Genomic DNA, 72,089 nt, shown 5'->3' on the forward strand with positions numbered 1-72,089 from the left:
CAATGGATCTGCTTGTGTGGACCTGGAAAGATATCCCCAGTACATTATTGAATGAAAGAAGTGAATTGCCGAAAATCCCAATTGTAGTTTTTGATGTGTACCAGTATATACATGCATATAAGTGTGACTGTATGTGTGCATGTAATTTAATGCATAACAGGTGCTGGAAGGATACATACGAAGCTGATGAAAGTTCCTGGCTTTTAGAGAGGGACTGTGACATAAGGAGAGAAAAATGGTACATTTACTTATTATCCCTTCATGATATTTGAATATTTTTACAAAGTCCGTGTATTACATGACTGCATGATATAATAAGATAAAACTTTGAAAAAGTAAAAGAAGAATGGCAAGAGATTTGTTCAATTGGAGAAAATGACTGCAGACAATAAGCAGTTTAAGATTTCAGCTCAATCATACGCTATCAAGGGCAATGATGCTAGTTAAATTTCGTAACGTCAGGAAAGAACTAGAGTGCAGGTGATCAGAATGCAAAAGTGAAAGAAGTAGGCAGATGATAGAATTTTTATCATTCAATATCTCACTCACTCTTCACTCCAGCTTTTTATACGATAAGAAATTATTGCTCCCAATGGAATGATAGATTCATACTTTACCCCCAATGCTTCACCGAATACTTATTCTTTACTTCTACTGTGTTCAACTAGCTTTGATTTTTGGAGAAATACAGAAGCCCATAATGTACATAAATTAATCTCGACTGCCCTCCCAGGGAATTTTGGAGCCCAGTTAAGAATGAAATTCCTTAAAATTATAGAATCAAATAAGATGCTGGTCAGGTTGTTATGCTCGTTTCCATGGGAACAGATGTGCCCTTCGTCCTCACCACTTTCCCTCATCCCCACTCCCCAGACACACATACTCGCTAATGAATTCCACACTGGATACTCTTCCTGAGCAAGGCAGTATTTCTCACAAAAAGAACTACTGGAGCTTCCTCACTTTTTCAATATCGAATGCAGGGTTATCGTCAAGTCACAGAACGCCCATGTATTTAACTACAACTTCTCCTAGGATTTTGATGCATCTGCTTTTAACGAGGCAAACTTCGGGTGAGAGGAGGCCAGTTGTTAAACATGCAACAGCTAAGAAGCTAAAGAAGTAGTGCAGCCCCCACAGGCCTATGTGCACTCCCACGCCAGGGCTGACTACACTCAAGACAGTTAGGATTCAAACCAGTAATTGGGGACATTCTTCGGCCAGATGGCCATTAATGCCACTTGCAAATGCAATGTCTCAAGACTCAGGCAGAATTCCATGTGCACCCGCAAGACTACGCTTAACAGGAGCTGGATGAGAGAAGCATTGTTGTGGTACCAGCAGCTGATGTTTATTGAATATATTCTGTGCCAGGAACTTTTTCTAAAGAGTACCAAAGAAAAATCAAATCTCACACCAGCCTGGGAGTTAGGAGTCTCTGGTGTTCACTTTTGTAAATGAGCAAATCCTGGGCATGGAGAGCATCTTTCCATAAATCTATCCTCCCTTCTTCCGCAGTCATAATTGTAGGCTTGTAGTTTTTTGAGAGTGTTCTCTGAACTCCAAGTCAGAGATACAGGCTCCAAGAACTAACAAATCTGTGCAATTGTTTGGTTTTTATTTGATATAATTATGGCGATGAAATTGGAAGACAGAGGAATTCAAAGTGATATCAATGATGGATTTAGGATTGCACAACTCAAATAGATTCATGGATAATATGACTTCTTAAACACTGTGAAATTCCTGCAGTGCATATGTATTTTTTTCCCCAAAATATCAGCACCCCATGGGGCCTCATTTGCTTTACTGTTTTCTACAGTAACAGAACTCTCCCCCTACCTTACTTCTGACTGTATTTTAGACTTGGACTTCAGAACTGCTCTCACCCTAACCTCTTAGCTGCATTTTCATAATGTGAGAGTGTGATTGCCCAGAGAACTTGAAGGAGATATGAAAATCTGTTAGGAGGCTCAAACCATAAAAACACTAGCAAATATCTGGGCCTCTGTTCCTCCCAATTCCTGGCTTGTGGGGACATAAAAGAGAAGTTGGGGCCTTGGCATGGTAGTGACATAGAGAGAGAAGCTCTGTAACAAATACCCAAGACAGAAATCTGTTATATTTTCCTATCACCATTATGGAAAAGTGTTGATAAGAATGGCTGTCCAGAATATTGGGCCAGGAAACTGCTGAATTCATTCATTACTTCATCAACTCTTCAAACATTATGTAGAGAATCTACAATGTCTAGGTGTCTAGGACATATAAAGCTGAATGCACACGTCAGAACCTATCTAATGATTAAACAGCAACCCCTGTCCTAGAGCCCTGCTACTCCATGTGGCCCACAAATCATTAGTGTCAGCATTACTTGGGACCTTTTTAGAAAGGTAGTATATATATATGTGTGTGTGTGTATATAGATATATGTGTGTGTGTGTATATATATATATATATATATATATATATATATATATATATATATATGTTAGCTATCACTGTGCAACAAACTGCTGAAAAACACAGTGGCTTAAAATAACATCCATTTATAATTATCCATGGGGATGGGGGTCAGCTGGTAGCTGTCTCTAGTCTTGGGTCTGGGCTGGTTCCCTCATGCCCCTACAACAGTTAAGCTTCAGGTCAGCCAGACAGCTCTGTTTCTAGATAGTGGCTGGCTATCAGCTGTGCACCTCAGTTCTCCCCCTTGTGGCTTCTCATTCCCCAGCAGTCTAGCTCAGGCTGGTTCCCATGGCTGTCACAAAGTACCAACAGAGGGAATGGACTCAACGTGGAACTGGCAGAATGTCCCTTCCTCCACATTCTGTTGCTCAGAGCAAGTCACAGGCCAATCTAGATTCAGGTGGAAAGGAAATAGATTCCACTCCTTGGTAGGAAGAGCTGAAACGTCAAATTGCAAACGGCATGGAGACAAGAAGAGATGTTGAATCATGCCATATGTGCAGTCTGCCACAACTACCAAATCAGAATCTGCACAAGATCCCCAGGTGTTTTATAGGAACATTAAAGTTTGAGTATTTTCACAGTATCTATAGATGCTACTTTTCCCCACTTTCCTCCTGAAACAGTTCCACATTCCTGTTTTAAATAACCGGTAGTCAGAACGGGCTCAGAAGAGACGTCTATTTAATAACCTATCAGAACACCTAACAGAATACCCAACACCTATCAGAAAATAGAGTTTAACCTCAACTATTGCCACTCAAGCTTTTCATGATGGGACACTAGCCACCAAGAAGCACACACTGAGCAGCTTTTTTTTTTCATCCACTAGTCACATGAATCCCTTACCTCTTCAGACAGCTCTTCCTTCCCATCTCAGAGTGGTGTTTTGTGACCTTGATCTTGTGAAGATGTCTCTATTGGCAAATTGGAATCTACCCCTTGGTTACATGAGGCCAGAATTCACTGTATGAGCTAATTGGGTATCATAAATACATACAAGGAAACCACTGGGGCAAAAGAGGAATAGTGACAGACACTTATATGTAAATATGGTATAAAGATTTTTACCACCTACAAAGTTGGAATAACTCGCAGTACAAAAAATAGAATATTGTTAATTTATGATTTATTTCCTGATCGCTGAGAAGACAGGACCTGGAGCCAGGTTGCCTGAGTTCAAATTCCAGGCCTGCCGCTCATTTTGAGTGGCATTGGTCCAAATATCAAGTCTCTGTGTGCTTCGGTATTTTAATGTGTCAAATAGAAATAATAATATTAGTTAATGCACAGGATTTTGAAAGGAAGTAAATGAAGTGATACTTGCAATAATCAAAGATTACCTGCTTGCATTATTATTCTTATTAACATCATCATTATCATCAGTACAATTTTTCTTGGCATAAGACAAACAACCCAGCCTGTGTATAATTTGATTCTACCTTGGGATCTTCAGTGAATTTTTAATTTTCAAAAACTCACTCTTCTTTTCTTAGCCACATTTTTTCATTTTGTGTATTAGTCAGATCTTCTGTAATGCCATAATGTTCTGGATGTGTGGATGTGTGCACATTTGCAGGGTTTAGAGAAACAACCCATTTTCCATAGTGAGTATAAGAGATCTAAATCTTAATATATGTAATTATGCTGTTTGCAATGTGACAGCTCTGGGTACCAGTGCACTGCAAGACCATGATATTACATTCAAATCATAATGGCCATAATTATTCTAATTAGTACTCATATTTGTGGTTTGTTCCCAGCAAAAACTTTCCCAGGGATTACATTACTTACTACCCTTAAATTTTTTTTAACTTTTTAAAAATTTTTATTAGAGAAGTTGAAGGTTCACAGAAATATCATGCATAAAATACATGAAATACAGAGTTCTCAAATGCCACTCTATTATTAACAGCTTGCATTAGTGTGGTACATTTGTTATAATTCATGAAAGAACATTTTTATAATTGTGCTATTAACTATAATCCATCATTTAAAATAGGGTTCACTGTTTATCTATGTTTTTATTTTTTTAGTTTTTATTCCAGTAACATATATGTGACCTAAAATTTCCCCTTTTAACCACATTCATGTATTTAATTCTGTGCTATTAATTACATTCACAATGTTGTGCTACCATCACCATCATTCCTGAACAAAACTTGATGATCAACCCAAATAGAAACTACTATTTAAACATTAACTATAAATTTCTTACCCCATCCCATCCCCTGGCAACCTATTTTCTAGATTCTGACACTATGCATTTATTTATTCTAATTATTTCATATCAGTAAGGTCATAAATAATTGTAATTTTGTGTCTGGCTTATTTCACTCAATGTGATGTCTTCAAGGTATATTCATGTTTTTGCATGAATCAGAACTTCATACTTTTTAAGGCTGAATAATATTCTATTGTATGTGTATACCAAATTTAGTTCATTCATTGGTAATGAATATTTAGGTTGCTTCCATCTTATGGCCAGTGTGAACAATGTCTCTATGAACATTGATGCGCAAATATCTGTTCAAGTCCCTGCTTATTTGAGTGTATACCTAGAAGTGAGATTGCCAAGTCATATGGTAATTCTTTACATAGTTTTCTAAGGTACTGCCCACCTGCCTTCCACAGTGGCTGTGCTATCTTGCTATTGTACATTCCCACCAGCAATGAATGAGTATTTCTATTTCCCCACATCATCTCAAATATTTGTAATTTTCTGTATTTTTTTTCTTTTACCAGTAGCCATTCTGATGGGTATGAAATGATATCTCATTGCATTGTGGTTTTGATTTGCATTTCCCTAATTGCTAGTGATATTGAGCATCTTTTCATATGCATTTTGACCATTTGTATATCCTCTTTTGAGAAACGTCTATTCGCTTCTTTGGCCCATTTTTTAATTGGATTGTTTGTCTTTTTATATTGAGTTTTAGAATGCCTTTATATATGTTGGATATTGAACCCTTATAACATATGTGGTTTCCAAATATTCTCTCCCATTGGGTATATTGTCTTTTCATTTTCACCATAAATTTCTTTGATGCACGAAAGTTTTTAATTTTGATGAGGTCCTATGTATCTATTCTTTGGTGCTTGTGCTTTGGGGTGTAAAGTCTAAGAACCCATTGCCTAACACAAGATCCTGAAGATGTTTCCTTATGTTTTTCTTCTAGGAGTTTTGAAGTTCTGCTTCTTATTATTAGGTCTTTGATACATTTTGAATTAATTTTTGTATATGGTATGAGAACCAGACTCCATTTCATTCTTTTGTATTTGGATTTCCAGATTTGCCTACATCATTTGTTGAGGAAACTATTCTTTCCCAATTGTGTGGATTTGGCAGCCTTGTCAAAAATCAATTGTCTATAGATATGAAGGCCTATCTCTAAATATATCCTTGTGCAAGTAGCATGCCATTCTGATGACTATAGCTTTGTATTAAGTTTTAAAGTCAGAAAGGGTGAGTTTTACAACTTCACTCGTTTTCAAGATGGTTTTGGCTATTTGGAATCCCTTACTATCAAATAAATTTGATAATTGGCTTTTCCATTTCTGCAGTGTAATCTGTTGGAGTTTTGATTGGGATTGCACTGAATCTGTAAATCATTTTGGGTACAGTTGATATCTTAACAAAAAGTCTTTTAATCCATGAGTATGGAATGTCCTTGAATTTATTTAGATCTTCTTTGATTTCTCTTAGCAACATTTTGTAATTTTCTGTATCTAAGCCCATTGCATCCTTGTTAAATTTATTCTTAGATATTTGATTCTTTTCGTTGCTGTTATAAATGGTTTTTTTTTTTTTTTTTCCTTGATTCCTTCCTCAGATTGCTTATTATTAGTGTATGAAACACTATTGATTTTGGGGTGTTGATCAAATACCCTGCCATTTTGCTGAATTTTTTTATTAGTTCAAGTAGCATTTTTGTAGATTTGGGGGGGATTTTCTGTATATAAGATAATACCATCTGAAAATAGGGAAAGTTTTACTTCTTCCTTTCCAATTTAGATGCCTTTTATTTCTTTTTCTTGCCTAACTGCCCTGGATAGAACTTCCAGCAAATTGTTGAATAACAGTGGTGACAGTTGGGTATCCTTGTCTTATTCCTGATTTTAGAGGGAAAGCTTTCAGTCTTTTTCCATTGAGTTTGATGTTGGCTGTGGGTTTTACACATATGCCCATTATCATTTTCAGGAAGTTTCCTTCTATTCCTATTTTTCTAAGTGTTTTTATCAAGAAAGGATGCTGGATTTTGTCAAATGCCTTTTCTGTGTCAGCTGAGACAACCATGTTTTTTCCCTTTGTTTTGTTAATGTGGTGTATTTCATTATTTGGTTTTCTTATGTTGAACTACCATGCATATCTGGGGTAAATCCTACTTGACCACGTTATGTAATTCATTTAATATGCTGTTGGATTTCGTTTGCTAGTATTTTATTGAGGATTTTTGCACCTATACTCATAAGAGAAACTTATGTGTAATTTTCTTTCCTTGTAGTTTCTTCATCTGGCTTTGGTATTAGGGTGATGCTGGCCTTAAAGAATGGGTTAGGGAATGATTCCTCTTCTTCAATTTTTTGGAAAGGTTTGAGCAGAATTGGTATTAATTCTTGGAATGTTTGGTAGAAATCACCTGTGAAGCCCTCTGTTCCTGGGCTTTTCTTTGTTAGGAGATTTTTGATATTTAATTCAATCTCTTTACTTGTAATTTTTCTGGTGAGATCTGTATTTTCTAGAGTCAGTGTAAGTTGTTTGTATGTTTATAGGAATTTGTCCATTTCATCTAGATTGTCCAATTTGTTGGCGTGCAGTTGTCCATAGTATCCTCTCATGATCCTTTTTATTTCTGTGGGGTCAGTAGTAAAGTTCCCCCATCACCTTGTTTTAGAATTTGTTTGCATCTTCTCTGTCTTTTTTAATCAGCCTAGCTAAAGATTCGTCAATTTTATTGATTTTTTCAAAGAAACAACTTTTGGTTTTATTAATGTCTCTAATTTTTTATGCACTATTTAATTTATTTCTGCTCTTATCTGTGTTATTCTTTCTTTCTAGTTGTTTTAGGCTTAGTTTGCTAAGTTCCTCCAGGTGTTCAGTTAGGCCTTTTATTTTCACTCTTCATTCTTTCTTAATGTACACATTTAGGGCTATAAAAATCCCTCACAACATTGCCTTTGCTGCATGCCATAAGTTTTTATATGTTGTATTCTTGTTTTCATTGGTCTCAAGATATTTACCAATTCCCTTGTAATTTCATCTTTGACTCATTTCACCTTTGATTGTTTAAGAGTGCATTATCTAACTTCCATATACTTGATTTTCCAGTTCTCTGTTTGCTATTGATTTCCAGCTTTGCCCCATAAGGATCAAGAAGATGCTTGGTATAATTTCAGTCTTCCAAAATTTATTGAAACTTATTTTGAGACCCAACATATGGTCTATCCTGAAGAAATACTCATGTACACTTGAGAAGAATTTATATCCTGCTGATGCTGGGTGCAATGTTCGGTATATGTCTGTTAGATCTGGTTCATTTTTCACATTATTCTAGTTCTATTTGCCTTAATTGATCTTCTGTGTAGATTTCTATATATTGATGAGGGTGGTGTATTGACATCTCCAACTATTATTGTAGAGGTATGTATTTCTCCTTTCAGTTTTGCTGGTGTTTGCCTCATGCATTTTGTGGCATTGTGGTTAGGTGCATAAAAATTTATCATTATTATTTCTTCATGGTGGATTGCCCCTTTTATTAATATATAGTGCCCTTCTTTGTCTCTTTTTTGATTCAATTTTATTGAGATATATTCACATACTAGATAATCATCTAAAGTGTACAGTGGTTCATGTATTATCATATAGTTGTGCATTCAACACAATCAATTTTTGAACATTTTCATTACTCAAACAATATGAATAAAATTAAAAGTAAAAAAGAATACCCAAAACATCCCATACTCCTTATCCCCCTGTATTTTTATTTATTTTTGTCTTTGTTTTCTTACTTATCTGTCCATACACTGGATGAAGGGAGTGTCAGTCTCAAGGTTTTCACAATTACCCAGTCACACTGTAAAAGCTATATAGTTATACAATCATCTTTAAGAATCAAGGCTACTGGATTGCAGTTCAGCAGTTTCAGGGATTTCTTTCTAGCTATTCCAATACACTAAAAACTAAAAAGGGATATCTATATAATGCATAAGAATAACCTCCAGAATGAACTCTTGACTCTAATCTTTTTGCCACTGAAACTATGTTTTGTTTTATTTCTCTTCCTCCTTTGGTCCAAGAAGGCTTTCTCAATCCCATGATGCCAGGGCCAAACTTATCCTTGGGAGTCATGTCTCACATTGCCAGGGAGATTTAAACCCCTGGGAGTCATGTCTCATGTAGTAGGGAAGGCAGTGAGTTTACCTCATGTATTGGGGAGGGCAGTGAGTTGGACTTGAGAGAGAAGCCACATCTGGGCAACAAAAGGGTTTCTCCAGACATAATTATACTTAGGCATAATTATAAATAGACTTAGCCTCTCCTTTGCAATAACAAGCCTCATAAGTGCAAGCCCCAAGATCGATGGCTCAGCCTTCTAAATTGGTAGTATCCAAAACTAAGAATATCAGAAATTCCCCAGGTTGGGAAGTTTAATATTTCCATATATTTTCTCAGTCCCTCAAGGGAACTTTGCAAAAACTTTTTCATTCTCTGCCCAAATTACTCTGGGATGTTTCAGGGCATCACACTAACCTGTACAAACCAACAAGATCTCACTCCCTATTCAAGGTTCCATGTAATTATGGTGTTCGAAAAAACTGACCATACAAGTTAAATTTGATGGTATGCTACAGAAAATATAACTTTTGCACCAAATAAACATCTCTTCCTTTGGTCTCACACAGAAATTTAAGTTTTAAAACACAGTCAATATAGAGCAATAGATGATGGATGATAGATAGGGAGGGAAAGAAAGAAATGGTAAAGTGGCAAAATATTAAAGTTGGTAGATCCGGGTATCAGTGGAGGGGGGGTTGAGGTATGCTGGAGTTCCGTGTATGGAGTTTGTATTATTTTTGCAACTGTCCTGTACATTTGAATTTATTTCAAAAAAAGCCAAAAGTCAATATTGTCCTTTACTTTCAGTCTGATTTGTCTTAGTCTAACCAGATCAGCTTCATTCATATCTCTAACTGAAGTCTGATCTCTATTTCAGCTTTTTCAGCAGTTGCTGTATGGGGTAATGCTGACATTCACAGCTGCAGAACTCTATCTCTGAGTCTCAAGTGACACACAGACACCTGAAGTTCCAGGGAATGACCGGGTTATATGCAAAGTGCCCAGCACCTCAGACTTTAGAAATAACTGTAAAACTCAGGAATAGATGTGACTGCTGTAAGAACTTACAATCTAGGAGCCTTTACAATAAGCCCTTCCTTGGTAACCTATGCTCTTGAATTCTATTCTCAGAAATTGCACATTATATTTAGTCCATATCAGTGAGGTGTTATAATATCAGTCTTTTTGTTTCTGACTTATTTCATTCAACATACTGTCCTCAAGCTTCACACCTAGTTTCATACTTCACAACTTCATTTCTTCTTGCAGTTACTTAACATTCAATTACATTCATACAGCACAGTTTGTCCTTTCATTCATCAGTTGATATTCCCCTAGGCCACCTCCATCCATTGCAAGTTGCAAATACTTCCACCATAAACACCAGTGTGTAAATGTCCATTCGTGTCCCTGCTTTCAGTTCTTCCAAGCGTATACCTAATAACAGGGTTGCAGGATCATGTGGCAACCCTATAGTTGATCTCCTGTGGAACCACCACACTTCCCTCCAGATAGGCTGCACCATTCTACTTCCCTGCCAACAGTGAATAGGTATATATCTCTCTTCACATTTTCTCCAGCATTTTTATCTTTCTGTTTATTTTTTTAACAGTTTTATTCACATACCATACAATCCATCCTAAGTAAACAATCAATGGTTCCTGGTATAATCACATAGTTATGCATTCAGCACCACAATCTATATGAGGACATTTCCATTTCTTCTGCAAAGAAAGAAGAAGAGGAAAAAAATGAAGAATAAAAAATAATAAAAAAACAATTTGCAAAGGAGAAACAATGCCAATAGCACCAAGAATCCCATACCCATCCCATATATCCTCCACTTACTGACATTTAGCTTTTGTATTTTGCCTTTGTTACAATCGTATTTTTCCTTTTTCTATCTCATTTTTAACATGTTGCAATGTTGGCATTCATTTGTTCTCCCTCATGTAAAAACATCTTATACTTGTACATTTAATCACCATCATTGTCCACTCTAGGTTTTGCTAAGTTATACGGTTCCAGTCCTTATCTTCTAAATTTCCTTCTGGCATCATGCAAGTCCCTAGCCTTCCTCTTCCAACAATACTTTCACTCAGCTTTGTTCAGTGTACTTAAAATATTGTGCTACCATTAGGTAGTGTTGTGCTATCCATTTCTGGATTTTTATAATCAATCCTGCTGAACATTCTGTACTCTTTCAGCATCAAATACCTAATCTTTACCCTCCTTCTATCTCCTGATAACCTGTGTTCTCAACTTTAACTCTCAAAGTTCATTCATTAATGTTAGATCATATTAGTTCATGCCATACAGTAATTGTCCTTTTGTTTCTGGCTAACTTCGCTCAACATAATGTCCTCAAGGTTCATCCACATTGCTATATGCTTCATGACTTTATTTTTCTAACAGCTTTTTTCTCTCTTTTTACCCACACTGATAGTCTTCAATTCTACACTCTTCTCCAAACCTCTCTCTCCTGTCTTTTTCTATCTGACTATAGTGCTCCCTTCAGTATTTCTTGTAGAGGGGATCTCTTCTTCCCAAACTCTCTCAGTGTAAGTTTGTCTGAAAATATTTAAAACTGTCCCTCATTTTTATATTTTCATTTTCTGTTTTCTATTTGTTTTCTTTTTTCATTTTTTTGTTTTATTTTCTTGTTTGTCATTCTGTTTTTTAAATTTATTTTTATTTTTTCTTCATCTTTTTTTTCTCTCCTTCATTTTTGAAGGACAGTTCGCTGGGTATAGAATTCTTGGTTGGAAGTTTTTTCTCTTTCAGTGTCTTAAATATATCATACCACTGCCTTCTCACCTCCATGGTTTCTGCTGAGAAGTTGCACATAATCTTATTGAGCTTCCCTTGCATGTGATGGGTTGCTTTTCTCTTGCTGCTTTCAGAATTCTCTCTTTGTCTTTGACATTTGACAATCTAATTAATAAATGTCTTGGACTAGGTCTATTTGGATCTATTCTGTTTGGGGTACACTGCTTCTAGGATCTGTAATTTTATATCTTTTATAAAAGATGGGGCATTTTCAGTGATTATTTCCTCCATTATTCTTTCTGCCTCTTTTCCCCTCTGTTCTCCTTCTGGGACACCCATGAAATGTATATTTGTGCACTTCTGTTGCCATTCAATTCCCTGAGACTCTGCTCATATTTTTTCCATTCTTTCCCCTATCTGTTATTTTTTTGTGTAGGATTTCAGATGGTCTGTCCTTCAGTTAACTTATCCTTTCATCCTCCCCTACAAATCTGCTGTTGTAAGTCTCCATTGTATTTTTATCTCTTCAATTGTGACTTTCATTCCTATAATTTCTGCCTTTTGTTTATTCAAACTTTTGAGTTCTTCCTTATGTTCACACAGTATCTTCTTTGTATCCTGCATCTCTTTTGCCAAACCTTCCCTCAATTCATTGATTTGATTTTTCAATTGGTTGAGCATGTTTATTTGAACATCTCTATTTAGTTGTTTCAACTCCTGTATCTCATTTGAAGTATTAGTTTGTTCCTTTGTCTGGGCTATATCTTTGTTTTTCCTAGAGTTACTTGTACCTTGTTGTTGGTGTCTAGGCATCTGGTTTCCTTGATTAGTTTATTGTACAGGTCATTTTTACCCTTTTACTTAGGGTTTTCTTGTTTGTTGGCTTTGTTCTTTGTTTGTTCTTTGGTGTTCAGTTCAACTTATTCCAGACCTTTAGCATAGCTTCTGTTTAACTGATCAGCATGCTTCAGATCTTATTATTCTTGTTCTTGCTCTGCCTACAAGGGAGAATCTACCCATATATATTAATCCCCTTCATATTATCCTGGATCTGACAGGCCCGGGTCATAGGAAGAGGGTGTAATCAGTATCAAGTTCCCCAGAGGATGAGACACTGCAGGTTGTCAGACTTTCCTGAGAGGACTCTAGACTTTTTGCTATTCCAATCCTGCTCAGCAAGTGGTGCTTGTCAGCCTGCAGCTCCCCACTGGTGTAAAGAGCTGTGGTGCCTTTAATTCTCAGCAGACCCTGTCCCTGCCAGTAGTGTGGTTTTGACTGAGGGTGAGTCAGAAGCCAAGTTTATGCTGTTTCTGGGTTGTTTTTTTTTTTTTCAGCCCCTGAAGTGTCTGAAGGAAGGCTGCCACATGAGCTGCTCCTCCCCGCCTCTTTCTTAAGGAAGATTTGCCCTTTATGGAATTATTTCCACTTGTCTTCTTACTTTGTCTCTCAGACCTATCTTAACTCTACCCTTGCTTAGGTCAGATATAACAATTGAAAATGCCTGAGGCTTCCTCTAGTAGCTACTTAGAATGGTTTAAAAAAGAGAGAGAGAGAGAAAATCCCCTTTTCATAGCCAGTCCCAGTCCCCAAGTTTCACCAATCAAGAGCTGGAGTTAGTCCCTGTCCTTATGTGCCCCTTTTCTTGGGGCAGAGCCCTTTCCCAGTATTCTGAGCTCAGGCAACCCACCAAACCTCTGTTTTTATTCATTTCATTATTATATTTCCCCTCAGCCAAGACTTCTCTCTTCTGGGAGAGACCTCAGAATTCCTTTTCTGCTTGCTCTGGGTTTATCTGTGCTTATAGCTTGTATTCAGTAGTCCAAATTTGTTAGTTAAAACCTCAGTTGGAGCTTGGTTGAGCTCCTTCCCTTGCTCCTAGTAGAGACTGTTTCTTTTTCCCACAGGGAGTGTTCTAACTCAGCCTGCCATGTCAGTCGGGGAGAGGCACTAGCCTCCACAGGGGCTTTACTTACAGTTCTATGCTGAGATCTCTGCCATTCCACCCATTCCAGACTGATGTGCGATGTGTCTAGTCACTGATGTGCCCCAAACAGTTGTTCCATACTCTTCTTGGCTATTTACTAGCTGCTCAGGAGGACTAACTAAATTCCACATCTCCCTATGCCACCATCTTGCTTCAGCTTCTTTTCTTTGTCTCTTATAACAGTTTTTGACTTAAAGTCTATTTTGTCCAACATTTGTATAACTATCCCAGCTCCTTTTTGGTTAGTTTTTGCATGGGTAGTTTTTTTCATCCATTCACTTGCACTTTATTTGGGCCTAAGGTGAGTCTCTTGTAAACAGTATGTATTTGGATTGGGCTTTTTCTTTTTAATCCATTCTGCCAATCTGTGTCTTTTGATTGTGGAGTTTAATCCATTAACATTCAGTGTCATCACTGTAAATGTAGTACTTACTTCAGCCATTTTGTGCTCTGACTTATATGTTATTTTTTTTTATCAACCCTTTCCTTCATTGCAGCATCCTTTACTGTATAATTGGTCTTCTGTGATGTATCTGACTAATTCTTTTCTCATTTCTGTTTCAGTACATATTTTAAATACTTTCTTTGGGTTTATCCTAGAGTTGTTTGTATGACACAAGCTATATCTGTAAACTACTAATGTATAAAGATCCCAACATAACTTCAATAGCATACATGTTCTCTGCTCTCATATCCCTGTTTCCCCTCTTTACATTGTTGTTGTTCCAAATTACCTGTTTATCTTTTGTGAGTCCATTATCAGGAAATATTCCTTTTTATTTCTTCAATTGTACTTTGATTCTTATAGGATTAAAGATTAGAGTTGTATTTTGTGGATACAGCACTATTGGGTTTTGCATTTACCCTTTTAGTTACCTTTACTGAAGATCTTCCTTTCTTCAGACTGCTCCAAGCCACTCTCTCCTGTCTTTTCATTTCAATCTGAAGAGCTCCCTTTAGCAATTCTTGTAGGGTGGATCGTTTGTTGATGAACTCTCTCAGTTTCTGTTTATCTGAGAATGTTTTAAACTTGCCGTTATTTTTAAAGAACAATTTTGCTGAATAAAAAAATTGTGACTGGCAGTTTATATTTTTCAGTACCTTAAATATATCATAGTACCTTAAATATACATAGTACCTTAAATATATCATACCTTAAATGTATCATACCTTAAATATATCATAGCCTTCTTGCCTCCATGATTTCTGATAAAAAATCAGCACTGATCCTTATGAAACTTTCTGTGTGTGATGAATTGTTTTTATCTTGCTTCTTTTAGAATTATCTTTATCTTTGTTATTTGACATTCTGATTAACATATGTCACAGAGGAGGTCTATTAGGATTTATTCTGTTTGGAGTATCTTGTGCTTCTTGAACATGTACATTTATGACTTTCATAAAAGTTGGGAAATTTTGGGCCATTATTTTCTCAAATATTCTTTCTGCCCCTTTTCCCTTCTCTTCTCCTTCTGGGACACCCATGATGCTTAGGTGTGTGTGCCTCATGCTGTCACTCAAATCCCTGTGACACTACTCAATTTGTTCTATTCTTTTCTCTATTTGTTCTTATGACTGTATGATTTTGATGATTTTGTCTTCTAGTTTGGTGATTCTTTTTTCTTCCTGTTAGAGGCCTCTAGTGTATTTTTAGTCTCCATTATTGTGTCTTTCATCCCCATAATTTTTGTTTTTTTCTTTTAAACTTTCTAATTCTTCTTTTTACTCCCACATTGTCTTCTTAAAATCTTTTAATTCTATATCCACAATTAATTTATTTCTATCCATATTTTCCCTCATCTCAAATTGATTTAGCAGATTTGTTTGAAATTCTTTAATTAGTTCCAAATTCTGTGTCTCTTCTGAAGTTTTAATTTGTTCCCTTGACTGAGCCATATCTTCCTGATTATTAGGATGGCTTTTAATTTTTTTTTGCTGATTTATGGATATCTGATTATTTTTATGCATTAACTTTGAAGGTCAGTTTCTCCCTCTTGCCTAGGGTTTTAGGGTTGATTGGCTTTGTTTTAAGGCCCTTTTTGATGCTTGGTCCAGTATATACTGGGCCTTTAGAATATCCCCTGCTTAACCATTCAGATTTTCTCAGGTGTCTGCACCTCATTGTTGCCCTGGACATGTGGTACAAGTCTAAGACTGACCTTTAATGTGAAATTGTTTCACCTCCAGGAGAAAGCTTCCTTCTCTGGGAATCTTGATCTGTTCTCTTTGTTTCATTGCAGAATATTCTCCCAAGCTCCAATGACTTGTTTAAATTCTCTCCCTCACCCAGTACCCCCTTTTTGTTACACTTTTCAATTCTGGGACCCATTCTGTATTGCAGCAGTTCACTTATGCCCTCCCCCCCATTTTCCCCATGAGGATTTTCTGCCTCCGGTTTCTTCCCCATTAGATATCCTACCCCAGGGAGCCAGATGGGATCAACCCATCATGGCCCATGTTGCAAGCAAACAGAGACTGGCTTGAGTGTGTTTGCACCTCTTGCCAACAGTTCTGCCATAGTCTTTTATTTCCTAGGGGCTTATTGAATATAGCACTCCTCAGCCATATGTTCTTCCTGGGACTCTGTGGACTTGGTTTCCTATGTCTGTATATGTGTGGGGTTCTAACTCACTGCTGTCAGCAGCTGTTTCTTTTCCTTCCACTGCACTAGGGACCCAGGCTGCACTTAGAAATTTGATTCTTTTAGTTGCTACTGTAAATGGAATTTTTTTTCTCTATTTCTTCTTCAGTTTGTTCATTACTAGTCTTTAAAAACTAATGATTTGTGGATGTTGATCTTGTATCCTACCTGTTTGATGAATTCATTTATTAGTTCCAGTAGCTTTGTGCTGGACTTTTCAGGATTTTATGTGTCATCTGAAAATAAGGAAAGTTATATTTCTTTCCAGTTTGGATGACTTTTATTTCTATCTCTTGCCTAATTGCTCTAGCAGGGACTTTCAGTATAATGTTGAGTAATACTGATGACAGTGGGCATTCTTGTCTTTTTCCTGATCTTAGAGAGAAAGCTGTCAGTCTTTCACCACTGAATATGATATGAGCTGTGGGTTTTTCATATATGCCCTTTATCATGTTGAGGAAGTTTCCTTCTATTCTTGGTTTTCTGACTTGTTTATTTTTTAATCATGAATGGTGCTGGATTATGTTAAATGCTTTTGTGGCATCCAACTGAGTTTTTTTCCCCCCTTTGTTTTGCTAATGTGGTGTACTACAGTAATTGATTTACTTATGTTGAACCACCCATGCATACCTGGGATTGATCTCACTTGATCATTGTGCATAATCTTTTTTTTTCAGTTCAATTTTATTGAGATATATTCACATACCATGCAATCATCAACATTATACAATCATTTGTTCACAATACCATCATATAGTTGTGCATTCATCATCACAATCAATTTTTGAACATTTTCATTACTCCAAAAATAAAATGAAAATAAGAATAAAAATAAAAGTAAAAAATAACACCTAAAACTTCACATCCCCCCATCTCACCTTATTTTTCATTTAATTTTTGTCCACATATTTCTACTCATCTGTCCATACACTGGATAAAGGGAGTGTGAGCCACAAGGTTTTCACAATCACATAGTCACACCATGCAAGCTACATAGTTATACAGTTGTCTTTGAGAGTCAATGCTACTGAGTTGCAGTTCAACAATTTCGGGTATTTCCTTCTAGCTATTCTGATACAATAAAAACTAAAAAAGGATATCTATATAGTGCATAAGAATAATCTCCAGAATGACCTCTTGACTCCATTTGAAATCTCTCAGCCACTGAAACTTTATTTTGTTTCATTTCAGTTTCCCTTTTTGGTCCAAGAAAACTTTCTCAATCCCATGATGCTGGGTCCAGGCTCATCCTGGTAGTCATGTCCCACATTGCCAGGGATATTTACACCCCTGGGAGTCATGACCTATGTGGGGGTGGTGGCAGTGAGTTTACCTGCTGAGTGGGCTTAGAGAGAGAGATGCAACATCTGAGCAACAAAAGAGGTTTTCTGGGGGAGGCACTTGGAAAACTTATAAGTAGGCTTAGCTTCTCTTTTGCCATATCATGCCTCTGTGCATAACCTTTTGATATGCTGTGGGATTCAGTTTGTTTGTATTTTGTCAAGCTGTTTTGCATCTATATTCATAAGGGATATTCATCTGTGGTTTTCTTTCCTTGTTGTATCTTTATCTGACTTTGGTATGAAGGTGATGCCCTCATATAATGAGTTAGGGAAAGATCCTTCCTCTTTTCCAATTTTTTTGGAAAATTTTGAGCAGGTTTGGCATTTTTTCTTGAAATATTTGGTAAAATTCACCTGTGAAGCCATCTGGTTCTGGGCTTTTCTTTGTGGAGATGTTTTTGATTAGTGATTCAATCTCTTTACTAGTTATTGTTTTATTGAGATCTTTTATTTCTTCTAGAGTCAGTATAGGCAGTTTGTGTGTTTCTAGGAATTTATCCAATTCATCTACATTGTGCAATTTGTTGGGATACAGTTGCTCATGTATCTTCTTACACTCCTTTTTATTTCCTTGGGTTTGGTAAGTTATATTTGACTTTAGTTATTTATGTCCTCTGTTTTTTTGTTGTTTTTTTTTTCAGTCCTAGCTAAAGATTTGCCAATTTTATTGATCTTTTCAAAGAACCAACTTTTGGTTTTATTGACTCCTTCTATTGTTTTATTATTATTATTTTTCTCTATCTCATTTATCTCTGCTCTAATCTTTTGATATTTCTTTCCTTCTATTCACTTTGGGTTTAATTTGTTCTTCTTTTAGTAGATCCTCTAGTTTTGAGGTAAGGTCTCTGATTTGAGATATTTCTTCTTTTTTAATGTAAGCATATAGAGCTATAAATTCCCCTCTCAGCACTTTCTATTTTGTTGCATCCCATAAGTTTTGATATGATGTGTTTTCACTTTCATTTGTTTGAAGATATTTCCTAATTCCCCTTGTGATGTCTTCTTAGACCCACATGTTGTTTAAGAGTACATTATTTAATTTCCACATATTTTGTGTTTTCTATTTCTCCCTCTGTTATTGATTTCTAGCTTTCTTCCATTGTGTTTGGAGAAAATATATTGTATGATGTCAATATTTTTGAACATAGTGAGACTTATTTTGTGACTTATGATATTGTCTGTCCTGGAGAATGATCCATGTGCACTAGAGAAAAATCTGTATTCTGCTGCTATTGGGTGAATTTTTCTATATAGGTCTGTTAAGTCTAGCTGGTTTAGAGAATCATTCAAGTATTCTATATCCTTATTAATCTTCTGTCAGATGTTCTCTCCATTACTGAAAGTGGTGTATTGAAATCTCCTACCATTATTATTAAACCATCTAACCTGTCTTCAAATCTGTCAATTTTTGGTTATATTTTGGGGTTCTGCCATTAGGTGCACATATATTTATAATTGTTATGTCTTCTTGTTGAATTGACTCTTTTATCAGTATATAGTGATTCTCTCATCCCTTGTAAGTTTTCAACTTAAATTCTATTTTATCATATATTAGTATAGTTACCTCAGCTCTCTCTTGATTACTGCTTGCATGGTGTATATATTTTTTCCATCCTTTCACTTACAATATACCTACGACTTTGAATTTAATGTTAGTCTCTTGTAAATATCATATAGTTGGGTCATGCTTTTTAATCCATTCTGCCAATCTCTGCCTTTTAATTGAGGAGTTTAATCCTTTCACATTTAAAGTACTACTGATAATGTAGAAATTTCTTTTGCAATTTTTCTATTTTAGGTTTATATGTCTTATACATTTTTTAATTCTCAGTTCTTCTATTAATGTCTACCTCCAGATTTATTTGCCTTTTTTATTGTACCATTTTGAGATCCTGCTCATTTCTTTCTGAATATATTTTTCATGTATTTTCTTTGTGGTTTTCTGGGGTTAAATTTTAACCTCCTAAATCTATAAAAATCATATTTGCTGTGATACCAACAAACACTACAATACAGTAATACTCACATTTATGATTACCCATATGGATTCCTTTACTGGAGGACTTTATTTCTTTTTGCTACTTTGATCAACTGTCTAGTGTCCTTTACATTTAGTCTGAAGATCTTCCTTTCATATTACTTGTAGGGCAGGTCTGGTGGTGTCAAATTCCTTCAGCTTTTATTTATCTGACAGTGTCTCAATCTCCTCTTCATTTTTGAAAGAAAGTCTTGCCAGATATAAAGTTCTTGGCTAACAGTTGTTTTCTTTCAGTTCTTTAAATATTTCATACCACTGCCTTCTTGCCTCCATGGTTTCTGATGAGAAATTGGAATTTATTCTTATTGGGATTCTTATTGGGGACTCAGTTTGTTCATTTTTATTCTTTTATCTTTATGCTCCTCAGCCTGAATCATTTCAACTGTCTTATCTTAGAGTTCACTGATTCTTTCTTCTCCCACCTCCAATCTGCTGATGAAACCATCTAGAGAGTTTTTTCATTTCAGTTATTGTGTTCTTCTACTCCAGTATTTCTCTGGAGAGATTCCCATATTGTTCATTCATTGTTTTCCTCATATCATTTAGTTCTTTCTCAAAGTTTTCCTTTATCTCCTTGAGCAATATGCTATTATTTTAAAGTCTTAGTTTGGTAAGTCCAACATCTGTTTCAGTTTGTTGATGGATTCTGGATTTTGATCTTGCTCTTTGGATGGGTCATCATTTCCTGTTTCTTTTTCTTATGATCTTTTGTTGCTTACTTCATATTTTAATATTTTAAATTGTTAACTCTGGGATTTAGTCTCTGATCTGTCCCTTAAATTTGTATCCAGCTAGTGAGTGATATGACAGATATTTTCTTGAATACCAAGAGCTAGTCAAAAGACACCAACCAAGACAAAAAGCACTTTTCACTCTTTGCAAATTGTCCCTTCTTTGGTTAGTGGTCTCATTCAGAGCTTAGACCTCCTATCAAGCAGATAAGCCTGAGACAAATTAGAAGAGCAGGGCCCTCTTTGTCCTATCAGAACTGTGTGGTGCTGGAGCCCACCAGACGGCTTCTTCTCCTGTGCCCGTATTCCTTAGAGACCCCAGGAATTTCCTGTTTACAGTCCTATAGAGTTTAAGTGAACACCCCTTCTAGTGCCTTTGGAATACACCTCCTCTATCGCTTGGGTGCTCCTTGGAGTGATTTAATGCAGGTAGTCCTTTGCCCCAGGCCATTTCAACTTAATTATTTCTCACAATGTCCCAGCAGTCTGCAAGCAACTACTCTGTCTTCAAGACAAGCTCTTGAAAGCCCAAAATATGTTATCAGCTCAGACTCTCACACTTCCACCTGATAAATTAACACTGACACACATGTACCGTAGTATACATGTGGGGCCACTCTGTTCCCTCTGGAACAGGGGCAGGGACCCACAATGGGAGTGCAAGCTGGTTTCACCCTGTGTTGTGGAAGCAGTGGGGCAGTGTCCATAAAATGCACCAGGAGCTCCCTCAATGTCCTTTGAAGCTGTGTTTTCTTAATTCAGTATTTGCCCAGTTAATGCAGTCCTTTAACTATTTTCTCTAGCTTTGAGAAACTTTGCCCCAGGTTTGTTGGAACAATGGCCACCCCCAGAGCAGGTCTCCAGCAATCTGAAGTAGCTTATCAAAGGTAGAAATCTGGGATTAGACCACCCATTCCTGGTTTGGAAGATTAGTTCTTTATTTCCCAACCTGGCAGCAGCAAGCTGAGCCAGGAGCCAGAGTTCCAGTCCCCACTGCTGCCAGCCAGGAGGCTGGGGGAAGAGGGATGCTAGCCACTGCATAGAGAGTGAAACTCACCCATCTTTAACACAAATTGTCAGTGTTCCTCCCTGGATGTTGAACAGTGTTCCCCTAGACTCTGGATTTTCAAAGTGGTTGACTCAGAGAGTTCCTACCAGTTCAGTAGTTGTCAAAGTGGTTGATTCAGCTAGTCCCTGCCATTTCAACAGCTGTTTTGGTAGAGGAACTGATTATTGGCGCTTCCTGCTCTGCCATCTTCCCACAATCCTCTGGAAGATTGTTAATAAATGCTTCTCATGATATTTATATTTTAAATCCTTCATTTTAAAAATTACAAAACCAAAGCCCAGAGAATGGGATTAGTTATCCCCTAAACTTCTTCTGAGGTTAATATGCCATATCTATATAGCTCTGCCTGCATATAAATTAGTTACACCTCCTGGCCTCTGGGACCTTCAAGGGGACTGAGACATCATAAAGAGCAAGAAGGGAAGGACTGACAGTTTAGCTTAGATGCATCTTTACAAATCAAGCCAGTATATAGATGTAACTTAAGAATTGTACTGAATTTTTCTTTTCCCTAAACACTCATTGAAATAGCTAATCAGCAATATAAATGAGTTTTAACAAATGTTCCAGAAATTACTAATCATATTTGCACTCACCAGAAAATTAAAATTTTCTGTGGGACCTCCAACCCAGCATCATTTATCCCTTCGCCAAAGATATATTTGTGCCCTGAATTCCTTGAATGCTTTGCATTCATCATGCATTTTTATTTATGGGTTAATTCCAGGTGTTTATTGTTGAAGCCACTGAATATAATATGGTGATTTGAATCCCAGTAGAAGTATCTTTAAAAAATTTGGCTAAATGTATACTAGAACAGGTTTAAAGTGTTAGAACCCAGTTTTCTTCTTTATTTAAAATTAAAAGAATTTTAATTCTTTTCCAGTCATATCTGATCAAGTAGTCAAATCTGTAGATGTCTCCAGTGATGTACAAGTGAGAAATATGATCCAATTCAATAAAATTCATAAATATACTGAGAGTTTTATAAAAGTATAAGATGCTGTGCTAATCCATGTATGGCTATAGAGGGTATGGTAGACATTCTTTAGCCTCCTAAAAAGTATATAATGTAATAATGAAGGTGGTATATGTGTGTGGATATGTAAAAAAAAAAAATCACATAAAATTACATTATAAAATGGAGACAAATAAATGTCACAAGATAAATAAGATTCTGTGGGAATTGAATATCCAGAGAATTTCCATGCAGTTGAAGAAATCCAAAAGGCTTCATGGGGTAAGTTTTCTTTCAGTGGTATTTTAAACCATCCCAATTGTTGGAGGAACACCTGCCTGGAATTATGAATAGCATTAACAAAAGTGTGAATACAGGAACATATAGATAAGTTCAGAAAAAGCTTGTAAATCACTTTGTTTGAAAATTGGCTGGAAAGATAAGTTGAGATCAAAATGTTGATTGTCATGATGAGTAATGTGCGATGAATTCAGAATGCATATGAGAATGAATGAAAGTTTTGGTAGGATAAGATCTGCTCCTAAGATTTTGACCAAGGTGTATTTGTTAGATTACAAAAAGTCAAGGAATGTTTTGTACACCTACCATTCCACTGGGTCTAGAATTTATCATAGCCATTGGTTCATTTGTTTGTAAGTGGTTTGCCATCTTCTCATATGGCTTGTGATAAGGAAAATAAATCAATATTAAGGTATGTGCTAAAAAGAAATTAAATTTGGCTATGGTCATTTCTATGACTTGGTTAACTGTTAAAGAGTCATGAAATTTTGATGTTTTATGCTCCTAATCTTATGATACTATTAGCATTCAGAAAACAAAATAGTGAAAATTTTGAAGTAGATTTGGTAGCTCATGAATTAAAATAATGTTTCCCAGCTACTGATCCATCCATCATTTGTCAACATATACTCTTGAAATAGCCTTAGATCTAATTATGATTCCAAAATGGTGCAGGTAAAACATAAAAACAGTTGCCTTCTGAGAGAAGCTAAGAGAATCAGAGAAGCTGAGAGACAAGGACACACAAAGAAACACAGAAAAGAAACCACTGAAGCCAGAAGCTGGAATCAAGGAAACCCAGGAGAGAAGAGGGAGACCAGCAGGCATTGCCATGTACCTGGCCATGTGACAGAGGACCTAAAGATCGCTGGTAGCCAGTCTTCAGGGAGAAAGTATCATCTTGTTGATGACTTGATCTGGACATTTCACTGCCTCAGAACTGTAAAATTACTAATATTACAGTTAGACATAATGATGGTGATGACAGCAATGAAGAAGTAAAAGAAGATGATGGTGAGAGAAGATGGTGGCATAGAGAGGAGTGGAAGTTAGTTAGTTCCCCCAGAGCAAGTTAAAAACAAAACAAAACAACAAAAAAAAAAACAGGTACAACTAGTAAAAGATCTGGAATAACTGTTAGGAGATGGCAGTTACTGTTCATGCATCATGCAACAATCTGAATTGGGAGAAATGCCCAAGATCACAGCATAAAATCTATAAGTAAGGGCTGCAGACCTGAGCTGAGAGCCTCTTCTCTCATCGCAACCTGAACTGCAAAACCCCGCCGTGCTACAGAGCAGCACTCTCTGATCAAGCAAATATACCTTAGCCCAGATCCAACTGGGGTTTTAATGTTAATCGCTCAATACAGGCTATGAGTCCCCAACAAGCAGACGAAGGCTTTTGGTGATGACTGACTTGTAGAGCCAGGGGACATATCTGTCTCGGGACGGGGAATGCAAGGAATTGGGTGCTGTTCCTGGCCAACAGTTGAATCTGGGGGCCATGGTCAGAAGCCTTCTGTCCCTTTCTCTCTCTCTCAACCTGGGTGGCTCAGAGGGAGAAAGCCTCAGCCATTTACAGCTTGCAGTGCTCTGCAGGAGAGAAAGCCTCATCCATTTTAAACCTGCAGCACTCTGACCCAGACAAGGGTGGAGGTCGCAGAGTCAGAGAGGCTTAATAAGACTATGTGTGGATTTCTCAGCAGAAACCATGGAGGCAAGAAGGAAGTGGTGTGATATATTTAAGATACTGAAAGAGAAAAACTGCCAACCAAGAATCCTATATCTGGCAAAACTGTCCTTCAAATATGAGGGAGAGTTCAAAATATTCTCTGACAATGACAGAGTTTGTGAACAAGATACCTGCTCTCCAGGGAATACTAAATGGAGCACTACAGATTGATAGGAAAAGACAGGACTGAGAGGTTTGGAACACAATTTTGGGTGATGGTAGCACAGCAATGTAAGTACACTGAACAAAGAAGACTATGAATATGTTTGAAAGAGGAAGGTTAGGAGTACATGGGACACCAGAAGAAAAGAGGAAAGGTTAAGACTGGATCTTTATAACTTAGTGAAACCTAGAGCACTCAACAACTGTGATAAAATGCACAAATATTTTTTTTTTACAAGGGAGAACAACTGAATGTCAACCTTGCAAGGTGTTAAAAATAGGGAGGTATTTGGGGAAAAATATAGTCAATGTAAAATAGAGACTATAATTAACAGAATCCTTGTTTTATGCTTCCTTTAATGTAACAAAGACAATATACCAAGGTAAATGCATGTAACAGGGGGACATAGGAGAGGGGTGTGAGACTCTCGGTATTGGTGGTGTTGTATGACTCTTTATTCTGCTTTGATCTAAAGTTATCTTTCCTTTTGCTGCTTCCTAGCTGTCATGTTGTGTTGTTTTTTGTTTTTTGTTTTCTCTTTCATTTTTCTTTTTCTTCTGCCTCTCTACCTTCTCTAACTCTTCCTCCTGCTTTGTGGAAGAAATGTAGATATCCTTACATAGATAGTGGTGAGGGAGGTGAACACATAAATATGTGACTATACAGGGAACCACTGATTGTTTACTTAAGATGGAATGTATTGGGTGTGAACAAAAACATGTTTAAAAAAAGTTTTCTTTATACTGCCTTGAGGGCAGTATACTGAGTGAAATAAGCCAGACACATAAGGACAAATATTGCAGGATCTCATGGATAGGAACTAATTATAATATGTAAACTCATAGACATGAAATAGAAGTTACCAAGATATAGAACGAGGCTAAAGAATGGGGAGTGTTCGCTTAGTATGAGCAAAATGTTCACCTAAGTTGAACTTAAATGTTTGGAAATGAACAGCGGTGACAGCAGCACATTGTAGAAAAACTAACAGTGCTGAACAGTGCATGAAAGTTGCAGAAAGGGGAAGCTCAGAGTCATGTACGTCACCAGAAGAAAAGTTGGAGGTTAAAAGATGGGAATGTATGAAACAGTGAATCTTGTGGTGGACAATGTCCATGATTAACTATACAAATATTAGAAATCTCTTCCATGAACCAGAAAAAATGTATGACACTACAACTAGAAGTTAATAATAGAGAGGCATATAGGAAAAAATATATACCTATTGCAAACTATATACTACAGTTAGTAATATTTCAATGTTCTTTCATAAACAGTAACGAATGTGCTGTACCAATACTATGAGTCAACAATGGATGGGGGGTGGTTAGGGATATGGGAGAATTTGAGTTTCCTTTTTTGTTTTTTTGTCTTGGTTTCTTTTCTGAAGTAACAAAAATGTTCTGAAAATTGAACGAAAATTAACTGTGGTGATGGATGCACAGCTATAGGACGGTGTCAGAGGCAACTGAATATACACTTTGGATCCTTGGATAACTGTATGTTATATGGTATGTGAACAATCACAATAAAAAAAAGTTATCAATAAAAAAAGAAAAAAAAACAGTTGCCTTCTCTTATCAAACTTTTGAAATAATGATAAATATTTTCAAGTGAATATATATCCATTTTCAAATTTAGAAGGGGAGATTTCAGAGCAAAAGAAACCATGAGGAAGCCCTGAGAGATTGAACAGAGGAGGAAAAGGATTGAAGAAGATCTGGCAATTTATAAAGCATGTGAGTACCTTGAGGAAAGTTTTATTTAAAAAGCTGAGAATAGTATACTCTAATAAAAAGAAAAAAAAATTCAAGTGGATGAGGTGATATGCAAAAAGTAAAAGTAAGACAATAGAACAATAAACTTTAAAAAGTCTTAATAAATATTACTTTACAAAAATATTTTCTTTCTTCAACCTAGAACAAAATTTGCAAATTGCATCAACATTTAAGTGTTAGAGACTAGAGGAGGAAGGAAAACATGCCATGGTAACTGATACTTGCATTCTTCAGAAGTATAGAGATATTGGTTAAAGCTAAAAATGTATTAAGGAAATATCAATTTAAACATTTGTGAAATATTATAAATAGCTCTTAGAAGAATTAGAAATAAAATAGCTCTTCAACCTGTTTAGAAAAAGAATAGACAAAAGTAAATATATATCCAGCAAAAGACACAAAGGAGGAAAAAGAAAGAAAAAGAAACCATGGCATATTAGGGTTCTCCAGAGAAACAGAACCCATAATATAAATATTATGAGATTTATTGTAGGAATTGACTCACATGACTATGAGGATTGGCAAGTCCAAATACCACAATTTGGGATTGCCTGTGGACATTTCAATGAATTTCCCAGGAGAAACTGGCTGACTGAAGTAGAGATAGAAATTCTTTCTGACTGCTGACATCAAGTTGTCCCTTTAAGGCCTTCAACTGATTGGATAAGACTTCCCTGTTTGCTGAAAGCAATCTCCTTTTTTGATGGTAGATGTAATCAGTCATGGATGCAATCAACTGACTAATGATTTAAATCCACAAAACACCCTCACAGTCAGGCCAGTGCTTGCTTGACCCAACAACTGGACACCATAACCTGGACAAGTTGACAAATGAACTTAATCATCACAAATGGTAGAAAGAAATATTAAAAAGAGAAAATAACAAGTGCAAAAATATTACCAAACAATCCATGTAAATTGGCTAGATTAATCTATTAAAATTCTCAGACTAGAACAAAAACAAATCAAACCAAATTCTGCCATTATTTTGTGTTTACTAAAGACACTAGAAAAATAATTTTAAAAATGATTATAAACTATGTAAACACTATTATAGTACTTACTACATGAGTAAGATATAATTCTAATCTTCACAATAATTCTAGGATATAAACCCACTATTATTCTCATTTTGCAGAAAAGAGAATTAGGCACAGAGAAGTTAAAATAAGTTGTTCATGGTTACACAGACAATAAGCGGCAGAGCCAGGTTTTGAACAAAGGAGGTCCAGCCTCAAAATATTGAGTTTACCTTCTCTATAATATATACTAGTGAAAATAATTTTTTTTTTAAATTAAGCTTTGGCAGTAATATTAGCAGAGAAAATGAAATTTAATGTGAAAACTTTTAAAAGGAAAAAGGAAGATATTTTGTAATTATAAACATAATAATTCACCAAGAAGATAAAACAGTCACGAAATACGCATTTTGTAATATCGCTTTGAAATGTATAAGGACAAGCACAAGAAGAAAGGGTCTCAAAATCAAAGCGGAAGATTTCATCACACTTCTCTCAGGAACTGATACGTTAAAAAGAAATAGAAAATAAGCTACATTGGACAAGACAAACTAGGTTATGCTGCATGGACGAGTGAGTATAATTTTCTCAAAATAATCACTACCCTCTCTACCAGCTCATCCCTATTAGGCCCATTCAGTTGAAAATATAATCCTTTCTATCCCACTGACATCAAGCTTTGCCATGCTGTGCTTTTCAGCCAATTTAGTGTGAGAGGAAGGGTCGTGGCTGCTTCCCACCCTTGGGCAGATTTGGAGTTTATTTGCTGCCATTATTTGCTAGTTTACAAGGCAAAAAAACAAACAAAAAACAATTGGATTAATAATAATGATTTTTTTTTTTAAAACCGTGTCAACAACTTTCAGTCATTCCTTTTTATTTGCTTCATAGTAAAGGAAGAAGTTTATTTCTTAAGATTTTGTTTTATACTGGCTTTGGCTTAAAAATACATTAAAAATAGATTTTCTTAAGAAGAAAACATCTAGATTTTTAATAACTGTTTTATATAACATGTTTAGGTTGGTCAAGTACATTATTTTTACTAAACAGCATGACTCTCTACTACATCCATGGTTAAGTATAAGAAAAGTGCCGTTGTCAATTACCGAGATCCTTAAAAATTATCTCAGCAGAAGAATTAAATTCTAGTCTAGGATTCAACTTCCTGCTCTAAAAACACCAAGTAAAGGAATCTAACAAGTTGCCAAAACCCACAATTCCAAGCAGTAATTACAAAAATTGCTGAGGCAGCTTACAAAGACACCTGCACACTGAAATAAGTGAGTGTCCAGAGCATTTAATTCGTTAATACTATAGTATTCGAGGTTAAAATATTTACGTCATTCTAAAAACATTTTAAGCTGTATTATAGTGCTATAAATTTTCCTTTTAAGGAATTTCCTTGCAATGTTCTGAAAGGAAATACAATCACTTAAAAAAAATCCATAGCAACTAGTGGTTTGCTGAGTTTTGTTCTGAATTGTTAAATTCCAACAAAGCATTGCTTTGCAAAAGTTCTTTTAGCCTAAATTCACTGCTTTTGTTTTGATCTCTTTGTAAAAGAACTCTCTGTTCAACCATTCTTTTTGCCTGAGATGGTAAAATAAGGCTAAAAAAGTCTTCATCTGGGTCTGTTGGCCCCTTCGTAGCAGCCAGTGGTGGTGCACACCTTTGATTATCTAATCTGGACCCTTGACATTTTACAAGGATGTGAAAGATGTCTTCATCAGGCTCCCATTGTCATTAGTCACCAGGTGGCCAAGCACTGACTGATGTTTGTTTTGCATCAGACGAAGCCCTGGCAAATTACTGAAACTGGCTCTCTGGTCATCCAGATGGTGACTCTGTGAGCTGGCAAGAAGATCCAAAAGCTTATCCATATTGGGGGATACCACAGAAACAGATGGTGCTTTGAGCATCATTCTGAGGGGAGTGGAAGAAGTTGCTGTTGAAACTGTTTGGTGGTTCAGTTCTTTTCTTGTAAGCAACACCTCTGAGCATCCATCCTATTGCTTTGAAACCAGCTTAATAAAACAAGGACACTTCATCTCCAATAGTATCTGCACCGATTTTCCTCTGAGAATATGTAATTCAGTGGTCAATGGAATACTGGCATCTTGGAGAACTTCAGTGGAAGAATTAGTCTTGCATTGTTTCCCTTTCAGTCTGCTGACAAAGAGTAGTTTTGCAGAAGGTTTGGCCACAAGACGTTTTTATTTAGCAAGAATTTCACTGTTCCAGTTCTGAACTTTTTTTGGTGTTAACTTCATAAGTTCCATGTTTTCCATATTGTATCGGCATCCTGACTTGGGGAGAGCAACATGCAAACTGTTATCAATTTCAATAGTTTAAGACATTAAAGTTTATTCATGTAGTCGTTCAGACCAAGAACCATTTGAAGATCTGAGAGATTCAGTCATGCTGTTAATTCACCACTTCTATCCCCAACTTCTCTTGACATTTCCAAGTGCTTTTCAGCAAAATGCATTGTTTGATCATGATTTCCCAGCACTGTATATGCATTTCCTAAGCTCCAACATGCTCCTCCCTCACCAGTTCCATCATTTAGCTCTTGAGCAATTGCTAAGTGCTTCAGATAATAATCAATGGCCTTTTCACAGTCTTGAAGTAAAGTATATGTGTTTCCAAGACTGTAACAAGACTGTGCTTCTACAGCTCTGTCTTTAAGCAGTCGAGACAAAAGTAGTGTCTTCTTATAGTAATTGGAGTCAGTTTCAAATTCACCAAGAATAATATATGCATTTCCAAGGTTGCTATATGTTTTTCTTTCAGTCATTTTATCCTTTTGCAATAAGGAGACACTATTCTTAAGCTGTAAGCACACCCCTGAAGTTGCCAAGGAGGTAATGTTTGTTTCCAAGATTTCCAAAGGCACGTTCTTGAGCTGCTTGGTCACCCAAAGCAGTCACTAATGACACTATTCTTAAGCTGTAAGCACATCCCTGGAGTTACCAAGGAGGTAATGTTTGTTTCCAAGATTTCCAAAGGCACATTCTTGAGCTGCTTGGTCACCCAAAGCAGTCACTAATGACAGGTTTTCCTCATATTAATCCATAGCTGCTTGCAGAGCATTTCTCATTTCTGGGAATTCTCCTGCATCTTGAGGACCTGGACAGCCCAAACTTTTCCCTTTGGCATGATACGCATTTCCAAGATTGTAAAGTGCTCTTGTTTCTCCCACCTTGTCATTAAGCTCCCTGGAAATATCTAGGTGTCACTGACAACAAACTATAGCTTCCTCAAAATTCCCAAGAACTTTTAAGGTATTTCCCAGGTTATCGCTAGCTTTGCCTTCTCCAACTGGTCTCCCATAGTCCTTGTGGGAGTTAAATCATGATGACGGTATTCTAATGCTTTTGCATAATCTTGCAAATAGAAGTAAGCATTGCCCGGTTGGCTGTATATAGTGCTGAGTGTTTTTAGGTCTTCAGTTCTGTTCCAGTTTGCTAATGCTGCCTTACACAAAACACCAAAAATGGATCGGCTTTTCTAAAGAGGGTTTATTTGGTTGCACAGTTACAGTCTTAAGACCATAAAGCATCCAAGGTAATGCATCGACAATCAGATACCTTCACCGGAGAAAGGCCATTGGCATCCGGAAAACCTGTTAGCTGGGAAGGCACGTGGCTGGCGTCTGCTTGTTCCCAGGTTGTGTTTCAAAATAGTGTTCTCCAAAATGTCTGCATCAGCTTCCAACCGTGGTCTTCAAATTGTCTGTCTCAGCTACAGCAGTAAGCTCCTTATGTCTGAGCTTATATAAGGCCCTAGTAAAGTAATCAAGGCCCACGCTGAATGGCGGGGCCACACCTCCATGGAAATACTGAGCCAGTATGTTCCAACCTAATCCACACTAATATGTCAGCCCACACAAGATTGCATTAAAGAATACGGCTTTTTCTGGGGGTCATAATATAGACAAACCAGCACAAGTTCCAACTTGAACTGCTGCTTCAAAGAAGTGACACACCAGCGCGACACTCTCCTGATTTACATAGACGTTCCCTTCCAAGGCAAGTTTTAGGCAAGCAGCTTCCATTCTCCTGCAGGCCTGCGGTCCCAGGTGCTCTGCGAACCTGCAACAGCAACCCCCTGACGGCCCCTCCTGCAGACCTCTGTCATTTCTTTATATTTTATATTTCGAAAAAAAAAAATTGTTTTTAAACAAATACAAAATACTCTAAAAGGAGAAAAACTATGTATTGATTATTTACACCTCTGATAAATAGAGGAGTGCTGATCCGGGTGCCCCTCTGTCTAGGCAGCCTTGGTGAGAGCCGGGCTCCGAACTTGCCGGAGGGTCACAGCTGGACGGGCTCCAGCTTCAGCGCGGCCCTGAAGCTCCGGAGATCCTGGCTCCTACCGCCCTGGTTCTCCCGCCCAGGAAGTTCAGGTTTCCAGCCTGGACCTGCTCCTGTCACCTTCACAAGCCTCAGCAAAAGTAAGTGAAGCAAAAGTAAGAAAAGCAAAACAAACAACAGCAAAATGGAAATGTGGACTGTGATGGTTAGGTTCATGTGTCAACTTGGCCAGGTGATGGTGCCCAGTTTTATCTGCATGCCAGGTAGGATCCAGCCATTTGTTACTGCACTAGGAGGGGGACTCCAGAATGTGCTCCACCCCTCCTTTTGGCAACGGCTATTGACACAAGCTTTAATTCCGACCATGTATGCCATCGTCTCTGTTTTTCCTTCTACCCGCAGTGTCTCAGAAGGGACTACTCCTTCATTCTGGGTCCTAGATGAAACTCCAAAGCCAGATGCATGAGCAAGAAATAAACCATTGTTGCTATAAACCGTCATGATTTGGGGGTTGTTACTACAGCATAAGTTAGCCCAAGATGATTGGCGATATACTGCACTAACAATCTCCAAATCTCAGGACTTAAAAATAAAGGTTATTTCTCACTCATGTTGCATGTCTTATGCGCCTCAGCAGGGTTGCACTGCTTTATGTAATTAATACTCAGGGAATCAGGCTGAGAGAAATTCCACCGTATTTTAAAGCTACTATCTCAAAATGAAGCTCCAGAGACTGCAGCAAGGGAAGACAGCCCAAGAATTGTTCACTATGTCTTATTTGCTTCCACCGGGATGATACATGCCACTTCCACTCATGTTTCATTGTCTCACTCAAGTAACATGGCCATGGCTGAGATTAAAGGGGTGGGGAAATAGAATCTTCCAATGTACGGAGAAGGAGTGGAGAGTCAGAAATATTGGTGAGCACTGGTATTGTTCATCACACTTAGCAAGCACAGAATACATTTGGAACATTTAAAAACTTGAACACATTGGCAGAAAGGGAGTATCAACAAATTCCCAAATTGTGATATCGTATTGACCAAACCAGATATTACAAATGCAATATAATTAGAAATCACCCTGCAAAAGAAAGCTAAAACTCTCATATTTTAAAAACCTATTTTATATAACTCAAGAATTGAACAGTAAATAGAAAACAGAAATTATCAAATAATTAGAAGGGAACAAAAGATATCTACATATCGAAATTTGTAGAATGGGAAATAAAGCAATATTCAGAAGGAAATGTATACTGTTAAATGAATGCTCTTTGAAAATGAAAGGAGAGAATAAATGATAAATCTTTTAACTCAAGAAATTTGAAAAATAAGTATTAAGTAAACCCAAATAAGAAAATTATAAAGGTAAAAGCAAATATTGAGTAAATAGCCTTAAAATAAGAGGACATATCAACAGAAACAAAAGTTGCTTTATTACAACTAGCAGTAAACACATCCTTGAGATGTATGATCAAGGAAAACAAGAAGAAAAGCAAAAATAAACAACAGCAAAATGGAAATGTGGACTGTGATGGTTAGGTTCATGTGTCGACTTGGCCAGGTGATGGTGCCCAGTTTTATCTGCAAAGACATTTTGTGGCTGGTTTATTATATCATCAGTCAATTGATTGCATATGTGACTGATTATATCAACTAAGGGAGTGTCTTCCTCAATGTGAGAATTCAATCACTTGGATTTAATCCAATCAGTTGAAGACTTTTAAGGGAGAAGAGAGAGAATCTTCATTTCTTCTTCAGCCAGCCAGCCTCTTCTGGGTTCACCAAAGACGTTCAGTGGAGTTGTCAGCTCACTGCCTGCCCCACAGAATTTGGACCTGTGCATCTGCCCTATGGAATTTTGACTCATGCATCACCAGTTACATGAGACACTTTTATAAATCTCATATTTGCAGATATCTCCTGTCAGTTCTGTTTCCCTGTCTACATGGACATAAGACACTCAGCAGATATTTAAGACTATAAAATTCTATTAATAATCTATATATTTAATCTTTTTTATTCTTTTTGCATCATGCCCTTAAATATATTTAAGTGGTCATCAAAGATCTCCCCTTGTTTTTTAATACAATAGCAGAGGGATGTAAACAACTGTATTCTGTACCTTTTTTTTTTTTCAGTTATCCACAAACCATAAATCAGGTCCTAAAGGTTAGTTAAAGCTTGCTTTAACTGCAACACAGCAGCAACCACAGCTGTCCAAGGAAGTCAGAATGAGAGCGGCAAGGAAGATCTCTATCCTAAGCAGGGTCCAGCGGCCTCTCCGAGTCCTCAGTGGACTGCAGTGGACGTGAGGGATAGTCACTCTTTACCACCTAGAGACACAGTGTATGGAAACAAGGCAAAATCCAGGTGTCTTGTGAAGTCACAGTTCCAAAGGAATTTGGTCAAGAAACTGTCAGGATTGTGCATTTGCATTCAGGTTCTATGTGGTCAGCTACTCAGAGAAACCCAACTGTTTATAATGAGCACCTCTGAAATGTTAATCACAGTTGGTAAATTCATGCTTACTATTTAACCAGTGCACAGTATGGCATGTTTAAGCAGAAGTTGGGTTTATTAAATCTCCCAGCCTCTGATTTAACAAATCTGTGCTGTGGAGCTGTCTTTTAAAAACTGTGCACTGATTCCCAGTTTGATGAAATTATGTATAAAGTTCTTTTTAGAAGAGATGGCTTATTAACAGGGAAGATTGCTAAACTGCAGTTATAAGAATAGCCTTAGACGTTTAGGAGTTTCCTTTTTATTAGGGAAGAGTCAGCCATTATTGGGGTATTTTAGAATCCCAAAGGCATCAAAATGAAGTATCTATCAGCAGATTCTTTTTACAAAATGTCTTCAAAGTTTTTGCTTTTGTATCCACAAAGGATTAATTTTCCTGATTCAAACTGATTAAATATTCTGGGTAAAACAGGTCACTCATTTGTCCATGATTATCTAGAAAAGTTATTGTTTTGTTAAAATACTGTTCTTATGCCTAATCTAAATTTGCATTGACTATGCTTCAGTGTATTTATAAGTGGTAAACTTGGTTTCTGAAATTAAGCTTTTTATTTGTAAAACAAAACAAAAAAGATCTACCCCTCAAAAGGACAAATCACTCATAATTTTCAGATGAATTCTGCTTAAAAACTTCAAAGAACAGAGGGACAGATAATTCCAATTTATTAAAACTGCTCCAGAAAATGCAAAAAGATGGATTACTACACAATGCATTTTACCAATAAGCATAGTCCTGAAACCAAAATAAATAAGAAAATAAAAATATAGGCCAAGGTGGTATGACATATATTGGCAGACAACTTATTGTCTACCTGAATCTTCAAAAGAATCAACTGACAAAATGTTAAAGCCAAGATATTGTCAGATTCATATTCAAGGTTTAAAAATGGTAGCTTTGAAATCTCCCATGAGAACTAATTCAAAATTGTAGCAAAAAAAAAAAAAAGATTCTAATTTCTGAAGCTACAAAAATGATGAAGTATTTTGAAATTAACTTAACAAACATGTATTAGGCCTTTATTCCTTGTGGAAAAATATTAATCTTACAGAAATAATTAGGCAATTGTAATAAAAGGAATAAAAAGATTCATAGTTCAAGATTCAATATTATGACAGGAGTGACATTACAAATCAACGGGGATATAATAAATTATTCAAAAATATTCCTAGGAAAATGTTATATGTTATGAAAAAAATATAGATTCCTGTATTGCACCATTCAAAACAATAAATTTCACGGGGATTAAAGACATAAACACAAAAAGAAAACAAATCTTTCAAATCTTGTGTTGGAAAAAAATGTAGGAACTATGTTTATTCTTCTGTGTTTGGAAGACCTTATACAAGTCACAGAAAGCAAAAATCTTAAAGGATAAGAAATGTAAATATTTGCATTCAGTGTAGGGTTTGCTTTAAAGGTCATTATGTTCAAGCTTTAGGGCCTTGACTTGTACTTCATCAAAGGCCATGACAGGGGCCTTAAATGTGCTCAAATGATCAGATATTTATGTGAAATTTATACTAGCATGATATCTCCACTTCACTTGGTTTAGATCGGGGTAGACAAATCCAGTCTGCTTCCTGTTTTTGTAAATAAAGTTTTATTGGAACATGACCACACTCATTTCTTTACATGTGGTCTATAGCTGCTCTGGCACTATAACTGCAGATTTCAGTAGCTGTAATAGAGACATTATGGTCCCCAAATCCTAAAATATCTGCTATATGACCCTTGACAGAAAACATTTACCAGCCCCTCATTTATATCCCTGTCTCCTTCCACTCTGATTTTCTCTGCCATACTTGGTTCCATGTCAGGAGGCATTAGATTGACAATTGATATTTTGGGGGTTTAGCTAAAGTGGTGTTGAATGGGGGATATACTTAGTTTCAGTTTAGTCAGATATAGTTAGGTAATTTGCAATAACTTCTGTGCATGGAAATGAAACTTTATTGATACAATGGAGCCAAAGCTAGCTTGTGGAAAATACTTCTAAATATCAGACTTGTAAAATTATAACCAGAGGATTTGGTTTTCACCAATGCCTAATCAAAATGAACTTCTCATAAGTTGGGAATATAATTATTAATAAAGCACATATCATTATAGACACCTATATAGTTTCTCTCATTGGGATTTTTTTGAGTGCCCTGCTTATTGATTGTTTTGCAGCTCACTGCCCAACATAAAACATAATTGCAAATATCCGGCTGTGCAAAAGAAGGTAGTGCTTAAGTACAAATGGGAGATGTGATTTCTTTTTATGTAAATACTTAAACACAACTGAGGGTCCTACAAGCATTTGAACTCAAGGATTTCTAGGTCTGCATAGCTGAGCTGCCTCACCTGTGGAACCACAATGATGGCCAATGATTCTCTTCCCCTCCAATAATCAATACATAGAATCAGCAGTGCCAATGGTTGAATGTGATCACAATGACTCTTCTAGAACCTTTCCTAACCCTCTACAGACTTGATGTGCCTGGGTAAAAACAATAGGAATTTCTTGAATGTCAGTGATCTGTAATGGTTAAGTAAGGATTCTATACAATTGCCTTGGTTTCCATTTCTAGTAAGACAGACACACTTGGATGACTTTCTTCCATGTGTGGTACAGAACCAGCACAAAGGCTCCATCTATGCCTCTGAGAACAATGGACAATGCACCCTTGAAGAAGGCTTTGCCACCTTCATCTTTGAAAATCTTCCTCCAACAATCGACAGTGCCACTGTACATGTCAGCCCCTTTGCGCCCAGACCACATCATCATCTGCCACCTCACCATGTCGAAGGGGTGGGAGACCAGACCAGCCACAGCTGTCATGGTCTGGGCGACCATCCAGCTCACCGTGATGTGTGTGTGCTTGGGGTCGGGGAGCATTTCATATCATACACGCCAAAATAGGCCGCCCTGTAGATGACGATGCCTTGCACGGAGACACAGAAGCCCTGGTACAGGCCTCGGAAGCCGTCAGACTTTGTGATCCTCACCAGACCTTTGAATTCTCTTTCTGCCCCAGATTTCCCAACATCAGCTGCCAAACTGTCCTAGCGAAATCCATTGGGTAGACAAAGCAGGGAGAAGTGGCCAGGTTGCCAGCAAAATACCTCCAGAACTGTGTGTACTTTTCTACACCACCCCAAAACACCTGCTTATACTTGTCCTTAAAGGCAAAGCTGAGGGCTTGGGTAGGGAAGTAGCGAATGGCATTGGCCAAATTACCCCTTCAGAAAGAGGGGTTGCCCTGGTCCTTGGGGCTATACAGGCCATGATGCCTTTGTACTGTTGTTAGCCGCGATAGGTTTGCTGATGTGTTGCACCTGCAACAGCAGCTAGACCCGCTCGATGGGGGCCACGGCCGTTTTGGAGACGGCCGGCAGAAGTCCTTGGTGAAAAAGATGGCCTGTCTCATCATAGCAGCGGTGCAGACTGTGGAACCAGTGCAGGGCCAGGGAAACACACCAAGTACCAGGAGGGTCGGGATGTTGGCTCCGCGCAGCCACTACTGGCACCTTAAGGCCCCATTGGAAATAGAAAAAGTTTTTACCAGAATTCTTATGCTTGTAGAGTCCAAATGTAAAACAGTTCTCCAAACAGTGAGGTTATTTGTGAGTGAAATTTCAGGTTTCATGCATCTCAATTTTCAATAATAAAATGTAAATTTTATATTTTGCATACAGCCATCAACATATATACATATATAAATAATGCACACACATATATCCAATAAAAAATGTTATAAAATATTTTATGTGTAAAGAAATGGTCAAAAATGTGTGATATTTATAATAATTATTATATTATCTATTTTAAATGTGTAGATTGTTACTATTTCTTTTCTCATTCAAAATAAATATTTACTATCATATCTAAAATTGTTTTCAGAATTTTATTTTTTTCTTAAAGAGAGCTCTAGAAATCACATAAATTTTATGCTCCAGAAATCCTGGTCTGACTCTTTATGTGTGAATTCTTTCTTCCATAAATGGAGTTGTTAAAGTTAATCACAAACTTTGAAAACATATTTACACATATGTAATAAAGGATTAGCATCAAGGTATCCAAACCACTTTTAAAAAGCAAAACAAAGAAAAAAAAGCAAAAATAAAATATTTTAATCCTTCAAATTAATAAGAAAAAGAAAAAATAATACCTGTTTTAAAATTCTTGTTGTCCCAAGTAAAAGACCTAACATAAATTGGTTTAAATAATGTACAGTTCAGCATTAATTGGTCTCCAGGGCAGTTTTGTTAGGCTTTAGCTATTTTCTCCTCAATTCCCATTAGGAGGTTGACTTTCCTCGTGGGTTCAGTAAGATTTAAGCCTTGATGTTTCTAGGAGATGGCCTGGCACTCACAGGTGAGCCGTGGTGTTCTCCTGCTAAACATAAACACTTTCACAGAACACTAACTTCAGGCAAGGCCACTATCTGACCATAAGGGGGAAAAGACACAAACAAGAAATCTCCATACTCACGTCTCTTAAGATTCATAAGATTCTTCCAATTAAGATGTATAGAATCTCTCCTGCTTCCTAACAATGTGTAATCTATAGCAAACTATCTTTCCTTAAAACCTGCCCCAAATCACCCAACACATACAAATCTTGTAAGAATGTTCCAAAATCTCCTTTCTGAGATGTGCTGTGGTTCCCACAGTCTGCTCTCTTCCTTTTTGCAACAAACTAGTTAACACAAGCTTCTATGACTACAGATGAGTTCCTAGTTTCCTGGTTGTCTTTGGTTTTCTTTAAGGATGGGTATCAACACTGATATTAGTCACTCATTTATTTGGATTATTGTCTAGTAACCTTATTGAGCAGTTTCTATTAGTCCTTTATTTTATATTTCTTTTCCTCTGTTTTTGCCTTTTAGATTTTTTTCTTTTTCTCATTCCACTTCTCCTTCTACTTCTATGTACTCTCTGTTAATTCTCTACTGTTTACCCTATTTTAATATTCATATTTAATGTGTAGGATGTGATTTTATTTATAGCATCTTGTTTCCCCAAAATGTAGGCATTGCTATTATTATACAGCCCACATTTATTTAGTTGTACCTACATATTTGTCATTACCTTTTTCTCACCTTGTTCCTTATTCATCTGTTTAAAGTACGTCTGTTAACTCCCTTTAAAAAATGTCTTTTGGTAATAAATTTCTTGTTTTAAAAATTATTATTTCATGCTTACTCTTGAAAGAAATTTTGAAGGTATAAAATTCTATGTTAGCTTATCTATAACTTTAGTCCTTTCAGGCAGGCAGTTGTTGAGAATATCTAACATATCACACTGCTTGGTTCAGAAACCCCACTTAATATCTCTAAACTTCTAGATAACTCTTCAACTGTCTGTCAGCTTCCTTTCTTGGTAAAATTTAGCCTTCTGGCTAATTGTCATTTATTTGTAGATGGTCAGTCTTTACTCTCTGGATGCTTTTAAGGCTTTCTGGTTTTCTCTGGCGTTCTGCAGTTTCACTTTGATGTGTCTATGTCTGGATTTATTTTTATTCATCTTACTTGGAATTTGCCAGTTTTCCTCGATGTAAGTACTGGTGTTTTTCAAAAAGTCTGGAAGACATCAATTATTTTATCTTTGAATATTGCTTACTCTCCATTTTGTTATCTTCCTAAAAACTATAGAAGTATTTTAGAACTTCTGATGCTTTCTTCCTTGCCTTCTACTCTCTCTTTATATATTCAATCTATTGACCGTATTCTGGATAATTTCTTCAGCTCTTTCCATGACACCTTCTCTTCAACTATATCAAATCTGCTGTTTTCACTACTATTTTAAATTTCAATTATATTTTCCATTTATAGCACTTTTGTTTTTTTTTTACTTCTGCTTGTTCTCTAAAAGTTTCAATTATCTTTATTCTTTTTAAAACTATTAAATGTTATTTTGAGTTTTGCATTTGATAAATCCAACATCTGAAGTAGTTCTGTGTCTACTGTCTCTTATTTCTGCTTGTTCCCATTCATGATGCCTTCCACCCTGATGTGTTTTGTAATTATTTGACTGTAAAATTTCCTTTTGCTTGGAACTTTATCTGTGGGAAATCTTTGAAGCCTGAGTTAAGCTTGAGTTCCTCCAGAGAAAATTTGCATTTGCTTCTGCCAAACATCTATAGTCACTGCCAACCTGAGGCCACTTTAAATTAATTTTTGCACTTGGTGTTTTTCAGACCCAAATTGTAACATAAATTTAGACTTCCATCCTTCACGAGATCAAGCTTTTAAATATGAATTCTCAGAACAATTTTTTTTTTTCTCTCAACCTGGTACTTGAGTTCAGATCGGCAATTTACCTTGTTTCTGTACGCTGCAGATTATTTTTCTTTTATACTTATATTGAAGGTGGAGCTCTTTGATTCCCCAGTTTTATTCATGGATTTTATATTGGATTCCCTACCTCAATCAGGATCTGTGAGTTACCTCCTTTCTATAATGACTGATAAAATTATCAAAAGATGCCTTCAAGTCTTGAGCATGTTGATAGAAACCTTCATATTAGAAGTCTAAGATGTCAATGGCTTACCTCCCAGGGTTCTGTGGATTTCTTATTTTGTGCCAAATCAACAATATATTTTAAACAACTTAGCCATAACTTTAGTCCTTCCAGGACAGCAGTTTGTTCAGAATAGCTAACATATTGTACTGCTTGATTCAGAAACCCCACTTAATATCTCTAAACTTGTTTCCTCATTTGGTTCTTAAAATACAGAATCACAGGACATATGTAAAAGGCTATCATCCAGCATTAAACTATGATGAAAATCCTTGGGCTGGGTACAGGAGAAGTCTTACTGACTTCTTTGAACACTAGCGTCTTGCACAATATTTACTGGTATTCTGCCAGAAAGTGTTCTGTTGGAAAAAAATGGAGAAATTTTGTGTACACTTTCTCCTCCTGACAAGTCTTGTGCATATTAGCACATGTAATATCCTAAGAAATTGTCACACTATAAGAATACTGCTTAAATTTGTTTAACCAAGCATTTTCAACCATGCTTTGTCAAAGAACCTTTTTTTCTTGAACAGCACTGATGTCCATATAGCATAGTTTGGGAAACACTGGTGTAAGGGGTTGTAATCATTAATCCATCGCCTCTTTGAAGAAATAAAATCCTGCCACATAAAGAGGCATATCATGTGCAGGAAAATACAGCCCACGGAAGAAGGTGCTATATTTTGTGAGAAAGTTTTGTGGATGAAGTAAGGGGCCACTATTGTGTACTTAAGTTCTGATCCATGCTACAACATGGATGAACCTAGAAACATTATGACAAGTGAAAGAAGCCAGACACAAAAGAGCAAACATTGTGTGATTCCCCTTACATGAAGTATCTAGAATGGGCAAGTTCATAGAGACAGGAAGTAGGTTAGAGGTTGCCTGGGGCTGGGGTGAGGGGATGAGGAGGATGACTCAAACTCTGGGTAGTGTTTGGGGTATGAAAAGTTCTGGAAATAGATATTGGTGATGTCTGCACAATACTGCAAATGTAAGCAATGCCACTGAATTGGACAGTTAAAAATGGTTGAAGGGTGGCAAATTTTAACTTTTATGTGATTTACTGCAATTGGAAAAACATAGTGCTAGCTATCTGTAGACAAAGCTGAGCTTTATTGCATGGCTATGTATTTCTTCTTCCCCTGCAATGATTATTGGCATCTAATCACCAAGAAAGAAGTTGGACCATGGACTTAGATGACTTCAGTTTAGTTTCTGGGTCTGTCTCTCACTTCGCTCTCTATCTGCCTCATCTGCACATCTATAGAGCAAGCTACTAATTCCCTGCCCTGCCTGCCTCTCATAATTTCTGTAATTATCAAATGAGACATAAAATAATCACATTGATTATGAAAAATTGAGAAATAAATTAACCCTAGAGAAAAAACAAACAAACATGTGAATCTGTCAGAGTCTAAGAATTTGGACTTGGGAAACCATAAGGTCATTTTAACTGTTACTATTAACAAATGGTGCTCTGTGGCTCCTACCCCAGGGCTGTGTAGGGTAGTCAATCTGGATGAGTCCATGCAGGGGCAATTCATCAGGAAAGGGCTGGGGCTTTTTGCATGGGAGTATAAAACAGTGAGCAGGAGAGGGGAGGAGGAACATAACTCACAGGTGTCAACATCTCCCTCCGAGCCATTTCTCCTAGGAAAAAGAAGTCAATGGTAAGCTTCTTTGAGTTTACACTGAGTAGGAAGTCACTGAGAGGTCAGGGGTCCAAGGGAAGTGGCAGAGAGTTAAACAGCCCCAAAAACCAACCATGAGGACATCAGTGTTTGAGGCCGATCTCCATCACCCATCATCTCTGGGCACCGCAAGGTGGTGGAAGCCCTTTGGAGGGCACTGGCTGCATGGACCACTGAGGAGGCAGGGCTGACAGAGCAGCCCCTGCATTGAGTACCTTCAGGCAACAGTGTGGGATAGAGATGGGGCCCATTTCTGGTGGCCAGTGTAGACAAAAGGCCAAGACAGCCCCAAATAAAATTCTGAGTTCTTCTTGAGTCCTAGAGAGTTAAGCAACGTCCAATCACAGAAATTGCCTATTAGATTTCTGGCCATGTGGAAAAAATTGCTTTTGAAAATTATTTTTTATAGCATCAAATATTGCTGTGGAACACAATTCACACCCACTACAGGAACTGTAAACTAAATTTGATAAATTCTAACAACTTAGATTGGAAGAAAGTCACTACAACAATAGAAGCCAGAAGAAATGCAATAGTGTCTTCAACAGGTTGACAACTCCATTTATAATTGCATTTCTCCCTGCACACCTCACTTCCCCTTCCTTTTCATCTTCCTGCCCAGCACTTATCTTCTAATATTCTGCAGAATTTACTCATTTTCCCCAACTAAAATGTAAGCAGCTTAAGGGCAGGGATTTTGTCCATTTTGCCCATTGATATATCACCAATGTTTAACAGATTGGCTGACACATAGCAGGTGCTCAGTAAACATCTGATGAATAAGTAAATTACCCACAACAGAACTTCACAGTCTGTGAGACAAGGGGAGCATTTGGCTCTGTTTTCCAGATAAATAAAACATCCAAGCTGATTTCAGACACAAGCAGCAGGATCTTTTCCTCTTATGTCAATTTATGTGAAAAAGATGACATTCCTCAGGGGCATAAAAAACCAGACAAACAAAACAAAACCAAAAACACTTTTCCATTCCTCTCCTTCACACTATTAACACAGCAAATCTTCTGCATCTGAGATTTCATGAGAAAGTAAGAAAGAAAGGGCAAAATAACCCCACCAAAATAAACAAATATAAATGTAGCAAACTTTTATTTTCATCTACTATGTGTCAAGCTAATTTGGGCTCTGTGTATTATTTTAATTAAAAATAATCCTCTTGAGTTGAGTGCAAATGAGAAAGAAAAATGCAATCATTGGCCAACCTGTAAATTACTTTAAATAGTGTTTCTGGCATCTTAATGCTGATGGCATATTCTGGTTGTTAATAGTCCCCTATTGCAGAGAAAATTACTCTTTGCCATTTACTTAATTTGCCACGTAGTACACGCTGACTTATTTAGATCTAATGGTCTTAGGTAGAATATGAACTTTGGATTTTTTCCAGTTACATTACTGATATAACCTGTGTAGCAACTAATATTCTGAAGAAAGTAGCTATTTTTCCCAAGATGTTTTGCTATAAGACACACCAATTTGAGGAAATTGTGTTCCTCACCCAATTATATATTCACAGGTAATTAAATACTATGGGATTTTAGTTCACAATTGTTCTCAGCCATCTGCTGAAAAGAGTTATTTACCAAAAATAAAATAAAATTTAAAGTTGGCATTCTCTTAATTGGTCCTACTTTTAAGAGAAATTTTAAACCCACGACTTTGAGTCATAGGGTCCCTAAATCTCAAATGTTTTAAATGGCTCTACATTGTCAGCTTTATTGAGCACTGGAGGAGGGGGAGGAGGAGGAAAATGAGGAGGAGGAAGGAGAGGCAGTAACTGCTCATGGAAAAAACATTTCTAAATGAAGGTTTTCAAAACTCCAAAAGATTGAATATAAAATCACTGCAAAATAACTTCCATATGTCTGACAAACTATCCCAAGTTTAACAAAATTAAACAGTTTTAAAGATTTCTCAAAGTCTGAGATTATTCTGCTCCCAATTTTGCTTTAAAATATTGTGGATGCTATACAATAGCCAAACCCATCGTTGGTATTTGGTATTTGGTTGCAAAGTCACAGTTAATTAATCAATACACAAAAGTGATCTTGGAACATAGCAAACATGCTGCATGGAAAAGACCAAGGTGACAGCACAATTTTTTATAGCCTTATGTTTTATATACAAATTATTACCGTAGTCAGTTTTCTCAGCTTGTGACCATGGTTTATTCTGTCTATGTTCAAAGGATGACATCTTCCAATTATAACCACCTGATTCTTTTTGTATTAAACCCAATCTAGAAGGAAAAGGATGTGGAGGAGGAGCCCTGTCAGATGTAGCCTGAAGGACTCAATGTTTTTCTCAAATTTTCACTTGAAGATATGAATTCCAATTTACATCTTACAAAATTAGCCATGCTTTAAATAAGAAATATGCATAAAAACATTTGACTGAGAAATGACTGAATTCTGAGAGCTTAAATTTGATAAATCTGTGTGGAATAGAGAAATGATATAACAAAATCAATTTACGTGGAGTAAAGCAGATAAAAGTGACAGAGAGCTGGAGGTATTAACTTATCATGCAATTTACATCTCTAGGAATTAGAAAGTTTACTGGATTGCAGTTGTCTTTAAAATGCAGGTTATGTCTGTTTACAATAAAATAATAGATTCTGTGTTATTTCACTAATGATGTTGAAATTGAGATGATCCAATCCACATTTTTACTGCCTCCCCATGTGACTAATGTAGCATACATGGAAGCAACCATGCAGGGAAAGAATAAACTGAAATCTGCAAAGGAAAAGCCTAAATCTTGGTATCTTTTCATTCTTTTTACATCTTCATTAGCGATCTTGTCTCCAGTCTTCTCTATAGTCATCCTTGACCAATAACTGGGCCCTTCCATAATTCAGTCTCAAGCATCCATTCTCTGACCAACCACCTTCTATCTTTCCAGCTTACTTGTTTTATAATCCAACTCTTAATGGCCGATAAGAAGTAAACTTTCTGATCCACTGATATCTTAAAATACCATCTGCTGCCACTCTCCCCTTCAGTTTCCTTTGTTTCAAGTTGAATGGCTTCCTTCCTTTGCTCAAACACTCCAAATCTTTGCACTTTTAGTTTTCCTCCCCAGACTACTCTCATCCCACATATCCTCATGGCTCATGCATTAGACATCAATTGGTTCAAAATTTAGCAGCCTTAAACTACAAACATCCATTATCTCACACAATTTCTAGGATCAAGAATATGGGAGAAGGTGGTTCTGGCTCCGGATCACCGATGAGATTGCAGACAAGCCATCGGCCAGGATTTGCTGCAGATCCTGTTGGCAGGAGGCGCCAGGCCCTCCCCTCATGGGTGTATGACCGAGCCGTTCACGACACACTGTATTCTGTTTGGGGATACAGCATGTTAGACCGGATCACTAAGCCCAGTCCACAGACAAGAGGAGGGACCTTAAGCTCCACCTTTTAATGGAAGTAGCACCAAAGAAGTTTTGGCATATTTTTAAAGCCATCACAGCTCATGTCTTGCATCCTTCAGATCTACCTTCCAGTAGCTTATCTGCAAGGCCCTTCCTGCCCACCTTCTATAAAATAGATGTCCTGCCCTTAGGCACTTCTTTCAAACCTGCTTCATTTTCTTCTGTGACACTTATCATGACCTAAAATATTATGTTAACTTCTTTATTTGTACATTACCTGTCTTCTTGCATTCCCATCCCCCAGAATATAAGCTCCAGGAGGAGAGGAAATTTATCTATTGTATTTTACTGCTGTCTCCTCAACACTTAAAACAGTGCCTAGCATACGGTAGACAATCAACAAATAGCTGCTGAGTGAATGACTAAATGAATGAATGAATGATAAAAGGAATACATGCTCTTATAAAACTGAAAGCAATGTGGCAATTAAAAGATTGTAATTTTTTTTTTTTAATTGGTCTTACCTCACCTTCTTGTGTTTATTCTTTGGTGCAAGAAACCCTCAAGAGGCTGGGAAACTTTCCTTTGCCTTAGGAATATGCACACTTCACAGATTGCAGATAAAGATTTTCAAGTCCAGAATCATTTACATACAAAAAGAGGGATAAATGTCAAAGGAGAATGAAGAGTTTGTGCCCAAGGATGAGGATCTGTTTCATGACTGACCCCTTGGTCTGTTACCACACCAGCCTAGATTGAAATCCGCTGGCTTCTTTTCCCTCCTTCAAATTCCTCTCTATGAAGAAATTGCTCACCTATTTATCCCTCATCAAACCTTTTAATCCTGTATAACCTCCAGATCAGTATCTCAACTGATCTGATTCTTATAGTGCTGACTACCTGTGTAACTCATGATATCTGAGCCTTCTGATCCTACCCCCCACCCCCAAGCCAGCAAGCCCTTCTTTGCTATTTACCCAAACTGTGGCATGATGATTGAATTCAATATTCTGTAGACACTCCAAAAGTAAATATTTATGGACTAATTGTCAGTGTGAATTAATTATGTTTCTTAAAGGAAAGGACAATATAGGAAGCAATTACAAGCCTATATCCAAGGTTCAAGTCTCAGTTCCTTATATAATTAGGAAGTTGCTTAAATATTCTTAGATTAAGTTCATTCATTTTATGGAACATGTGATCAGTGAGTAATCAACTCATGGTAGGGGGTTTGCACTATCTTGGCAAGCGTTCAAGGCCATTAGGATGCTAACTGGTCAAATGTCTCTCCACTATATCCTCAAAGTCATGGAGGAACGTTACAAAAGGGCATTGGCCTGGGAGAGTAGCCCAACTATAGGCACTCAGAATTAATTTTGATGAGTGAGCAGGTTTAACCTCTGTTCATCATCAAGGTTCTCATCAAGTCTAGTTGTTTTAATTTCACTTTACATATATTAAAAAAATTACACAGACTATTGAGATTATAAATTACTAAGTAAAATGTTATCTTCTTTTCTTCTCCTTCTCCCTCTTCTGTTTTCCCCTCCTCCTCATTCTTTTCCTCCTTCTCCTCCTTCTTCTTTTTCTTCTTCCATACGGTTGAGGAAATAAAATTGGGAAGGAAAGAATAGTTTCTCTTTTGCAAAGAAGGTATCAAAATAAAGATCAACAGTCTCCAGAATTAAAAAAAAAAATAAAAATTATTTTCTAAAAAAAAAAAAAATCCATTATGTTCTACTTAAAAATTCTCTTTTTCCATTCACTTGTTCTTGTGATTCATGCAATAAATGACCAATAGCTATTTATCTAAATATGAGTCTCCAGTTGATATGCCTAAGCTTTGATTACACAGAATCCTGATTTAGCATTTTCATCCTCCCAGGGATTTAGTAATTTTAAGATGGTAAGATGAAATGAATGAAGCACACTATAACAGAGGAGCAGAGCACATTTGTGCCATGGCCACTGTGAGACCATAACGTCTCTTTCTACCATCTGTGAGTGCCTCTTCCCCAAAACAACTAACTTAAGTCCTGAGTACATAAAAAAATTAAGTGCAATTTTCAGCACATAAAGTTGACTCAGTTTGGAAGGAATTAATCCTAGCAACAACCACCCCAAATAAAGAGCACAAAAGGAATTTCTAGAGCTCCATCTGAGGAAAGAAGATAGGATAAAGTGGTCAATGGAGAAGTTACAGATATTGATCACCTTTGAATGTCTACTTAAGATTATAATAACAAAGAGGAAGAAAAGGACACTTAATACCATAAAAGTCAACCTTGGGTGTGACTATACCTATGAAGCTCACAATGATTTCTCTACATTTAGTTTTTCTATACTTACACTGAAAATTTTAGAATATTATAAAGTCTCCTATCATCTGTGCCAGACAATTCAGCAACACCTTGTCATATCAGTGTATAATGCAGATATATAAAGAAACCTTGTTTATTTACAATATTTTGTGGGCATAATATATGCCCCTGAGTAGATCAAATGTCTTTGGATCAGGACTCACATCTGATAATTCTTTTCTAACCTCCTTTGCCCCTCATACACTGCCAAACACTGCTAAACATCCCCTGGCCCAGTTTTTGTACAAGACTTGCTAACAGATTAAGACACAGAAATTCACCTGCCATTCTCATTAATATTAAATGTTAGACCAATTGTTCTGACTAACTCTTGCCAAAGGTCAAAGTGTCTTTGACGAAGTACAAGTCTTTGGAAATATCCTCAATGGATTGATTGACAGGGCATCCAGTTTTAGATAATTTGTTATTTAGAATTCTGAAATGGAATGCTGCTTGCCTATTGTTGTGATTGAAATTTGGTGAGGGTGAGTCTGGTGGAAATTTCAGATTTAATCTTTCCATTTTAGCTATTTAAACTCATCTTCAAAGGATCTTCTCCCTGCATGAGAGAAGTGATCACATAATACCAAGAATTCATGAAATTATAACACTTTGTCCAAACAACCCATCCAGTCCTTCAAGTCTGACCAAGTGGAGAGCTAGACTATGTTTAAATTCCTCCAATAATTCAGAGTATTTTTAATCTTCTGAGGCAACCCACAATGTCTTTGAAGACATCTAACTACTAATTTTTGTGCTTATTTTGACATCAAATTTATCTCACTTTACTTCCACTCATTCATTGATCCTAATTCGTTCTCATGAGATGGAAGGAAAAAAAATATCACATCAAATCTCTCTTCCATATGAAGGCTTTTGCAATATTGTTTCTATTCATACCCCAAATAGGTTTTATTTTGATTCTATCTACTCTTTCTCATATGACATGGCTTCATTCCTCACCAACGACCTTTGAATGAACTCCAGTTGTGTAGAGGGCGATTAAGGTAGCATGCATGAAGTTCACCTTCAGCTATGCCGGAGATGTGCAACATGGCCGCCAGGGCTGATACAACAATAGCTTAAGTTGCCCTCAGCCTTCTTTACGGAAGTAATTCGCGCCAAAAGTGCTAGTTCGCACCAAAAATGCTAACCCTACATCTGCCATCCGCCCTAGCAACAGCAGCCACCAATCCTAGACCGCCACGAGCCCTTGCTAGCCACTTCCCCTTCTCCTAGAGTATATATGGTCTGCCTCTTCAATAAAGTTTTGCAGCTTGATCAGAAACCTGTCTTGCTGTCATTCCTCGTGTCTCTTGTCCCATACCATTCCTCCCTCACAGAACTTGGAGCCTCCGTTGAACGTCCCGTGGGCCGGGACACAGTTGAACATGCCTGGATTAATTCTCTATTGCTGCTGTAACAAATTACACAGACTTAGTCACTTAAACCACACATATTTATTATCTTACAGTTCTGAAGTTCAGAAGTCTGAAATGGGTCTCACTGGACTAAAGTCAAGGTACAGCCCGGTTGTGTTTCTTTCCAGAGGTGGTGTTTCCTTGCCCTTTTCAGCATCTGGAGGCTCGCTGCCTTCTTCCTCCATCTTGACAGAGCAACAGTGGGTCCAGATCTTCTGGAAAGAAAAAAGTTATTGGCCAGGCTGAAATCCATTCTTCCTGTTCTGGGTACTCCTGGGGAGAGGGAAAACAAGAAACAAAGAGAAGGAATGACCTAGTCAAGAATCCTCATAAACAGGCTAATTGGACATAATAGTATTTTCTTTAAAAAGTTTCTTTATCTATGGAATGCTTTTAGCAGGATATATCTGGTCTTCTAGCATTGCTTACAGTAAATAAACCTGGTATCTCTCCAACAATGGGACATAGCCCTTTAAAAAATCCCATCAACTATGTAATTATAGGAGAATAAAACGGGAAGGTCTAATATTGAAACAGCTACCTTTGTGTAAGTGATGTCTCACACATATTACCTTGAGACCTCTGGTGTTAAGTCTGGGTCAGGAATCTCTGCGTTATTAATAAAGATAGGCTGCATCCTAGTATGTCAAGGAAGGATGTGAAAGAACCATGGAATTCATGTAATCCAATTGATTATCTTTTCTACTTGAAACTTAGTTCTGATACTTAAAGCTTAGTTCCAGTCAATAGTAAGACCGAGAAATATTTGTTCATATTATTGAGGAGTAAATAGAAGGAAGGGAAAGGGAAGGAAAACTGAAACTGAAGGGGAAAAAAGAAAAAGGAAAGAGAAAGAATAAGGAGTGAGAGGATAAAGAGTAAAAAGACTGCTTGTATTAGGATATAGTAGGACTTTCTCAGGAATTGCCACAGATACTATTTGGCTCCACTCATAGGTTGTACACTTTTGACTTGGAGCACAGATACAGATGCCAACATGCTGAGTGTCCCAAAAGTCATCAAGTTGCAACCAATTAATAAGAAAATAGGTTACTCGAGGAGAAAGCATAAAATTATGCCAAAAGTTGGAAAATCAACCGTTGTAAACTAGTGTGAATAATACCAATAAACAGAGATGTGTAGAAATGAATATTATACTTAATTCTGGGCAACAAATTTATAGAGGGATAAAGAGGAACTAAGGAGTTTTAAATAGGAGAATGACCAAGAAAATTCACTCCCATGTTAGATCAAGGCTGAGTGGATCATTTTAGAGATGAATCAGGAAGGAAATATACAAATGTTCTTCATTTGGAAGAAAACTTGTCCTGCAAGCACAATTAAAACATATTGTTGAAGAGTGCAGGGAAACAGATTCTGTTTTCAGATGGGAAAAATATTTTGACAAAAAATAACATATGAGGTGTGAATAAGAATGACAAATCACGTTTGATAATCCTTAGCAGGGATGTTGTAAATTTAAGTATCAGAAGAGCGAGTGCATGTAACAAACTTTGTTTTCTTTTAATTCAGTGTCTAGTCTATTATTGCACAATAATGGTTGTTTTAGGTTCTCTGAAGGCTACCATCTCACTCACTCTAGCACCTGAAGCTCTTGTCATGGACAGCATGGGTCCTAGCTATTCTTTTACTGCATTTCCTCACACTCTCTGCTCCAGTCATATAAGACTTCATGCTATTTCTCAAATATGCCAAGAACACACCTGCTTTTGCACTTTCTGTTTCATTTTCCTGGAACCCTGTTCTTCCAGCTGTCCATATCACTTGGCTCTCTTCTTCACTTTGTTCAGGTCACCATATCAGAGAGGGTTCTGTGACCATGCTCTGCAAAGTAGTGCCCCCTCACTCTGTTTTATGTATCTGCATGGCAGTTTTTACCACCTTGCATTCATATGTATTTGCTGATAGTCTGTCTCCCCCACCCCACTTCCACCCCCAGTATATAAGCTCCATAAGACAGGGACAATGATTTAAGTACTGCTAAATCTCCAGAGCTCGGAATAATAACCTGATCCATACCATTGGAACAATAACTATGTATTAAAAGAAAGAATGAACATATTAACTCTGAAAACACTGAATGTAGACAGTAATTGTTACCACAAGTCTACCCAATCATCACTGGATCTTTCAAAACAGCATCTAAGAATACTTTGATTCTTCTAATGCTTCTTGTGTCAAAGAACAAGTGTGTATGTGTGTGTTTGTGTGTGCAATAAACAGAGATGTGTAGAAATGAATTATACTTAATTCTGGGCAACAAATTTATAGAGGGATAAAGAGGGACTAAGGAGTTTTAAATAGGATAATGACCAAGGAAATTCACTGCCATGTTAGATCAAGACACTGGCAGCAACTTCACATCTGGCTCTTTCAGTCTGCAAAGCAGGCATGGACAGGGCATGGATTGGGACAGAGCAACAGCCACGATTTTTCCATCTAGGGTCCAGCTCATATCTGGGATATGATTCCATGTGAAAAAGAATTGCAAACATTGCAAGTGAATGAAACTTATCCCAACGTCATCTCAGGAAGGGAAAGAAAACACAAATGTTGGTGATGAGTTTTGAATTGTTAATGAAAACTCTTCCGGGAAGAGTTTGCATTGGCAGAAACTCCTAAGAATAGAACTAAACAGAGCTCAAAGACCCTTATGTCTCACACTGAAGATGCTCAGTGCTCATACTGCTGCTGTACTTTGCCTAATGTAACCTCCCACTTCTTGGAAAATGAGGAAGAGTTCCTGCTCTTACAAGCTCCAGTTTTATAAAAGGGAAATCAAAACCAAGTGGCTTTCTCAACTTCAAAAGGCAAGTTAGTCGAGAGATCAGGGAACTTTACTCCTTTACCCTTTCCTTGTGGACTTTTTATGTATAATCTGTACCACAGAAATTGCAGCAAATTGAATATATTTGCAAATATTTCCATATGAACACTTTCTCTTCTCCTTACATGCTCCGAACTAGGAGCTTCACAAGACATTTTTTTTTTTCTTGATAATTCTTGGTGTTTTATGAGAAACTAAAATTATACCCTCTGTGCCAGTTTGGTTATATTATGTCCCCCAGAAAAAAGCCATGGTCTTTAATTCAATCTTGTGGGGGAGAAATATTAGTGTTGATTAGGTTGGAACCTACTGACTGAGTGTTTCCATGAAGATGTGACTCAATCAACTGTGGGTGAGACATTTGATTGGATAATTTCCATGGAAGTGTTACCCCACCCATTCAGTGTGGGTCTTAATTAAATCACTGGAGTCCTATAAAAGAGTTCACAGACAGAAGGAGCTCAAAGCAGCTGAGAGTGATATTTTGGAGAAGGCCTTTGAAAGCAGACTTGATGATGCTAGCCCAGAGTTTGCTCCGGAGAAGCTACCTTTTGAACGTAGCAATCTTTTGAAGAATGCACAGGAACTGAAAGAGGAGCTGGAACACCACTTGGGATCAGGAGATGCCAGCCACATGCCTTCCCAATCCATCTCTGGTACTTTGCATAATGACAGCATTAGCAAACCAGAACACCCTCCTAAGCTCAGAGCAAGCTGTCATCATGTTGAGAGTAGCTGGAGACTCAACATATGTTAGCCTTCTCTGAGTAGAACTGATTGTGAAGATGCCTTAGGAATCCTCTCTCCTGAGCTGGAGGAGGACTCACTTTCAAGAAAGACGCCTGAAAAAACAATGGAGTAGAATTAGAGCTAGTACATGCATACTATAGCTGAAATGGCTGGGAGTCCAGGATGCCCAATTCCTTCATTGCAAAGATGGTGGAAGGAGGCCAGGGAGCAAAAATGACTTGCCCAAATTAGGAGACAAATCTGATGGCTATTTTGGCTCTGATCTCAAAACAAAGTCACCACAAGGATGTATTCTATGATCTCATGATGAAAATCAGAAATTAAATGAAATTTAGAGGGAATTTTAACATACATATTAGAAATAGAGAAAATAACCAAATAGAAATAAACAAAAATCTAAATAGATTTTGGATGAAAGAGGAAATCAGAGGCAAATTTGCAGATACCAAACAATAAGGACAGTGAAGTATACATTTACTAAAGTTTAGGGATCCATTTAAGAATGTTCTTTAAGTCAAACTGATTGCATTTAATCCTATATAATTAAAAACAAAGAATAATAATCAATGAACATCATTCAATCAAAGATGTTAAAGAACAATAAAAGTGCAAAAAGTAAAACAGGAGCTGGAAATAAATAAAATGTCAAAGATGTCAAAATAAAAAAAATACATAAAATAGTAAAAACAAGGTTTTTTTTAATTTATTTTTTTAATTTTCCTGAAGAGTGCAAAGAAAAAAGTGCAAATCAATTGATAACATGTTTAGTCAGGAAAATATGGCAACACAAATTTAAAATGAGAAAAAAACATACAAACACTGAATTGGATGGATAATATTTAACAAGAGAACAATTTGTATAATTTTAGATGAATCATCCGAAAATCGTCATGGAATTCTTGGAAAATATATATCATCAACATTCATTTAAGGAGAAATAGAAAACATATATAGACTAAGTGCCATGAAACACATTGAAAAACCAGCATAAAACATCTCAAGGGACTTCATGTTTATTGTTAGTTACTTAAATTTAAAGGACTTAAAGCTACACCAAGATGTTTTAAAGTCAGTGAAATTTTGGAAGTCTTTCAAATTAATTTTACAAACATTCTAAGAAAAACACTCTGACAATGCACAAAAATGAAAGGCACAGACTATGTTCAATCACAAATAGAAATGAAAAAGTGATAAATAAATCTGCAAATTTGATTCACAATGTGCTAGAAGTAAATACCTGGAGTTCTGTGTGCAGGAGGATTAATAGACTCAACAGGAAAGGGTTTCAAGAAATATATGTTATATCTTCAAAGTGCCTATTATTGGGAAAGGAGCTACAAATGTGCTTAGTCTTTGCTTTAATATAAAAAGGAATTTAGTACGTGATAAGTGTAATACAACAGTAAATAAAGGAAGGACTATTTAAAAATATTTATAGTAACAATGATATTGAGAAAAATCATATTTTTTCTCAACCATGACTTAAGCCAAAATAATTCTAAATGTATTCAATATTTCAATATAAAATATTTCAATATAAAATTAGCCCATAATAACTACAAAAATAGTACAGAAATACTTTAATAGGTTGCATTATTCTGGAAATACTAATACACATTGACAAGAAAAAGAAATAAAAGCCCAATAATTAGAAAGGAGGATGTATTTGCAAATGAAGAGTTTGAATTCATAAAAAAACAAAAAGGAAACAAAAAGATTTTTCAAGCTAATATAGGTTTATAATATGTCTGAATAACTTGTAGGGCAACTCTTCTCTTTTATATTCTTTTTCATAAATTGTTTTGGTTGACTCAGCTTTTTAATTTTTTCTAAAGAAACAGTTTTCAAATGAAGTCAGTTTGTCTAATTAAGAAAAGCACTTTTGCTATTTTTTGGGGGAAATTATTGAACTCACAGATTATCCTCAAAATTATTGAACTAATTATGATGTTGAACTTCCTATTGGGCATCTGTGTACATGTATCAACCTCCAGTGTATCTAGGAATTTACCAATAACTTTTAATTATCATTACAAAAATTATGCGTACTTAGTTATATGTATTTAAAAACACATAAAAGTAGAAAGAATAAGCAGTAAAGTATAGGGCATAAATTGTAATGGTCAAGAAGCCCATTGGTTTGAATTCAGATCACCTGGACCACTTGCTGACTGTCAAACAGGGCTGGTGTTTATCTTCTATTTAATTCCCAGTTTCCGAGTCTGAAAGTGAAGAACAGTGGTACTTATTTCACAAAGTTGCTTTGAGAGTTAAAGAAGATAAAGCACAGTGTCTACCATACAGTACACTGGCAACAAATAATAGCTGAAAGGCAGGAAAGAAGGAAGAGAGGAATGGAGGGAGGGACAAAGGCAGATGAGAGTAAAGAAAAGTGGGGAGGAAGGAATGAAAATATGCATTTATATATAAATATAAATATATATATAATATATATAATATATATTTTATAAAAAAATATATAATATATATATAATATAAATATATAAAAATATATATATATAAAGAAAGAATGAAATTGGCTTTCTTGCATCAATTTCTTCCCAACCCAGTCTATCCCTTATAATACTTCTAGTTTTCCCTTTCTAAAAGACGAATTGACTAATCTGCTCCCCTGCTTAAAACAAAAAAAAATAAAACATATAAACAAACAAAAATAAAACAAACAAACATACTGTTTTCTCTGACTCTGAAAAATTTCCAAATGATTAGTCTTATAATCTGTGAGTTTACTCTGTCTGGAATGTCCTTATTGCCTTACTTCAGGAAAAGTTCTATGCCTCCTGTAAGACTTGCTTTAACATAATTCTCTGATGCTTCCCTAATTGACTCAGGAAATGTTAGTCACCATGGCTTACAGGCTCCCACAGAACATGGCACAAACCTTTGGGAAAATCCTCATCATATTTAGTTTGAATATTTTCCTGTAGATTTGGACAGGAACAGGACTGTCTTCTTTTTGTTTCACTTTTGTTGTTCCAATAACGAAAAAACTAAGCAACCTCCTCATCCCTAACTCACCCATGTCTTGTCTTCATTTAATTTAACTGATCAGGGCATAGTATTTTAAATTACCTAATTCAGTCCTTTCTATTTCTAGTAACCAAACATACAGAGCAGTTTCCAGCATACAGAAACATATAATGACACTTTTTCCTCTAAAAATTACAAATACAAGTGATTTCTACTTTTACACATTTGTTTTAAAATAAATCACACTTTAATAAAAATGAAAAAAGCAAATACATTCTGTATAATTCATGTTCAACCCTTAAAAATCACTAAACTTTTCATTTATTTTCTTCTCATCAAGATTAGAATCAAGTGACATCGATTGACTACCGATCAGAAGGAAGCAATGGCTTTCTTATCATTTCCCAACTCCTAGGTTTGTTATAGAGATCATGTGTAAAGAGTTTTCCTCCAGGCCCACGTATTTCACAATAGCCACATTCCTTTCTCTGCATCTTGCTCACCCACCAGCCACACACACCAACTTTGAGATGTCTTCGTTGCTGCACCATCATACCTGAGACATCTGAGTCTCTATGGAGCCCTCACTGGCACCAGCTGTGAAATATATGACTTGGATGCCACACCACCTCTTACTGACTCAGGACTGAGGCACAGAATTAAGGGACTGCTTCATCCTTGTATGGTTGAGGTAAATTTATGAAGTAGTACATTGATTTTCTCAGACTTGGGGTCACTGAGACATTGGAAAAACTTGTTGATATCATTACGCAAGTACTTTTGTTTCTGGAAAGAAAACAAAATGATTCTCCGGGTTGACTGGACCAGACCAGATTCAGGCAGAAAGTACATTTTAAGAAGGAAAATGAGGTGATGGGGTTTGGAAAATACAAATCTCATAGGATAGGTCATCACCAGCAATAGGAGTTTGTCACTCATAGCTGCTTTCCTAACAAAGCCTTCTGGTATATAAGTCCCATCTCATGCGGAACATGCATGTCTGCCTCCACTTCAGAGCTTTCTACTTTGCATTAAAATTAATTTTACATGTCTAGTGCTTCTACTACAAGAGGCGTACTGAGGAGAGGACCCGGTGTACAGCAAATACCCTTTTCCAACAGCATCTACCAGATGGGTATACTGGCTTATATCCCAGAAGAGTCTTGCTCTAAGAGACATTGAAGGTTCACCAAATTGTGCATTCAGAAAATATAAAATATAAATATTTTAGGTTGAATAATACATTCAAAGAGTACCTAAAAACCAACAGCCTATAGAAAGTCTCAGAGAACTTTGTATCTAATGGTGGAGTCATTGACTTCCCACATTATGTCCATCCTTCCTTACAAGAAAGAAAGAAAGAAAAAGGGCAAAAGGGGTTCAAGCCGGCTGAGTTAGACCCTGGAAGGAGATTTTCTGGAAATCCCTTCCATGGAATTGCACCTTCGGTCCACTATCCTTATGTGTTCTGAATAAGCACTTCCTGTCCCAAGGGGGAGTAGCTTTTTGATTGTGTGGGTAGGTTTTTCCCTTTGTTTTTAAGACGGATACATCACCATCCCATATATGACTCAAGTTTTGTTAGTAAGGAAGAGGAGAACTACTGGCACAAGTTATTTCTGCCACAGGGACACAGCATCCCAAATTCGCACCACAAAAAGTCTGTTTTTTCATTTTACAGAGAGAAAAGGAAAATGTGGGGGAAGCAGGAGATTTCTTTCCTTTTTTTTTTCAAAAAAAGATAAATATTCCAGGCAATTATGTGCATTTATGAATCGCTCTAATTTCAGCTTCAGTATTCAGTTGAGTGGCAGGACAATCTTTGTTTCTCTTGATTCCCTTCCCCAGAAAAACATCTGGCGACATACTAGAATTTTCATTGCAGGAGCACAGGGATCTTCCACATAATTCATCCTAAGTCTTTTTCTGGCAAGTCCTTGTATTAAACAATCTTCCCTTTAATAAGAATCTGAGATATTTTTCCTGGCATGAGAATTACATTCAATTGGTATAATGAGGGTTTGTTTTTGAATAGATGGACCTTCTGCCGACAAGATGAGAGAGAATGTGGGGGAGGATGGATGTTATATTGTTATAGGATGATATATTATTATTTTTAAGCTCTGAGGAGAGAGACTCAACCTTGTCAGTCTTGATTTATGCTTGTTCATTCGGTGATTCAAAAGGAAGGTTAGGTGAGGGTTACTGCAATGTTTTGTTATATATGTTTCTACGGAGTACAATGGAAAGTATCCTGCATCCCTGGCTCTCCCATTACTAGTGTTGAGTTGAGCTTTTTCTGAATGACTGCTGCATATCATTACAACTAAAAGGCCACCCACTCAGCTGCGTGTACCTGGACTCAAAATGACCTTGAACAAGCCTATGGAGTTTTAAACCTCATTTATAGGGTAGCCTCCCAAAATATTTTACTATCTATGAAGGTTTTGCAAGAATCACAACTTCTCCAATTTAAAATCAACTACAGAAGCATATTGTACTTGAGAATGTAAAATTTATGATCTGAAGTGTGCCAGGATTACTTCAGTGATATCATTTGGGCTTGTAACATTGTGGAGCAGTAAGTGAACAGGCACTTAATTGTTAAAAAAGTTAAGTAACCTGTTAGGCATGGGGGAAGACAGTATATGATAACAATGATATTTCAAAATAGCAGAGAAGAAAAAGATGGGATTGTTAAAAAAATAGTGTTGGAACAACAATTTGCAATAACGGAAAAATAGATCTAGATATGTAACATTTTGTTTTGTGGGAAATTAGTTCCAGAATATGGGTCGTTTGTTAGAGAAAGTACAGGGGAGTGGGGTTTGCGTAATCAGGACATACAGCCTAGGCATCATAGAGGATGGAATTAATCAATTTGTTGACACGAAAATCAAAATTTTCAAATAAGTAAAATCATTAAACAAATAAAATGAAAAAGTGGCAAATCACAATGAAAAACTGCAACATAGCAGACAAAAGATTAATTTTAAAATAAGTTTTCAGAAGTGAATAAGGCAAAAAAAAAAAAAGTACTGCTCAATTGGAAATAGAAAAGACTATGAAGAGTTCACAGAAGAAACAAAAAGTCAAACCCATAAAAAAAGATGTTCAGCTTCACACATAAGTAAAGACATGCAAATAGAAGTAGGTTCACATGTTTTTGAATGCTTGAGAAACCCACTGCTCCCAGGACCGAAAAAAAAAAAAAAAAAAGATCACACATCTTCTTGGCAGGAGTGTAAATTGTTGCAACATTTTTGGTGAGCAGCTTGGTGACATTGATTATTAACAAGGTTGAAATATTTCATGGGTTAATTGTTTAACCCTATTCCCCATTTTTCAATTGGATCATTTCCCTTTTTCTTATTAATGTGTAAATGTGTGTCTGTTTGTATGTGAACATGTTTATATCATATCTGTAATCTTAAGTGGCTTTTAATGGAATTATGAACAATCCATTCTGAGTGTAAAGAAAATAAAGTGGTTCCTTTTCAGGGTACTACATATTTTTTTTTTTTCATTGGAATTTTATTTAAGAATAAAGTGCCAACTGGATACTGAAAAATTCATAAGGGTGTGGTTTAATCATTTTTTACTAAATGAACACATCTCTAAACAGCATCCAGATAGGACAATTATATATTTTCATCTCCTTAGAGTCCTCCTTTCCACCTAGTCTCAATTATGAATGGATTCCTCCCAAAGGTAATTACTATTCTGACTTTTGTCATCATCGAGTAGTTTTGCCTATTTCTGCTCTTTATATAAATGCACTCATTTAGTATATTTTATTTTTGCTTGTCTTCCTTTGCTCATAACTATGTGAGAGAGATTAAGTCATGTTGTGTGGAAGAGTACTTAATTCATTTTCATTGCTGCACAGTAGTCCATTATATGAATAAACCACAACTTATTTTTCTTTCTATTGTTGATGGGCATTTGAGTTGTTCCCCTCCTCTCCCACCTGTTTTTGGTTGTCTGGAACATGCTACTATGAACATTCTTGTATATGATTTTGTTCAGCATATGAATGCATTTATGTTGAGTATATACCTAAGCATAGAATTTCTAAGCTATAGTTTGCATATATTCAGTTTAGTGCATCCTGTCAAATAGTATTTTTTAAATGTTTGCACCAATTTATATTCCTAGTAGCAGGTGCATAACAGATCCAGTACTCCGTGTCCTCACCAATGTTTGATATTTCCTGGGATAAAATGTATGCCTGTGTGTATATATATAAAACAGTCTTCATCAAGACTGTGTAGTAGTGTCTTATTGTGATTTTCATTTCTATTTCACTAGTGACTAATGAAGTTAATCATATAAATTTATTCACCTTTTAGAATACTTTTTGGAATTTTTTTATTAAACTCATATTTAATTTTTCCCCTATTCTTGGGTTGTCTGTCTTCTTCAAATTGGATGTATAATTGTCAAACACTTTGAGATCATCTTTTTATGCCCTGTATGGTCTTTGGTTTTGTTTTGTTTTGTTTTTAAATTCAGTTTTATTGAGAAATATTCACATACCATACAATCATCCATGGTGCACAACCAACTATTCACAGTACCATCCCATAGCTGTGCATTCATCACCCCAATCCATCCTTGAAAATTTTCTTTACACCAGAAAGAATCAGAATCAGAATAAAAAATAAAAATAAAAAAGGACAACCCAGCTCATTCCCCCCCCCCCCCATCTCACCCTATTCTTCATTTAGGTTGTGTCCCCATTTTTCTACTCATCCATCCACACACTGGATAAAGGGAGTGTGATCCACAGGGTTTTCACAAACACACTGTCACCCCCTGTAAGCCACATTGTTACACAATCGTCTTCACGAGTCAAGGCCACCGGGTTGGAGTTTGGTAGTTTCAGGTATTTACCTCTAGCCATTCCAATATTAAAACCTAAAAAGTGTTATCTATATAGTGCATAAGAATGTCCACCAGAGTGACCTCTCAACTCCATCCAAAATCTCTCAGCCACTGAAGCTCTTTTTCACTCCATTTCACATCCCCCTTTTGGTCAAGAAGATGTTCTCAATCCCACGATGCCGGGTCCAGATTCATCTCCAGGAGTCATATCCTGCATTGCCAGGGAGATTTACACCCCTGGGAGTCAGGTCCCACGTAGCGGGGAGGGCAGTGAGATCACCTGCCAAGGTGGCTTAGCTAGAGAGAGAGAGGGCCACATCTGAGCAACAAAGAGGCACTCAAGGGGAGACTCTTAGGCACAATTATAAGCAGGGTTAGCCTCTCCTTGCAGCAACAAGCTTCATAGGGGCCAGCCCCAAGACAGAGGGCTCAGCACATCAAGCCATCAGTCCCCAATGTTTGTGAGAACATCAGCAACAATCCAGGTGAGGAAGTCCAACACCTCTGCATTCTCCCCCAGCTCTTCAGGGAGGCCCCAAATATAAGTTTTTATTCTCCACCCGAATTACTTTAGGATGTGTTGCTATTTCATTCCAATCTATATAGACCTACCATAGCTCACTTCCTATACAAAGTTCCATGTAATTGTGGTGTTTGAACAAACCGACTGCAGAGTTATACTGTTTAGAAAATACAGATCCTGCACCAAATAAACACCTCTTCCCTTGGTCTCACATGGAAGCTGAAGTTTGAACACAGTCAGTTTCAACCTTTACCCTTTGGCCCAGCTTGCTCTAGTCTTAACCAGATCTGCTTTATTTATATCTCTAATTGAAGTCTGGGCTCTATTTCAGCTATTTTTTTTTTTTAACAGTTGCTGTATGCATAGATACTGATATTCATATCTGCTGAGCTCTAGTTCTGAGTTTCAGGTGTAACACAGATACCCAATGTTCCAGAAACCAATCAGGTTATACATGAAGGGATCAACATCTCAGAGCTTGGAGATAGCCATTACAATTCAGGAATAGATTTGACTGCTGTAAGAGCTTACAATCTAGGGACCATTACAATAATCATTTCCCTGTTAGGCTGTGCTCTAAGATTTAATTCTGAGTTTACACATTGTAGTTAGTCCATATTGGTGAGGCATTACAGTGCTTGCCTTGGTTTCTGGCGTGCTTCACTCAACATGCTGTCCAGAGGATCCATTCACCTCGTTGCATGTCTCACAGCTTCATTCCTCGTAGTCGCTCAATATTCCATTGTATGCATACGCCACAGTTCACCGTCCTGTTCCTCAGTCATGTACCTTTATGCCACCTGCACCCATTGCAAACCATGAACACTGCCTCCACAAACACCAGTGTGCAAATGTCCACCCATGTCTCCACTCCCAGATCCTCCAAATACACACCCACAATGAGGCTGCAGGACCCCATGGCCCCACATACTCAGCTTCGTGTGAAGCCACCACAGTGACCTCCAGAAAGGCTACACCATTCTGCCTCCTCATCAACAGTAAATAGGTACATCTCTCTCTCCATGCCTTCTCCAGTACTTTTACTTCTATTTATATTTTTTCCACAATCTTATAGAGATATATTCACATAACATACAACCATAGACAGTGTACAATCAGTTGTTCACAGCGTCATCACATAGTTGTGCATTTATCACATTTAACACTTGAACATATTGATTATTGTGAAAAAGTGTTCTTTTTTTGGTGAATAATGAAAAAGACATTAAAAAGAAAAAGAAAAATGTCATATAATACAATGTAATGGTAAGGACAAAAAACAATACCAGTACCAAGAATCCCATATCCCTCCCCCATATCCCCTCATAGACATGCAACCTTGGTATATTGCCCTCCTTACACTCAGTGGAAGCATACTGGAATGTTACTGTTGACCATAGACTCCAGTTTGCCTTGATTATGCTTTTTCCCAAATACCATCCCTTTTTTTCAGCACTCTGGATGGCTGACATTCATTTGTTCTCCCACATGTGAGAACATTCTTATATTTGTACATTGAGCAACAGTCGTTGGCCACTCTAGTTTTTGCCAAGCCACACAGTCCGTCTTCATCATCCATCTTTACCTCTGGTGCATACATTCCCCCATCCCACCTCTTTCAGCTTTACTCACAGACATCCTCATTCCATGTACTTACAATATTGTGCTACCACTACACAGCACTATGCCATCTATTTCTGGACCTATACAATCAATCCCGCTGAACATTTCTGTAGTTCTTCAGCATCAAATGCCCTATCTCTACCCTCTTTCTATCTCCTGGTAGCCTGTGTTAATCAGCTTTTAACGCTCAAGTTTGCTCATCAGTGTTATCTCATATGAGTGAGACCATAGAGCATTTGTCCTTTTGTTTCTGGCTAACTTCACTCAATATAATGTCCTTGAGGTTCATCCACATTATTATATGTTCTGTGTCTTTGTTCTGTCTTACAACTGCATAATATTCCATTGTGTGTATATACCACAGTTTATTTATCCACTCCTCTGTTGATGGACAACATCTCTTAGCAATCATGAATAATGCTGCAATAAACATCGGTTTACAAATGTCTGTTTGTGTCTTAGCTTTCAGTTCGAGTATATGCCTAGCAATGGAATAGCTGGGTCATATGGCAAATCTATACTTAGCTTCCTGAGGAACCTCCACACTGTCTTCCAGAGTGGTTGCCCCATTCTGCATTCCCACCAGCAATGAATAAGTGTGCCTCTTTCTCCACATCCTCTCCAGAACTTGCAGTTTTCTGTTTTTTGGATAATGGCTATTCTGGTAGGTGTGAGATGGTATCTCATTGAGGTTTTGATTTGCATTTCCCTAATAACCAGTGAAGTTGAGCATTTTTTCATATGTTTTTGAGCTTCCTCTTCGGAAAAGTGTCTGTCCATGTCTTTTGCCCATTTTTTAATTGGGTTGTTTGCCTTTCTGTTTTTGAGTTGTAGGATTGCTGTATATATTTGGGATATAAAACCCTTAACTGATATGTGGTTTCCAAATATTGTCTCCCATTGTGTAGGCTGCCTTTTTATATTTTTCTAACAAAGTCCTTTGATGTGCAAAAGTGTTTGATTTTGAGGAGATCCCATTTGTCTATTTGTTCTTTGGTTGCTCATGCTTTGGGTTTAAGGTCTAGGAAACCACCTCATATCACAAGATATTTAAGATAGTGCCCTACATTTTCTTCTAAGAGTCTTATGGTCTTAGCATTTAGGTTTAGGTCTTTGTTCCAGTTAGAGTTAATTTGTGAGGTAGGAGTCCTCTTTCATTCTTTTGGAAATGGATATCCAGTTCTCCAAACACCATTTATTGAAGAGGCTGCTCTGTCCCAGTTGATATGGCTTGACTGCCTTATCAAAGATCAATTGTCTGTAGATGTGAAAGTCTATTTCTGAACACTCAGTTTGATTCCATTAGTCAGTATCTCTGTCCTCATGCTGGTACCATGCTGTTTTAAGCACTGTAGCTTGGTAATATGCTTCAAAGTCAGGTAATTTGAGACCTCCCACTTTGTTCCTCTTTCTCAAGATATTTTTGGCTATTTGGGGCACCTTGCCCATCCAAATAAATTTAGTTATTGGTTTTTCTATTTCTGCAAAGAAATTTGTTGGGATTTTAATTGGTATTGCATTGAGTCTATGAATCAGTTTAGGCAGAGTTGACATCTTAATTATATTTAGTCTTTCAATCCATGAACATGGTATATTCTTCCATTTTTTTAGGTTCTGTTTGATTTCTTTTAGCAGTTTCTTGTAATTTTCTTTGTATAGGTCTTTTGTGGCCTTTGTTAAGTTTATTCCTAAATACTTGATTCTTTTGGCTGCTATTGTAAATGGAATATTTTTTTTTTAATTTCTTCCTCTTGTTGCACATTACTTGTGTATAATAACACTACAGATTTTTGTGTTGATCTTGTAGCTTGCCACTTTGCTGTATTCATTGACTACCTCTAATAGCTTTGCTGTAGATTTTTCTGGATTTTCTACATATAGAATCATGTCATCTGCAAAGAGTGAACGTTTTACTTCTTCCTCTCCAATTTGGATGCCTTTTATTTCTTTTTCTTGCCTGATTGCCCTAGTTAGAACTTTCAGCACAATGTTGAATAGCAATGGTGACAGTGGGCACCCCTGTCTTGTTCCAAATCTTAGAGGGAAAGCTTTCAGTCTCTCCCCATTGAGTATGATGTTAGCTGTGGGTTTTTCATATATAGCCTTTATCATATTGAGAAAATTCCCTTCTATTTCTATCCTTTGAAGTGTTTTCATCAAGAAAGGATGTTGAATTTTGTCAAATGACTTTTCTGCATTCATCAAGATGATCATGTGGTTCTTTTGCATTGATTTATTGATGTGGTGTATTACATTAACTGATTTTCTTAAGTTGAACCAGCCTTGCATACCTGGAATAAACCCCACTTGGTTGTGGTGTATAATTCTTTTAATGTGCTGCTGCATTCGATTTGTGAGTATTTTTTTGAGGATTTTTGCATCTATATTCATTAAAGAGATTGGTCTATAATTTTCTTTTTTTGTAGTATCTTTGTCTGATTTGGGTATTAGGGTGTTGTTGGCTTCATAGAAGTAGTTGGGTAGTTTTCCCACCTCTTCAATTTTTTTGAAGCGTTTGAGCAGGATTGGTATTAATTCTTTCTTTAATGCTTGGTAGAATTCACATGTGAAACCATCTGGTCCTGGGCTTTTATTTTTGGGAGCTTTTTGATGACTGTCTCAATCTCTTTGCTTGTGATTGGTTTGTTGAGGTCCTCTATTTCTTCTCAGGTCAATGTTGGTTGTTTATGCTTTTCTGGGAAGTTGTCCATTTCATGTAAGTTGCCCAGTTTATTAGCATATAGTTGCTCATAGTATCTTCTGATTATCCCCTTTATTTCTGCATGATCAGTAGTTCTGTTTTCTTTGCTGTTTCTGATTGCATTTATTTGCATCTGCTCTCTCTCTCTCTCTTTATTTGTTTTCTTAGCCTAGCTAGGGGTCCATCAATTTTGTTGATTTTCTCAGAGAAACAGCTTCTGGTTTTGTTGATTCTCTCTATTGTTTTCCTGTTCTCAGTTTCATTTATTTCTGCTCTGATCTTGTTACTTCTTTCTTTCTGCTTGCTTTGGGGTTTATTTGCTGTTCTTTCTACAGTTCTTCCAGGTGGACAGTTAATTCCTCAATTTTTGCTGTCTCTTCTCTTTTAGTATAGGCATTTAAGGCAATAAATTTTCCTCTCAGCATCACCTTTGCTGCATCCCATAAGTTTTGATGTGTTGTGTTTTCATTGTCACTTGGCTCGAGATTTTTACTAATTTCAATTGCAATTTCTTCCTTTACCCACTGGTTTTCTAAGAGTGTGTTGTTTAGTCTCCATACATTTGTGAATTTTTCAATCTTCTGCCTGTTATTTAATTCCAACTTCATTCTGTTATGATCTGAGATAGTGTTTTTTATAATATCAATATTTTTAAATTTGTTGATGCTTGCTTTGTGACCCAGCATGTGGTCTATTCTAGAAAATGTTCCATGAGCACTTGAGAAGAATGTCTATCCTGCTATTGTAGGGTGTAGTGTTCTATAAATGTCTGTCAAGTCTAGTTCATTTATCATATAATTCAACATCTCCATTTTCTTGTTGATCCTCTGTCTAGATGTTCTATGCATTGATGAGAGCGGTGTATTGAATTCTACAAGTATTATTGTGGAGGTATCTACTCCTTTCAGTGTTCTCAGTGTCTGCTTCATGAATTTTGGGGCACTCTGGCTTGGTGCATAAATGTCTATGATTGTTATGTTTTCTTAATGAATTGACACTTTTATTAATACATAGTGTCCTTCTTTGTCTCTTTTAATTGTTTTACTTTTGAAGTCTACTTTGCCTGATATTAATATAGCTACTCCTGCTTTTTTCTGGTTGCTATTTGCATGAAATATCTTTTTCTAACCTTTCACTTTCAGCCTATTTTTGTCCTTATGTCCAAGGTGAGTTTCTTGTAGACAGCATACAGATGGGTCCTGTTTTTTAAATTTATTCTGGCAGTCTGTGTCTTTTCATTGGGAAGTTTAATCCATTAACATTAAGTATGGTTATTACTGTAGGGGCAGTACTTTCTTCTATCATTTTGTCTTTTGTATTTTATATGTCGTGTTTTATTTTTTCTCTCTCTTTTTACCCTCCCTGATAATCCTCATTTCTACACTCTTCTCCAAACCTCCTTCTCCTGTCTTTCCCTATCAGCCTGTAGCACTCCCTTTAGTATTTCCTCTAGCGCTGATCTTGTATTCACAAACTCTCTGTGTCTGTTTGTTTGAAAATATTTTAATCTCTCTCTCATTTTTGAAGAACAGTTTTGCTGGACATATAATTCATGGTTGGCAGTTCTTCTCTTTCAGTATGTTAAATATCTCATACCACTGTCTTCTCACCTCCATGATTTCTGTGGAGAAATCTGTGGATAGTCTTATTGAGCTTCCCTGGTATGTGATGGATTGCTTTTCTCTTGCTGCTTTCAGAATTCTCTCTTTGTCTTTGACATTGGACAATCTGATCAGTAAGTGTCTTGGAGTATGTCTATTGGGGTCTATTCTGTTTGAGGTGCACTGTACTTCTTGAATCTCTAATTTTCTGTCTTTCATAAGAGTTGGGAAATTTTCAGTGATTATTTCTTGTATTATTCTTTCTGCCCCTTTCCCCCTCTCTTCTCCCTCTGGGACACCCATGACACATATATTTGTGTGTTTCATATTGTCACTCAGCTCCCTAAGACTCTGCTCATATTTTTCTATTCTTTTCACCATCTGTTCTTATATGTGTGAATTCAGATGTCTGATCTTCCAATTCACTGATCCTTTCTTCTGTCTGTTCAAATCTACTCTTGTATACCTCCATTGTCTTTTTCACCTCCTCCATTATGCCTTTCATTCCCATAAGTTCTGTCTTTTGTTTTTTAAGTTTAAGAATTCTTCTTTATAGTCATCCAGTGTCCTTCTTATATCCTTCATCTCTTTTGCTATGTTTTCCCTCAGTTCATTGACTTGATTTTTGAATTGATTTAGATTTGTTTGAACATCTCCAGTTATTTCTTCCTTCAGCTCATTGAATTGATTTAGCAATATTTCCTTCAACTCCTGTATCTCAGTTGAACTATTAGCTTGTTCCTTTGGCTGATCCACATTTTCATGTTTATCTTATGCTGTCTAGGCATCTGACTTTCTTGATTAGTTTATTCTGGAGCTTGTTTTCACTCTTTTACCTAGAATTTTCTTGTTGGTTGGCATTGTTCTCTAACCTTTGGTGTTTAGGTCATCTTATTCTAGACCTTTAATTTAGATTCTGTTTAGTTGATCAGAGTTTTTCACCTCTTGTTTTTCTGTTTCTTGCCCTGCCTCTATGTAGCCTTTTTGTGTGGTGATCTCCTCAGATATTGTCAGCCCCAGTCAGACTTTCCTAGTACAGAGAGACCCAGGTCTCAGGAGGAGGGTATGGAGTTTCCTTGAAAATAAGAACCTCCTTTAAGGCCTTTAGACTTTGTGCTTCTCCTATGCTGTCCAGCAGGTGGTGCTTGCCAACCCACAGTTCCCCCACCAGGGTAAGGAGGCAGGGAGCCTTTAGTTCTCCAGGTGACCCTAACCCAGTCTGGGTCGTGGCTGACCAAAGCTAGTTAACAAATTCCCAAACCCTGGGATCTGATTCCCAAAAGGGCTGGGAAGTTATGGTGTTTAGCACAGTTTCTATGCCACTAGACTTATTGCTTTATCTCTCAGAGCTGTCTTAGCTCTGCTCTTGCCTGGGCCCAAATTGCAAGTCTTTGAGGCTTTCTGTAGTGGCCTTCTTCGAGTAACTGTTCTAGAAAAAGGGGAAAAAAAAAATAAGGAAGGGCCAGTGGGGACTTTTTACAGTCTTTGCAGATCTAATGGGCTATTGAAATGCTAAAAGACCAAGAGTTGAGGGTGATTAAGGAGCAATTAAGAAAGCAGAGAAGCTGGCTTTTCAGACAAGGGGAGGGACAGGGATTTAGGTGTGTCTCTGATTCTGTTTGAGCCCTGCCCTTCTCTGTATTAGGTTCACCTAACTCCAAAAAGTCTCTGTCTTTATTCTGTTTTCTATTTTTTTGCTGTTTTCCTAGCCCTAACTCCTCTCCACTGGGCTGACTGCTCCCAGATTTTCCAGTGTCTGCTCTCAATTTATCTATAGTTGCAGCTTTTGTTCTCCCTCCTGGTTCCCAGCATGGATGGCCCCTCCTCCCTCAGGATTGTGCCTGGCAGGGAGGGGCATGGGACCCTGGCTGTGAGAACTTACAGATTTCACTGATCTCATCTGTTCCACATGTTCACAAGTGTTGTATGAAGTTTGTCCAATCCCAAATTCCTCTGCGATGTAAGGTCCACGCAGTTCCTGGCTACCTAGCAACTGCCCAGATGAGTAACTACAACCTAGACCCCACCACTCCCTCATCTTGCACCGCATCTCTGTGTGGTCTTTTCGGATGAACAGGAGTTCCTGATTTTAATTAAGTTACATTCTCAAATATGTGCTTCATGGAGTTCCTAATTTTAATAAAGTTAAATTCTCAGATATATGCTTGATGTCCAGTTCTTTTATGTCCTGTTCAAAAATGTTTGCCTACCCTAAGGCTATGAAGGTAGTGTGCCCCTTGTTATTTTCTGGAAGCTTTGTTATTTTTACCTTTCACATTTAGATATGTGATCTGCCTTCAGAAGGTTTTTATTATATTTTGAATTGTGTCAGGATTAATTTAGTTTCATGATGACCTAAATGATGCAATGCCGTTTATTGATAATACCATTCTTTGCCCAGTATACTCCTTTTCACATCACCACAAATTAAGTGACAATGCATGTGTTCATCTGTTGTAGGCTTTTAATTCTATTCCCTTTTTCTATTTAACTAAAATTACAATACTGCATCATTTTTTTTTTTCTTACCTCCTTTTCTCTGGCTAGAACTTCTGGTATAATATTGAATAGAAACAGTGATACCATGTCTTGCTGCCTCATTCCTAAACTCTTTAGAAAGCTTTTTAATGGATTTTATAAAAATAAGATTAATAAAGTCCTCCAATGTTGGACTTCTTCTTTAAAATTGTCTTTGCTATAGTTGGCCATTTACATTTTCACATACATTTTAGAATTAGTTTGTTCACTTCCTGCAAAAAACATACTGGAATGTAGATGCAATAGATCAAATTGGGGATAATTGAGGTCTTCTCCATATTGAGTCTTCTTATCCATGAATATAATTTATCCCTCCATTTATTAAACTCCTTAAAGTTTTTCCTCAATTGTATTTTTTAAGTTTTATGTTAAGGGGTCTGGTATGTTTTCATTATATTTGTTTCTAGGTATTTGTTTTTTATGAACTATTTCAAACATTTTTAAAAGAATTTCTTTGTGAGGCAGTCTAGGCCTAGAGTTTTCTATGTGGAAAGTTGCAGTGTTTTTCAGTGAGTTCTGACATTACAGATTTTTGCTTTACTCTGGAATATTGGATAAATTTTATAGGAATTTCACCATTATATCTAAATTTTCAGATTCATCCTTCTTGATGTTCAAAACTTTTCTTCAGTTTCTGTCTTAATGTCTTTGGTTTTGGAAATTCTTTACCACTATCTATTTTTTCACAGCATTTACACTATTCTCTTTCTCCTTTTCTTCTGGGATTCCAATACACTGATCACTTGGAGATCTGTTTCTATTTGTCTATTTTTTCACTTTTGGTTTATTATTTATATACTATAAATATATATTATTATTGGTTTCTTGTTTCAATACTTACTGGTTGCACTACATTTTACAATATAAATCTTTAACACATCCCAGTCTACCTTCAAATGTCTGCTCCATTCCTGGGAGACAAAGGACTCCTTGGTTGACTGACTTTGGCTCAAGGACTCCTCAGTGGTTTTGTAAAAGCTTCCATATGACAATCTAGAATATTTTGACTCAACCATATCTCCTTCACTTGGGGTCTGACTTGCATTCTGGTCTGATGGCTTTCCCACCCTATTTGTTTTTTATGGGTACATACACTGATAAACTACTTCCAACTTTAACCCAATTTTTGCATCTCTTCTCAGAGGACTCAACATTTGCTGATATTATAATCTACATCATTTCCGGGTCAGCTCTGCTGACTATTTCTTGCAGTCATGGATCAAATTTATCTCTTTCATCATATCTGTGCTGGCTTGGATGTATTATGTCCCCCAAAATGCCATTATCTTTGATGCAGTCTTGTGTGGGCAGGAAATGTATTGGTGTTGATTGGGTTGGAGACTTCTGATTAGATCTTTCCATGGAGATGTGAGCACTCAACTGTGGGCCAGATCTTTCACTGGATAATTTCCATGGAGGTGTGGCCCTGTGCACTGAGCATAGGCGTTGGTTAGTTTATTAGAGCACTATATAAGCTCAGACAGAAGGAGTGAGCTTGCTACAGCCAAGAGGGACACTTTGAAGAATGCACAGTAGCTGAGAGAGTAGCTACAGTTGAGAGGCAGTTTGAAGATGGCCATTGAAAGCAGACTGTTGCTCCAGAGAAGCTAAGAGAGGACAAACACCCCAAGAGCAACTGATAATGACATTTTGAAGAGGAGCTGCAGCCTAGAGAGGAACATCCTGGGAGAAAGCCATTTTGACACCAGAACTTGGAGCAGATGCCAGCCATGTGCCTTTTCAGATAACAGAGATTTTCTGGATGCCATTGGCCATCCTCCAGTGAAGGCACCCAACTGTTGATGTGTTACCTTGGACACTTTATGACCTTAAGACTGTAACTGTGTAACCAAATAAACCCCCTTTATAAAAGCCAATCCATTTCTGGTGTTTTGCATTCTGGCAGCTTTAGCAAACTAGAACAGATTTTGGTACCAGAGAAGTGGAGTGCTGCTGAGTTTGCAAATACCAAATGTGTTGCAACGGCTTTTTAAATGGATAAGGGGACTGTTCTGGAAGAATTGTAAGCAGCTTGATAGAAAAGGCCTAAACTCCTTTGAAGAGACTGTTTGTGGAAATA

General features: G+C 36.9%; 2 pseudogenes; both read right to left on the reverse strand.

The window, feature by feature from the left end:
- Nucleotides 1-28,782: 28,782 nt before the first annotated feature.
- LOC119528998 lies at nucleotides 28,783-31,387 on the reverse strand (annotated as a pseudogene).
- Nucleotides 31,388-33,909: 2,522 nt separating this feature from the next.
- LOC119530653 lies at nucleotides 33,910-49,732 on the reverse strand (annotated as a pseudogene).
- Between the last annotated feature and the right edge of the window lie 22,357 nt (nucleotides 49,733-72,089).

This window comes from Choloepus didactylus, chromosome 3 (assembly GCF_015220235.1).
Source record: "Choloepus didactylus isolate mChoDid1 chromosome 3, mChoDid1.pri, whole genome shotgun sequence".
NCBI lineage: Eukaryota > Metazoa > Chordata > Mammalia > Pilosa > Megalonychidae > Choloepus > Choloepus didactylus.